This window comes from Labeo rohita, chromosome 13 (genome assembly GCF_022985175.1).
Source record: "Labeo rohita strain BAU-BD-2019 chromosome 13, IGBB_LRoh.1.0, whole genome shotgun sequence".
NCBI lineage: Eukaryota > Metazoa > Chordata > Actinopteri > Cypriniformes > Cyprinidae > Labeo > Labeo rohita.
This window is the reverse complement of record NC_066881.1, coordinates 28,158,428-28,230,516: the sequence shown is the minus strand read 5'-3', so window position 1 is coordinate 28,230,516 and position 72,089 is coordinate 28,158,428. Positions and strand designations below refer to the sequence as shown.

At 34.7% G+C, this 72,089-nt stretch overlaps 3 protein-coding genes across 5 annotated transcripts in view; 1 reads left to right on the top strand and 2 right to left on the bottom strand.

Moving 5' to 3' along the window:
• Positions 1-25,837, bottom strand: part of hpse2 (heparanase 2) — a 92,212-nt gene extending 66,375 nt beyond the window's left edge. The window contains exons 1-3 of the mRNA XM_051125356.1: positions 25,473-25,837; positions 22,603-22,757; positions 22,057-22,218 (exon numbers count right to left, since the gene is read on the bottom strand). Coding sequence (XP_050981313.1) covers positions 22,057-22,218; positions 22,603-22,757; positions 25,473-25,723 — 568 coding nt within the window. The 5' untranslated portion in view covers positions 25,724-25,837. The remainder of the gene's footprint in view (positions 1-22,056; positions 22,219-22,602; positions 22,758-25,472) is intronic.
• Positions 25,838-30,537: 4,700 nt separating this feature from the next.
• Positions 30,538-59,144, top strand: LOC127175501 (metal transporter CNNM1). Of its 3 annotated transcripts, none has more exons than XR_007828997.1 (10): positions 30,538-32,733; positions 41,063-41,206; positions 43,204-43,344; positions 43,596-43,765; positions 45,789-45,888; positions 46,969-47,114; positions 48,870-49,110; positions 52,244-52,348; positions 54,403-54,710; positions 56,646-56,697. XR_007828997.1 is itself a non-coding variant. In XM_051126608.1 (10 exons), the coding sequence occupies exons 1-10, from the start codon at positions 31,290-31,292 to the stop codon at positions 56,723-56,725; spliced, it is 2,682 nt and encodes an 893-aa protein (XP_050982565.1). In that variant the 5' UTR covers positions 30,539-31,289; the 3' UTR covers positions 56,726-59,144. The 3 variants fall into 3 exon arrangements, 2 of the variants coding, with proteins under 2 accessions (XP_050982566.1, XP_050982565.1); XM_051126608.1 differs by having other exon boundaries at positions 30,539-32,733; positions 54,600-54,710; positions 56,646-59,144; XM_051126609.1 differs by lacking the exon at positions 54,403-54,710 and having other exon boundaries at positions 56,646-59,144.
• A 2,468-nt stretch (positions 59,145-61,612) lies between these two features.
• On the bottom strand, positions 61,613-70,607 carry got1 (glutamic-oxaloacetic transaminase 1, soluble). The gene is made up of 9 exons (XM_051126356.1): positions 70,355-70,607; positions 68,219-68,400; positions 67,859-67,982; positions 67,543-67,655; positions 65,335-65,439; positions 64,874-65,024; positions 64,611-64,776; positions 64,135-64,277; positions 61,613-62,814 (listed from the first exon to the last, which is right to left on the bottom strand). The coding sequence occupies exons 1-9, from the start codon at positions 70,461-70,463 to the stop codon at positions 62,675-62,677; spliced, it is 1,233 nt and encodes a 410-aa protein (XP_050982313.1). The 5' UTR covers positions 70,464-70,607; the 3' UTR covers positions 61,613-62,674.
• Positions 70,608-72,089: the final 1,482 nt, after the last annotated feature.

Below are 72,089 nucleotides of genomic sequence, written 5' to 3'. Positions count from 1 at the left end.
TCTGATTGGTCAGATGCTCAATCTGTTGTGATTGGTCTAGCGCATATAGCACATGTCAGAAACGCTACAGCAACTGGCATAGTTCTGTATTTTGAATGCTCGATAGAAAACATAAACATCTATTATTTATCATACTTATAGGTTGTGATTCAGTGGAGCCAGCTGGTCTAAATAAACTGGATACTGAGCCATCTTTCATGATCAAACGTTTTGTGAATCCTGCGCTGAACTCCCTGACATTAGAGACAATTACGTGTTTGAGGACGGGTCAAGTTTGCAACCGGCCAACACAGAACATAGGCGGCCATTATGCAAATATGTTACACTGTGACGTGTAGCTGTCACAGAAGTGGGATTCGAATTACTAACAACTCATTCAGGCTGTTCAGAGTCGATTCTTTCTTTTGGGAAACAATAACTTTATTTATCGTGCACTTTTGGCTTGTTAATTTTTTAGATTGTTTACATTCAGCTACAGCTACATTACACACTACATGAAATGCTATATTTAAAATGGCATATCAGAGGCACTTAAATTAACTAAAAATGTTGTTTTGGATAAACAACCAAATGCATAAATGTAAGTTTACCAAATGCATAAATGTAAATCTAAATGTAAATGTGTAATGTAAATTATAGCTTCAAAAGCAGCTCATCCAAATAGAGTCATAACAAAACACAGTAGTTTTTACAGTAGCAAATCCAATACCATCACGCCAAAAGGAAAAAAAATCTGGGCCATTCTCATTTCAGGACTGAGCAGCTCTTTCACATACCTGCCAAAATGATCCTAATTACCTACTAATGCCATAATTACACCATGATCTCTTAAAGAGACAGCACAGATAAGAAGGGTGAGGCACTGAAAAGCCCTTGAGCTGTTTTACAGCACCTCTTCAAAGGATTTCCTTCCTCAGACAACAAAATCAGCCCGGCCCGTCCTTCACAGAAAATGTACAGATCGCAAAATACACACCAGCCTTCGTCTTTCAGCTCCGTCGGAGCTACAGGAACGGTTTCATTTACACGCAAGCCACTCTCGCACAAAAGGAACCCCTGTGACATGTTTGTTTGTGTTTTTCAGCTCTAAGTGACAGGATGTTTCATGAATCGTCTTTTGGCAGTAAATCATTGTCTGGGAACGTAAGCGCTTGTAATAATGTGGAGTGTATAGATTTGAGGAAGAAAAAAAAACATCTATCCGGTTAGCCTGGCTGGTCCTCAGCAAATAAAACCATCTGAGGCTGGAAGAAGATGAGCAGATGGCGCTGACCCGAGACATGAAGCGTGAAGGATACAACGTACTATGCAAAATTCCCTAAATAGCAAGCAATAATTGAAAACAGCTCTCAGAACAAATGCTCTTTGTGATTAAATACTGCACTTTTCAAGAACATATAATTTCAATCAAAACTTCAATGCCAAAAAAGATGGGGAAGATTGTTTGCATAGATATGAAGATGTGCTTACTTCCTCTCAGACATGGAGAGCCAAAGGTTAGTTTGATGTTGCCAGACGTTTTGCTGTCAGCATAAGGTCAAATTCGGTTTCTAGTCTAGACGAAAAAATGAAAAGTGACAGTTTGTTTTGTTATGTGCCATCTGAAAGACTAGTTAAATGCAGTAGCTAAACCGCAGCAGAAAAAGAGTGCGCTCAATTCATTCAATACATTTTAGTATATCAGATCAAGAAAAATCAGTTTCAAAAGAATTGTTTCAAAACGGTTCAAATTGGTTCTGATTTTAAAAAATATTTTAAATATGCTTTAAGTGACAATATATGCTGAATATTAGTGTTCATTACTTGCTATTGTTACATTAATGCACATATAAATACAATCAATTAAATATTTTTCCTTGTGTTTAAGTGAAAAAAAACTGTTCTGTTGCACTCTACTTAATTCAGAATCTATTGGCTACAAGGGGTGTTAGGCTAAAATGACTCTATAATTAAAAAAAAACAAAAAAAACTGAGCAGCCAAGATTCAGAAATAACTGGAGCTAAAGAAGAGCCTGCAGTTAATGCCATGTGCTGCATTTTTCTCTTTAAATAGATTTTTAATAATATAATGCCTGTGTCATTTGGAGCAACCACTCATCATGTGGTGCGACCAATAATAGGAATAACTGTACTAAAATAAAAATAAAATATCTAATTTCTGTGGTTGAAATATGAATCATACAGCATGCTTAAGCGAATAGTATTTGTAAAGCATTTTTATCAGTTTTATGCAATTTACAGGAAAAATAAGTCTGCTAACTACATTTAAGAAGGCATCTTTGAAAGTATAAAACAAAAATATGAGATAATTATTTACAAAAATTCAAAATAAATGCAAATACTTTGTTTCTAAACACTGTAATTACTGAGAACATCTAAAAAAAAAAGTCTTAAGCATGTTATGGAAAATAATTAATTTTAATATCTTAAGCATGGTCGCACCACATGACATGTTTTAAGGCTATGGCCAATTCATTGAGCTGAAAAAACACTAAAATAAAGTCTTAAATTTTTATATGAATTTATATGTACACAACTTTCTTAATATTTGAACAATTACAACAGATATTATTTTTTTTTTGTATTTCAGACGTTATGTTTTAAATTTTAAATTGTAATGATATTTTACAATATATCTATATTTACTGTATTTTTGATCAAATAAATCCAGTCTTTATAAGCATAAGAGACTTTTTCAAAAACAAAAATCTTCAAAACTAGACTCAAAAGGCTCAAATATGTCAGGTATTTCATAACCCTAATCATGACCAGATTTTCTAAAAAAATCATAATTAACCACTGCCCATGCAAATATTTACACCACTATTGATTGCAGTTTACACAGCGTATATGAGTCAAAACACCAAATTCACCAAAGAGCAAAACAGACAAACCACCTGCACCAGTTATCAAATATGGAACTAATATTATTCCTCCATATATATGTGGGACGGTGGGACAAGTTAAAATGATGAGTTACCATAATGACTCATCTCATGAGATAAGGCCCCTCAGTGCATAGTTCAGTCGCTGACCTCAACTCCGCATCAGAGACGCAGACGTAAAGAGCAGTTAGGTCTCTGTAGTAACCGTGTCTGACAGCGCTGGAATAGACTTCAGTACTGCGTCGCATGTTTCCACCAGATGCTCTCTGAAAAGAACCGAGCATTTTTCCAAGCATTTTACCTCAATAAATACCTTCCAAAGATACAAGCCATCAAAACATTAGTCTTGGGTTCCCATTGTAAATCTCAAGTAGACAGATTTTGCTTGCCTTAGTCAAACATGTCAGCTGCCTGAAACAGACATCAGCTCGCCTGACCACACTGCACAAGTGTAAAGCGTCTGCTGAAGCTTCAAAAACAACCTAGAAGCAAAGTAATTTCCCAACTTGTTCGCACAGGCCTGTATGACTCTATTTGTCTCCCTCTTTATATTTAAAAGCATTATTAATCAATATAAGCGTGATCTATGTTATATTTGTAGGTAAACATACACTGAAAATTGCTGTAATTTTAACTCAGAAATTGCTAGTAAATTCCACATTTAATAACAGAAACAGCAAGTAATATTAAATTTAACAAAATTTTGAAGCAGAAAATCCAAAACAGTAATTACACGTAAAACATACTTCAATCACCTTTTGTTTTATTTACAACTTACTAAAAAATTACAGTACATACACATTTGGACAGATACTTAAATGTACAATATCTAAGTTTCAACCACACCTAATACACAAATTTTTACATATTTACATTTTTATAAATCATTACAAATCTTTGAAAGACTAGTGAATTTGCGCAGTTCACCACATTTTAAGAAAGTAAGCCGGATCACATAACTATTTTCTCATAACTAAAAAAACGTTACTATTTTATGAGGTGGTGATTTTGTGTGAATTCGTACAAAGTATGGAAGCATACAATTTTAAGAAAAATAGCATTAAGATCTAACCCTAATTCTACCTCTAAACCTATTTGTCAGTGGGGCGTAAGCAGATCATATGAAACCTTACAAATGGGACTTTAAAAGTGTATACAAATACTGATTCACCAAAACTCAAACTGTTACAAAATTGTCAAGAGAGTGTGTCAGACCAGCACTGCAAAAAATAACCGTGAATTTAACAGTAAAAGACTGTAAAATGCTACAGTAAAAACCTGTTAAATAGTTACCCTAAGTGGTAAGTTACCCTACTGTATACGGTGAAAAACTTTATTGGACATTGCGTGTAATTTTATGGTAGTATACCGCTTTTAAATGTGAGAAAGAACCTATAATTTACAGTGAATAACCGTAAATTGACATTCCCAGAATTCTGTGTTACATTTCAAATGTAATGTTTATTGTTGAGATAACTGTTTCTTCTTAGTTTGTTCTTATCAGTTTTGTACATTAGGTTTGTATGTTACATGTTGCTAAATTATTTTTTACTGCATTATTTCAGTTTCATGTTTATTTCAGTTTCAGCTGCTTGTAATGGGCTTTAGTTCAACATGTGACTTTATCATCACCACCTGCTTTTGGTGGTTATCAGTGTATTACAAAGGTACAAAACAGATTTCAGAACTTCAGTAGGTTGGTATATTAACATATATATATCAGTTAATGAAATTACAGTATTTAAATGTAAATTTAAGTTAAAACTGTAAAACCTGAAACGTTGCTACCATGTTTTTTTACAGTAAAATTCTGGCAACCACAGCTTTTTTACCATCAATTTTATTTTATTTTTTTTTTACAGTGGGGTTTAATACTTAGAATGCACTAAATAAATGTGATGCTGTAACTTTATTATAAACACAATAAAATATTCTTGCAGCTCAACTGTAGTCAGTAGTTCCCAGTGAAAGCAAGAGAAAGCAAGCTGCTAAAATGTAAATTTGAATGCAAGGTAAGTCACTTCAGATACAAGCATCAAGTGTATAAATGTAAAATCTGTTTAAATATAAAATCCTGTGTATGGCTGTGTAAAACAACACTCTTTTTACCTTGTCAAAAACAGCTCTGTTCACAGCAACCCGTTTCAGTGCATGTTTCTTTAAATGATAATGAGATACTTCTCACTTCTCACCCATTTTTTGTGCATTTAGGCGGTGCTTTACCATCAAAAACAAAACTAATCCACGGCATCCTCTGTAACTCTGATGTTGGAAGAAAATGAAGACTCTTATGTTCACTTTTACATCCAATTACAAAACACCTGTATTGCTTTGCTCGAGCTTGTACAACTGGTTGAGGGCGGAAATACACTAATACGGGACAGTCCGTCAGCGGTCGTGGGCGGAGCTTGAGCAATATGACATCATACTGCTCAGAAAATCAAAACGGCTTGATAATTGAGACCGTTTAGGTTTTTTGAGAATTAAAAAAAAAGAGTGAATGATTTTGTTTTTAATCATTGTAGGGTGGTTGCGTACACACTTTGCTAAGACAAATTTATATGCAAACACCATGTAAAAGTGAATTTTGCATCCGATGACTCTTTTAAAACTGTCTATATATCAATATTGCATGCAACAAGATTATTGTTTTTAGAATCTAGAATTACACTTTATGTATAAATACCTCCAAAGAGCAATGATGACATTGATGTTGCAATTATTAAAATGTTTAGCACTAACTGTGCTAATAACATTAGCACAATGCATGGGGCTCCCGCACTGTAGAGGTGATCTGTTGGCCTCATGCCGTGCCCAGTCTCCATCTGCCTTTCCTTAGAGCCGTCAGGTCTTGCCACTCAAGTTTAAAGTGAACAAAATAAAGCAGAGGGGTTCTGGTTAGCCCCTCCTGACTGGAGGCTGTTTTAAAGCACTCCAGTCTGCCACAGAAAACTCAATTTTACTTTTCCTACCCATGTTCCCTAGACCAGAGCAAATTTCATTACATGTTTATGGACTTATAAAATTCCTTGCAGAATACGGCTTTCTTCACACGCGGTTTCATCAAAACTTACTGAATCTGAGGTGCACGGAGGTCTTAGCACTGTTGTTGGAGTGCTGACATTTATCCACATATTTTTGTTTCAGCCAGTTCATATAATTTCAATTCAAAGCTTGATAGATTTCAGCCTTCTAACAGTGCACCCTGAGAGGAAACATAGAACAGACCAGCCAATCACAAATCTACAAATGTGGTGAAACATCTGGCCCGCTAACCCAAAGGTTCTAGTTTCAGACTCACCTTTGTGTTGTTCCAACCTTGTATGACTTTCTTTATTCTGGCTAACACAAAAAAACATTCAACAGAATTTCCAAGCTGCTTTTTTCAATACAGTGATAGTTGCGGTCACCATTCACTTTCATTCAATACTTTCATTTCAACTGTTTTTGTGATCTATAGAAGAAATTAAGTCATAAAGCTTTTAAATGACATAAAGATGAGCAAATTATGACCAAACTGTCATTTTTGGGCAACTATTCCTTTGAACTAATGCTTTTTTAAATTAAAGGATTAGTTCACTTTCTGATCATTTACTCACCCCTATGTTATCCAAGATGTTAATGTCTCCAGTCAAAAATGAATTTTTCAAAGAAAACATTTCAGGATTTTCCATAGTGGACTTCAATGGTGCCGAACAGGTTGAAGATCCAAACTGCAGTTTCACTGCAGCTTCAAAGGGCTCTACACAATCCCAGACGAGGAATAAGAGTCTTATCTAGCAAAACAATCTATCATTTTCTAAAAAAATTAAATTATATAGTTTTTAACCTCAAATGCTTGTCTTGCACTAGCTCTGCGATGCACATCTTCACGCATTACGTAATCAATCTTAAAAAGGTCATGCATGGTTAATTCTTGCTCTGTGTACTCCATCTATTTTTCTCCTCCAACTTCAAAATGATCCGACATCACTGTTTTACCTTTTTTGTAAAGGCCGTTTGAGCATTTGTGGTTAAAAATATATCAATTTTTAATTTTTGATAAAACGACCAATCGATTTGCTAGATAAGGCCCTAATTCCTCAGCTGGGATTGTGGTGGGATGAAGCTGCATTGAAACTGCAATTTGGACTTTCAACCTGTTGACCCCATTGAAGTCCACTATATGGAGAAAAATCCTGGAATGTATACCTCAAAAACCTTAGACATTAAAAAAAAACCTTAGACATGAAGATCTTGGATGACATAGGGGTTAGTAAGTTATCCAGAAATTTTTATTCTGGAAGTGAACTAATCCTTTGAAAATCCATCTTTTTAAAAACAATTCCCTTGCCAAAACATCTTAAAATTCACTGCACTATATTGGGGTGAAATGCCATAAAATGTTAGGGATTTTTTTGTTGTTGCAATAATCTGAATGTATGCTTTAGTCATAATATGATATAAAATGCTGTTACATGCTGTTCAGAAACAGCTTTTAATCCAAACCTTTAGTGCTTTTGGAAACACTCTCTACTCTAACAAACACTCTCCTGAACGCACACACAAACGCACAATTGTGTTTGTATGGTTAGTCTGAGCAGCAATAGTTCTGCATTCCACACGTCAATATTCAGGCTTCTGGCAAATTCTCTGGATTTACAAATAAACAAATAGCTGGGCAGGAATGGGAGAAATTGGAGACTGCAAATGAATTTAATTTCTTGTTCTTTCAACTAAAAATAGAATCCACTTTTCTAAGTTGCATAAAATGTATACACCATTATTTGTCATCTAACAACGAGACTTTTCGTGGAAGAAAAAAAAACAGGAGAAATGAAAGCATTTTTTTGGCTGTTCTGCACAGTAGATCCTAGATTTCCAAACATAAGCTTGGCATCACACTCTCTGAGAAACTATAAACAGTGTCAAAAGAGCAAAACTTTGGAAATGTTTTTTGGACGGACACCTTCCTATCGTGCTTATCAATGGTAATATCTAGGAATTGTGCAATGACCTCATTTGGCCTTGGCCCACTAGTGTTTAAACGTGATCTCAGTCTCAGACACCACACCTACGGTCCACTCACTAATCCATACGGCAAACAAAAATATGGCACAAGACAGTTCCAATCTGATCGGCCGACAAAACCACCAAAAGTCACACAATCACATTGCACTTCTCTTCTGTAAAGCGCTTTATAAACACTACTTTTAAAAGGTGTTATATAAACAAAGCTTTAGTTACTTAGAGGCAGAATTAATCACTGGTTTTGGAGAAGTTGACATCAAACCTACTCCGGGTTTTTTACTTAATGGCAAGCAGAATTGGAAAGGAGTTATCTTCTCACATCAAAACCTATCGACATATTTGTTTAGAAGTGTTTTGGACTGTTTAAAGGGTGCTTGATCTGTGCATATTTCTCTCCTGATTCAGACAAAGACTTTTTTTTCATTTTTTCACTGGAGAAAGCAATATTTGTTAGAGGATTTTAGTGTGATGTGCTGGCTGCCAAACCATGGTTTTGGTTCTGGCCTCCATATTGATCTTGGGACTAAAGATTACACATGAGAATTAAAATCAAAATGACCTCAGCGAGAAGCATCCGAATGATTAATGATCCCTGAACGGCATTGCAGGAGCAGAACAACTACTGACAAAGAAAATAAAAATGAAAAACACCCTCTCCACAGGTGGTAACATCTAGATCTAGCCAGCTCCTCACATAATTCACATATCTTTGGGCAGTTTTAATAAATTTCTGCAGCAGACCCACTGAGCTTGGGGTCTCTGTTCAGTCTGAACAGTCCAAGGAAGAGTTCAGCAGCTGTACTATTAAAAAAATACTCTAGAAGAAAAGAGTAACCTGATACACGCTGGAGTGAGAACACAAATCAGATGAGACGTTCATGAGCCACAAATCTCTCCTGTGTCTGAAACATCACAGAACCACGCGTGATGGCGAGGAGGACAACGCCAGCAGCCTGTGATCAGCCAGAATATTAAAATAGCAGACTGACATACACTTACTTTCCTGCACTAAGATCTGCATTGGATCAGATCTTCAAGCAGAATAATATCCACATCATCATGTCCTATTCTGAAACGCAATATTGAAACATAAGAATTCAAGAATAATAATACAATAAGAATTCTTATTTTCTTATTAAAATAGGTATTTTACTGAGCTTAATAGTATATAGCTTTTACTGTTTCTATAAGTTTCGTCTCCGTTTCTATTCATGAGTTGTAATGTTTACACCACACAGGAAGAAATTCAACAATGTCGTGCAAAGGAGATTCAATACTCCATCAGTATTTACAGTATGTTTTGCAACAAAACAATTTCACTGCTAATATATCCTAAATTTTGACTAATTATGCCAATAAATGTCAATAATTTTGATTATGTATTGTAAATATTGTTTATGTAAGATGCATATTGTCTGATTAGAAATATATCTCTAATCTAAGTTCAATACTGAGTCTCAAAATAATAAAATGTTGCCATACAATGTCACAAAATATTCACCATGTTTTAATATTTCTTTACAATCATGCAATATCAAACAATTACGACTAATGTTGTTTAATATTTTTCATTTAACAGAAGTTTTATTTATTTATTTTAAGTTAATGCTGACTAACAAGTATTACTAAAAAATACTAAAAAAGTATTTTTTTTTATATTTTGTACTTTTTTTTTTTTTTTTTTATTCTGATTATGGTAACACATAACAATTTAGCTTCCATTATTTAATGTTAGTTAAGGTATTAACTAACATGAACTAACAATGATCAGTACATTTATTACAGTATTTAATCATCTTTGTTCATGTTAGTTAATGAAGATACAGTCGTTCATTGTTAGTTCATGTTTATTCACAGTGCATTAATGTTAACAACTTTTGATTTTAAAGCATTAGTAATGTTGAAATTACCACACAACTATAATTAATAAATGCTGTAGAAGTATTGTTCTTTCTTAGTTCACGTTAACTAAATTTTAACTAATGAACCTTAAAGTGTTATCAATATTAAAGTATTTAATAATATATTGGCCTAAATAAAAAGCATCAAATGTTTGCATCAAATATGCAAATATGGAAATACTCAACATGCTGTGTATATCGTAACATGTTTGCAGCATAATTCATGCTGAAAAGCTTTCTTCATATTTCAATTCATATTACAATTCTTCATCAAGCCTTCTGTCTCAGGATCTGAAATTAAATTAAAATTCACTCTCAGTGTCTTAATTCAGAATGGCACACAACCCTGACTTCAATGCACGTGCAATTCTCCTGGAGAAAGTTCAACATGCAGGGTGAACTTGTGGTGAAGCCAGATGGTCTTTGGAACATTAAAACTAGTTAAATCAACGTCCAGCCAGGCTGAGAGTACCAAAGCTGCCAGGTGAAATCACCACAGCAATATATAACTAGACTTCACCTCACATAACGCCAAGCTGCCACAACAATCACTTCCTTTAGTCGTTGTGATGTCGGCTATTAACGAAATGTCCAACAATGCTAATTCCTTAAAAAACACTGAATATACTGTGCTCTGGGGCAAAGCTCGTGAATATCCACTGACAGCTTAATTAGGGAAACGCTACAAGTCTGTAAGTAATGAAGGACGTATGTTTTGAACGTGGAATTGACAGCGAACAGAAAATTGACTGTTAAATAGTTAAAGTGCACACTAAAGTGCACTTATTTTTGCTCTTACAAACAGATTTTAGGATCCGGATGTGTATAACTGCCAAAGTTGAAATAATATTTGGAACTTGAAATGATCAAAAAATGCATAAATCTCCATGTAAGAACAAAAATAAGTGCACTTTAGTGCGCAAAGGGAAATCCTTTGGGCCTCAGTCATGAAACACAAGCAGAACGAATCTCTATGTAAAACATTCAGAAATCCAATTGAATTAAATGCAGCAATTTGCGTTGCAACGGTTTTGCAAACGATTTGCACAGAAATTTGCTCTGCTCGTGTTTCATGAATGAAGCCCATTGAGATTTTGCGATTGCTACGGCGATTTCGTTAAAGCATTTCATGCAATTACATTCTTTATTGATTTTTAATAAAGGTTTTAGTCATGTCAGCACTTGAAACGTATGTGGTAAGAACACAGATGTCTTCGGGAATCGCAGCGGTTTAATATTTGTTTATGAAGGGGTGGTATTAAACTACCTGCAGCTGCTGCAATGCCGTTCTCATGCACAATGAGTGCATGACTGATGACTCATTTAAAACCCACTATCAAATGAATGAATCAAATGAAAGGAAACTTCACAGACTAAAAGCTCATGGCTTAATAACGGTCACCGGAAAGGGAACTCCTCTGCTGGGATTATCTTGGATTATTATTTGGTATTTTGTGTTGCATGGCGAGGCCAGGCAAATAACTCCAATATGTGTGACTTGGTAAGCTGCTAAAGAGACGCAGATTAATGTATCATGTCATCTTTAATTTCCTCGATTTTGATACTAAAGGGAAATGCTAGTTGCAAAATTGTAAAATGTGGCCCGTCCAGTTCCCACAGAGTCCTGGCTCAGAATTTGGCTGTAGAACTGCAGAAATATTATCTTCACGAGAAAACTGAAACAAAATCTCCTGGCCCACCTTATATTTCAGAAAACAAACTTTGAATAAAATTATATTCTCCAGCCATGTCAGTGATCTCAGTAGTTCCCGAGGTTTTGCTTCGCTTCCAAATGTAATGTGGCAACTGCAAAGTATTATAAATGCGCAGTACTTTATGTATGGTCAAATTAAATATAATATTATGAAGATGATCTCAATTTAAAAAACAATAACAGAATTAGTCACATCTTCTTTGATTGCAAAAACACGGTCCACACTGAACCATGTGATATTTTCTAAAAATGTAATTCATTTTCAAGGCATTTAAGATCTGAAATGCCATTTTATACACATCAGATAATTTTGACGCTAACATCATTATTAGATTGAGTTTGTGTACCCAGCAGGGAATTGCGGCTCTTTCCAAGCATTGTAAACATCTGTTTTCTCTTAACATTTGGTCACAGTTTATTTTTATTATTTTGAAAATTGTAAATATGCTGCTATTATCTGTTTCTACTTGCAAATTCATTTAAAGGCTAGTTTATCACTTAATTTGGCAAATTGAACAGCAATATCATCAGAGTCATGCAGTCTGACAGTTTCTTGTTACATTTACGAGATGTCTAGAGCCCACTCAGTCTTCATAACCTTCTGTTGTGGCACATTTTATTTTTCCAGTTCAGTTGTTGTTTTATGGTCATTCCAAATGTGTGTGGAATCATTCAGAAGAGTCTGTTATATGTATTAGTGTCTCATTTATTTACAGTCCTGTTCCCTCAGGCCACACACTAAGATTGCAAATGTTCACGTCTTAGTTGCCAACATCTCTCTCTCTCCTTACATCTAAAAATAATAATGCTAAATAACAAAATGAATAGTCAGAAAGTAAAATAAGCACTGCCTTATATTGCTTTATCTGTATTATGGCAATATTAACCTTTTATTTTATAGCAACATCAATGAATGTTAATTATTTAAAGGCTGCTGCAAGAAGTAGTCAACAATTCTTTGGGAGAAGAAAGCAATTCCATAAAACATAACAAGCTTAGTGAAACAACTCCAAGATGGAAAACGATATATTGCTTTACTTAAAAAGCAATGCATGTGGACACTTCAGAGCAGTTATAGTCTCTTTGCTAATTAACACATACATATGCAAGTGTGCTTGTGCCATTGCTAGCAGCTGCAAGAGATTTTAGTTCATTTAAATAATCATATAAAGCTGCAGTTTGTAAAAGTAAGTTTTGCCTTCAGTTTCACTGAAAAACGCAATCTGAACAAGCAAGTAACATTGTCTGCCAGTTTTATTCTGACCAACTAAAAAAAAAAAAAGTTTTATAATTACCACACTCTAAAAATTGCTAGGTTTTTTTTTTTTTTTTTTTTTTTTTAACCAAAATGAAAAAAAAAAAAAAAAAAAAAATAACCCAGCATGTTTGGTAAAAACATTTAACCTAGCCAGCTGTGTCAAAATAACCCAGCATGTGTTCTGTCCAATATTTACCCAGCGCTGGGTTGGACTGTTTTTAACCCAGCATTTTTTAGAGTGCATCGGTGATTAAATCTAATGAATGCAAAGTTAGTTCAGATCAAACGACGTCAAATAAATGTCATCTAAAGAAATCGTTCTTTTAAACTCAAAAAGCAATTTATTGTTCCAGAACTTGTTTTCTTTGAAATACATATCTTTTGTAAGAAGACTGTAATCCCACGTATCTGTAATCAGATGCACATTTAAAACTGGAATATAATCTTATTTCAGTTGGGATGAAAAGACGAATGACCCCAACCACTCAAATTAGAAAACATTATTACAATCTTACCGTTGTGAATCAGGATAATGTAAGGAGATAGTTTTGAACACTGATTGATTATGTACTTGCTCAATTATTGAATTTGAATCATTTTTAACCAAAAAAAAAAAGTTATGGAATGCAGCTTTAAATAATAGGGTGGCCTTAGGTTGATTGGGACACTTTTTCCAAGTCATTTAAATCAACCTGAAGCCACCCTATATGGTTTTATAGAATTGAAATAAAGAATATTTCTGTGATTTATTAAATGTGTTATGTGGCATACTGGTTCTCATGCAAAGCCTATAGAAAATTAATCACTTGCAACAAAACCTGCAAACCAGCCATAATTAAGCAGTTTCTTTATTCAGAATTAAAAAAAGTGTGTATATTTCACACAATATTTCAATATTTCACCCCCAAAATGAAAATAGCTGAAACTTTACTCACCACTCCAAATCTGTAAATCATTATAGATTTGGAGAAATTTAGCATTACATCACCTGCTCACCAATGGATCCTCTGCAGCGAATGGGTGCCGTTAGAATGAGAGTCCAAACAGCTGATAAAAACATCACAATAATCTACAAGTAATCCACACTACTCCCGTCCATCAATTAACGTGAATTGAAAAGCTGTGTGTTTGTAATACACAAATCCATCAAGACATTTTCAACTTAAAATCACTGATTCTGGTTAATATATTAGCAAAAAAATTCATTTAGTCTGAATCAGGAGAGATATATGCTCAGATCAAGCACCATTTACAAGCAAAACAGACCCAAACTGTTCTAAACAAATATGCCGGTGGAGTTTGAGGACAACAGTAGATGGACTTTTTCAGTGGAGAATGCCTTATTATGGATTATGGACAATTTAGAGTATAACGGTTTAATAATGGATTTGTTTCTTACAAATAGCTATTTACTTTTCACACATTAACTGATTGATTTAAATCACATGGATTACATTTGGATTATTGTGATGTTTTTATCAGCTGTTCACACTTTAATCAATTTAAATCACATGGATTACATTTGGATTATTGTGATGTTTTTATCAGCTGTTTGGACTCTCATTCTGACGGCACCCATTCACTGTAGAGGATCTGTTGGTGAATGTCACGAATCTGGCCGGTGGCCTTCGGTCCACTCACCCCCAGATGTCGCTCTCTCATTCCATTGACATTCACATTACACAGACTGTTGCACCACACCCCAGACTACGTTCCCCATCATCCATTGCGCTGATTACGCACACAGCTGCATCCAATCAGACACACTATATAAGCCTTGGACTTCCTTTCTCTATCGCCGAGTATTGTATTGTGTTTAGCACTCATAGTGTTACCAATTATTACAGAGACATTTCCTAGTTTTCTGTGTTTTGTATTCTCGCCTAGTTATCTCGTCTAGTCTTTTTCGTCTTTTGCCTAGCCATTACAGATGTGAAGTGGGCGGATCCATATGCAAAGCTTTATTGAAACAAAACAGAGACATGGTCATAAGCAGGCAGGGTCGAACATCGGCAAACAGGTATATGAGGATAAGACACAAGAGCAATCCAAGACAGGCGAGGGTCGATTAACGGCGAATGTAATCCAAGGGGCTAGGCAAAATGGCAGGCAGCAAAACAGAATAAATTAGATAACCAGGTGAGAATGCAAAACAGGAAACTAGGAAATGGCTCCATAATAATTGCTAACACTATGAGAGTGCTAAACGCAATACAATACTTGGACAGAGAAAGGAAGTTCAAGGCTTATATAGTGTGTCTGATTGGATGCAGCTTTGTGTGTGTAATCAGCGCAATGGATGATGGGGAACGTAGTCCGGGGTGTGGTGCAACAGTCTGTGAAGTGTGAATGTCAATGGAATGGGCGACATCTGGTGGTGAGCGGACCGAAGGCCACCGGCCATATTCGTGACAGTGAACATGTGATGTAATTTCTCCAAATCTGTTCCAATGTAGAAATGCTCATCTATATCTTGAATGATCTGAGGGTGAGTACATTTTCAGCTAATTTGATCATATATTAAATATTCTGTTTTTTGTGGACTCGAAATGAAATAAGTATTCAAACCATTTAAATTCAAAAACTAACATGTACTGCAGAATATTGTTTATTAGCTTTGCAACAAGCTAAAGGAAAATGCAATTGTGAAGCAAGTATGCATGGCCTACAGATATATTCAGCTCTTGACTCTTCTGGAGAATATTGAGCATGTGTGTGAGTATCTGCTTAATGTCTCAGATATAGAAAAAAAAAAATCATGTTTTCCTTCACAGGCAGAAACATCTGTCAGAGCCTCAGATCTATCATTAGCACACTATTCTACGTGCACTCACTGTGTTTGTGTTGAGTGCACACATGTGTGTTTTCACTGCTGCTGGGGGAGGAGGAAAAAGTCTTCAAACTCTTTGTGTCACTTTAAGCACAAGAAGAGAGAAGAGGACAGGAAGACTATTCGATGACTGGCAAATGAAATTCTGCCATGCGGTATTCATCAAAATACTCCAGCAATCATTTCAATGATAACCGCCCAACTCCGGAGCAAACGTTTTCAACTGGACAAAAACTTGGGCTCAACGAGCCAAAAAGCAATTCTGAGCAACATGGGCATGTTACCCACACTTGCGGAGGGAAAACAAATGACGCAGTGTTGTGAAATGGCACCATCTCACTTCAGACTGCATCTGGTCAAAGCCACTCCTCATTTTTGTCGAAATCGAAGCGTTTATTGTACGCAGAACGATTACAGGAGGTTTCCCCACCTCTAGCCCATTTTCATGACATTTCCTTACTTTTAATGACTATTTGAGGACTCGAGCAGTTACTGCTGTCAACGAAAATGAGAGGCTAAAGGCTAACCGTCAGCTAGCTAATATCCAAACTGCCCTCACTGGACAACTTCCTGTCATTTGTCTTAAAGCAAACAGGCAGGAAATAGCTTTGAATATAGCTATGCTGCATTTTAACATGCTAGCATCATGCAGACAGACTCCCTCATGTTTTTAAGTGGATGTAAGAGAAATGTTTTTAGCAGAGAGCAAAAGCAAGGAAACTCATATGATTTAAAGGGACAGTTATTTATGATGAATGCTGCTCTCCTGAGAGTCTGGCAAACCAGCAGACGAATCTAAAGTGCACCATGACCTCGGATACGCCGAGAATCACACGATGACAAATATAAAGCCCTCTACAGCCAAACTCACAATGGAATTTACCTTCAGCGCATTTAGCTACATATCAGTTGACACTTCACTCGGTGCATTTGGAAGAGAGACGTTTCCAGGAACGGGATACGAACAAAGCGAGCATAAGTCATTTGAAGAGGTGTACTGTGGATATTTATCATACTTAATATGTCTGTTTGTACTGAATGATATATACATCTGTAGTGGGGTTATGAATGCTATGATATTCACGAATCCATCAGCACTGGAAACTAACACACTGATGAAATACACGGTTACAATGTTCAAATAAACCATTTTTAAAGGTGAATGTTTCACTGGTCAATTCAATAATGCACTGGAATGATATTTCTCAAACATTCTGGTTTGGGTTTGTTTTAAATACCCAACCCTAAGTATTCAATTTCTGCAAACAATTTAGCCTGCACGTATATACTATACTGTATGTATCTTAGGTCATTTCAGCCTTAGTTGTGCTATGTTTTTGTGAACATTAAAACCTCTCATTCTGTAAATTATATAATGTCCACCATTCAAATTGCAAGCAAAAGTGATGACATCTTAATGTAACCACTTAATATTAAATGTGTAGTTCTGCTAAATGAATACAATGTTGTTTTTAATGTCTTTTTTTTTTTTTAAATCATTTTGCATACTGAAACGCAATTGATCTTTTCTTTCTTGCATCTATTTAACCATATTGCTGAATGTGTTATGTTGCATACTGATTCTCATGCAAAGCCTATAGAAAATGAATCACTTGCTGAGTGTCATGACATCTGCTAAACAGCTATAACAGAGCATTTTCTTTATCCAAATGAAAGTACAAAACTTTAAAGATGCCCTAAATTGTGCTGGAAGACATGCTCCTCGATGTCATGCAAAAGCAACAGTTTTGTAGCTAAAAATAGCAGATGTTGTATCTCCAGTCAGCCAAGTATTTTTTTGCTGTTCAGATAATCTCAAAATGGCAGCCCATCAGTGACAAGTTAACCCTATAAAGCCTGAAAAATTAAATAATAATAATCTGAAAAATGTATTTTTCAAACTACATAATTTAACCTTTGGACAAAAAAAAAAAAAATTGTTGTTGTTGTTAAGCATCATATCAGGCTTTTATGGCTCATACATTATGACATAAGAGAATTATGTACTCTCATACTCAATTTTAATCAGAGGCCCAAACTGAACAAAACTATTTAATTTGGTGCAGCTACATTTATTTGGATAAATAAAACAATTTGACAGATAAATATTAATGTTATCACTACTTCACTCAATAATATCATTAAAATTACTATTAGTAAGTTATAGAGACGAAACTGTATTAAAATTTATCACCACGATTATAGTGACCAAAATTATCATGGTTGTCGATTTTATCACGGTATTGTTAAAATGTGCTGGAAATGTTCAAATAGTACAGACAAATAAATCGTTTCACAAACAACAAATACATTCACTGTTTGTTTGCATAAACACTAAAACTATAACATTACATATGATGTCCAGATTTTAAGACAACATGACTGACAACAGTTTATCTAACAACATAAGCAGTGAAAAAGTCTAATAAAATAGTAAACCTCACATTTCAGGCTTTAAATAAAGAAAGGGGTTAAGTCAAAATGATAACTGATTAATAAATGATTAGCCTGTATGTACTTCATCTGTTCCATAAATAATTCTAGATACCTTATCTGAATTGTTTAAAAGTGTAGAATCCACATAAGTTTGTTTTTCATCATCCAGTCAAAATTTACAGCAGGGCAAATGTACAACTACAGCTAGAATGTCCTACCAGGGCTTACTGGGCATGCGCATATCTGTATTGCATCATTTTTGTCATACTGAACAACAAGTAATTACTGTATTTGCATTATTGAAAGCAAGGCTTAGGGTTGAAGCGTAGACTTTAATAAAACACAATCCGATATTTAAATTTATTGTTAGTTTATGGCGAGATTTTGCGTCACTTCCAGCCGTAGCCGTATCCTTTCAACTGCACATAGACTGAATGTAAAAATAACTCTCTGTAAATCTACTCTCTGACACGTGGTGGCGCTTATTGAACAGAAGAATTAGAACAGCTGTAAGTCCCTTTATTTTAAAACACCAATGAAATCTGACACTGCCTCATAAATATAGCTCCTTATGCTCCAATAGCAAAAAGCTTTTTTCCCCCGGGTACATCAGATAGTACGCATGCGCAGTATTGAGCTCACGTCTCATAACGCTGACTCTTTCCATAGCAACCGGGACTTCTAACTGCAGCTGCAGTGACGCGCTGACTTTACTAATCAACGATTGGCTCTTTCATTAAGACAGCGGGGCTTCGCGGCCATAATGAGCGTTGCATCTTTCCCCATTCAAAAATATACGAGTGACAGGTCTTGGGCCATAGAATCTTTTCTGAAGACAGTCAGAACCTTCAGGGGTAGGTACATTGATAATAATTAATTCATTCAAATATTCATTTGTATGATTCCCATAGCACTCTTTTAAATCTTACATCTTTCCCCCATGTTTTCACACAAAACAAAACTACTCTGCGCTTTGCCCACTTGAGACTGTTATTTGAAACTCTGCTTTATGCTGGACAGTATTTATCCTGAATTGTTCAAATCGCGGTAATCGAATATGGTTTTGATAATAATTAAAATAATACTTACAATGAGGAGTTTTATTATGATTTATTGCCAAACTGGTAATCGTTTCCTTGTAACACCGTGTCTACACCGGACGCGAGCTGCGCGGCGCGACAAAATACAGTAGAACCCATTAGAATCAGTGATGCTGTCTACACTGGATGCAGAACACGAATCCCCGACAGTACACTTCTGCTGCGTTCTATTTATGACGTGCTCACACAAAGTTCAAATGATTTGCGACGGTCGCTTTGTCGCGTCCAATGTAGACAGACTTTAGCTGTTGCGGCGCGGCGCGATAGCTGTCGCGTCCAGTGTAGACACGGTGTTAGATGTTATTTAAATACTTATTTTTATGATGTCACATTTTAACATTTTTCTGAAAATTATTTTCTAAGTTGCTTCAGTCTATCAAGTATTCTACTTCAAATATTAGGCCTACTAACAATATAAAAGTTATCTCACAGAACCTGAAGGTGGACATTTTTACAATTATACAAAATTGGCTGTAACTTGCTATAAATGACAGAAGATATGTAATAGTTTGTGTGCAACATGTTGATAATTTAGAGGCCTTAGAAATTCATGTACCAAATATGTGACCCTGGACCACAAAACCAGTCATAAGTGTCAATTTTTCAAAATTGAGCTTTATACATCATCTGAAAGCTGAATAAATAAGCTTTCCATCGATGTATGGTTTGTTATGATAGAACAATATTTGGCCGAGATACAACTATTTCAGTATATGGAATCTGAGGGTGCAAAAAAAAAAAATCACCTTTAAATTTTTCCAAATTAAGTTCTTTGCAATGCATATTACTAATCAAAAAATTACGTTTTGATATATTTACAGTAGGAAATTTGCAAAATATCTTCATGGAACATGGTCTTTACTTAATTTCCTAATGATTTTTGGCATGAAAGAAAAATCTATAATTTTGACCCATACAATGTATTTTTGGCTATTGCTACAAATAAACCCCAGCGACTTAAAACTGGTTTTGTGGTCCAGGGTCACATATCATATCAGTAGGCTTTTATGGATTAAAAAAAAAAGTTCTTTCCCAGGAAATGCAAATCTTTTATAACTGTAACAAAATAACAATGACTGAATTCTGAAAACGCATGCAGTGAATAAGCAGCTTAAACAACAGGCAGCATCATGGAACGTAAAAGCGTTGTGAAACTGTAGCAATTTGAGAGCTTTGAGCGCCCTGACCTCGACTTGTCTCAGATGGTTTGCTTTAACTAAACTGGACTAAACTGTAGCGAGTGTAGAGGTGAAAGCTAGTATGACCTTGGGCTTGTCTCACCACGGTTTGTTTTAACTGGCAGGGGGCTTTCGCGCCTATTACTGATAGCTCTAATGAGAAAGGGTCAGAAAAGCCGACCTGTGCGGAGGAGAAATGGATGGGGCAGGGCTATCTCACTGCAATTCCCCTGCCACCTGCCAGTGACTGCGCAGGGGGCGTCCTGATTGCTAACAGACGTCTTTGCCGTTCACCCAGGTGTCTTCATTCTCACCAATCAGTCATGCACACGACGGGTTCTTTGCTACAGCACACATGCTGAGATCCATGGAGGGAGAGATTCCTTTGCTAAGTGTGTTTAGTTCTAATTCCTCTTACAGCCGCCTTGTCAAACGCAGATGTGCCTAAAAAATTGTTTGGAAAATAAGGGTGAAAGTTAGAGTGCTTTTTGCTGAATCTGGCTTGAAGACGGTAACGGATTAGAAATGGACGTACAACTGTTTAATGCCAAGTGCAGTTCAGAAACTCTCATCTGAGCTTAAATATCAGTATTAATAAGAAAATGTGCGGCGTGACCCGCACTGGAACTCGCACAGTGCCTGACATAAAACTTAGCACAATCTTTCCACACTAAATCTGCTTTAAACAAATAATCTCTCTCTGGTTGACTGTTCCTGATAGTGATTTGAGTTTACATTGAGATTACTGCAACGATTATAATAATAAAACAATGGCGTTTACACAAAAAAAGCAGGTCTGTTAAAGAAAACCCCCCCAAAATAATTCCCTTCCAGTTGAATCAGAATTAAATTAACAACAGTGTCTCTGCAACAAAAATCACAGCATGATCCAAACAAAATATCACACCTGATCCAACCAAAACACATTTTTTTAACTATGCACAGAAAAGATACTACTGACCTGATTCCAATAGCAAGTGCTTTTACAAAGTGTCACTTCTAAAATCAATGTCAGCTGGTCTTTTGTATATGTCATCATTCAGCTTCATTCAATCCTTGATCTGACATTTTCGGAACTACAAAGGTCTCTGACAAATCCTCAGAGGTTTCTGCCTTTCAAACATTTATTTCCCCATAAAATGATCTGAACATTTGGGACAGTGTCTGTGTGTGAGACTATGAAATCTGAAATTGGACACTGGATTTACAAACAGGCAAAGCACAGCTGTTGAAAGTGATCAATAAAACCATATGCTTGGCTGACTGTTTGCCGGACCGTCCTGTCTCTCATCATTTTAAACCTATGCGTTTCTGGAACAAGCAGCAACAATTACATCACTGCATTTGTTCGAGTACCTATGATCCTGGACATCAACGAGACAAAACAACTCAGCGTAGTTCAGACAAGCTTAAACAACATAAAACCGAACCATAAACACAGAAAGCAGCAAAGACAACACAGCCCTGAAGGACTAAAGCTTCCTACTGACTTTAAAAATCTTTTCTTCAGTGTTGTCACTAATAATATGCACCATTCAATACGCTCTCTGAAAAAAGGTACAAACTGTTACTGGGGCGGTACACTTTCAAAGCATTTAGGGATAAATAAAGTACAAAAAGATGTACCTTTTAGCTTTTGTACCTTAGGATAGCGCACCAGTGACAGCATTTGTATAAATAACAAAGCCTAACCTTGATATAAACTGTATTAGCTCAGTATCTGGATGTTGCTGTAATCTCCTACCTGTTAATGTGACGTCGCTGTAGATGTTGGAGAGCTGTTCTTTCAACAAAACCTGTTGCATCTGAGCCGCTTTCTCCCGCTGCAGTTCCAGCATCATGTCTGGGTGGCTGGCCAGCTTGCAACCCTTTTGTTTGTCCAGAGCGAAGTCACTGCGCACTATGTCTGCATGGAAACCGCGAGAATGCTTTTGGAGTACAAACAAGAGGACAAACTAACCACTAAAAGCGTAATGCATGTGGTTTGCATTGTGGACATGTTTACTAGATACTCAAAATGTATTTCTTTCTCTTCCATGTTTATTGATAAAAAGTCAGAGTAATTAAAAAGCCATTTTTTCCAACAGGCATGCACTAAATAAATGCATCAATATTTATTTAAGTATATTTTAGGATTATGCATGCATATTTGTGCACATAGTATGAAACAACTCCACTTTAATGTGTTATTCCAAGCAGTATTTCTAGAATTTTTCTGAAACCTAAATTAAACTTCTTAATCAATGTGCAAAATACCTGCCTAAGTGAAAATGACCAAATCAGACCTCACCATCTTCATAGTTTTTGAGGTAATAGTCTGGTCCGGGCCCTCTAAACTTTGCAAGATTCTTCAGGTTATGAAACTGGAGAAAGTCGGTCCGTTTGCCCCCAAACCTCAAATAAGCAGGAGAGAGTCCCCGTGCCAGAGTGACTAACCGCTTGGAGCTGTGGATACAGAAAGATGTAGATTACAGAGAAACCTGAAAGGGCTACAACAATACTTCACTGTACAAAGTACAAATTAGCAGTGGTTACCTTAAGGAGCTGTCTGTACATAATTTAATTTGTTCAGTCTTAAGTAGTTATTTTCACAGAGTCTTTTAAGGAAAGCAGTCAAGTGAATTTAGTCATATTTTTACTTGATAAAACATGTCAGTTTAAATGTGACCATATGAAGCTATTTAGATTACCTGATTAGACTTTGTACATTGCATAAAATCACAAAGAGAGCTTTTCTTTATGATTTTTCACTATGAGAATTTTTTTCTTTAAGGCTTGTTTATATTGTCTATGTCCTTTCAAATTATATGAATATTATATATATACACATTAAACAACATATACAGAATACATAACATATTATACAGTACATATACACTGTATGCGACACTTATTTTATTTGAACATGTAAAGTCCGTAATGCCGACACCAGAAAACGGGATCATTTTCAGAGCAGAACAAGGCAGTAGTATCTCAAAGCTCAATAATTAAAAACTTTTATTTTGTTTATTTGACATTTTTTTATTTGTCAGCAGCAACCTGGTTTTCGCCATTAGATTGGTGCATAAGTTTCTTACGGAAACTGACGTTCAGCAGATTTAGTGTAATGTATGATTGTGTTTTAGGCCGCAGTGCTGAAATCAACAGCAGATTATTGTACACAGAGCTGCAGCCTGTTGTGCTAAACGCTCGTTTCTTTCTAAATAAATAAATACCAGCTTCTTCTTTAGTGCTTTCCTAAATAATGAGACATAATACGGTACCAGTCGTAAAAGGAGAAGCTGTAAAAGGTGCACATAAAAGTAGGCCTATAAATTGCGCAAATATTCCTTCGCCTTGCCTTGCCTTTGAGCGTAAAGAACTTAAAAAACAACAGATAAAATAAAAGAAGACTAAAATAAAACAGTCTAGGAGTGAAATAAAATAAAATAAATGTACGTTGTGAATTGTTTTATAATATTTTGTGAAAGGCAGAAACGAGCTAAATTACCACAAACTTTAATCGGTGAAGCCTGTGTTTGGACGGTGGGCCGAAACTGATTTTCAGAAAATACATTTCGGAAAGAGAAAAGTTGAATAAGCAGCGGCACACAAACTCACATTTCGCACATCTGGTGTCAAGCTTAATAGTGTGAATAATTACATTTTAATCAGACCAAGCATGAAGCATGACTAAGCATGTTATTTTGGGGAAATTACAACGACTAGAATCTAACAATTAAAAAGAACTAAATATTAGCGCAGCTGACGGCAGAAAAATAGCGATAATAATTACAACATATTTGCATACACATAATTCAACATTGTTATTATTATTACCATTAGCATTAACATGATTAAAACGTTCATTCTTAACGCAAGCATGTGTTTAGTTAAACATAATATCACTATTATCTCAAATCTGTTAAACAGCTATCCTCACACCATATAAGATGGCAAAAAAATAACATGAATTTGAATGTCGTGGTCGTGGATATAAACGTCAGATTACGCTATTATTCAGTCCTGATTTCTTTCCATATGTTAAAAGAAATGAAGTACGCAAAAACCCAAACAAACCCCTTTGACTGCTTTACCAATACATCTGCTTGAACTTGAACTGTACACTTTAGAAAACCAACAATAATGCCACGACAGCAGATTGGGGTTCAGATTTATGTGGGATACTTCTTAAATTCTATTTTTTCCAACAGCTCGTCCTGACTATAATAATAATTATTATTTGGTAATACATCGGTAGTAAACACTACATCGATACTGAAACCTGTTCGGGGCTACGAAAGACACTTACATTTCGGTTCTCCGTATGGTTTTGTGTCTTTTCTCCTCTGGGGGCTGGGACACTCATATTCACTTCCAGGTCAAGCCCTGGTGTGCAAATTAACACAACCATTCAAATCTGCGCGTAAATTCACGTTTCGCGCTCTAATATATAAATTCATATTCGTATGTGGTCTAGAGAGATAGGCTCACGGGCGAAGCTCATCCCACAACACCGTTTCATTGGGATTCAACAGATGTTTTTTTAAACACTGCGCGTAAACATGTTGAATTCTACTTCACGTGTAAAATTATTGTCTAAAAGTGCGAAGATGGATATACAAGTAAAGGCTACGCTGGTATTTTTCATGATAACACCGTAAGCCGAATAGAATGACTATTATGTCTCCAAAGAGAACTAAACATGAAGTTTATCAGTGAAAATAAACGTCTGATAAGCGTACATGGGTTTTGTAGTAGCCTATCATTAGAAAAACGTGGCAATGTATATAACAGTGTGTTCAAGACATTGGTTGATCGGTAAAAAGTGGTGAAAATAGTAGTATTACGTGTTTGGGAAGTTATATGGTATTGGAAAGATTCACTGATAATGTCTAGCGTTCCTGTTGGAAAATCCAGTTTAAGCCGGGTAGCTGTACTTGGAACATGGAAGATGGTTTCTGGCTGGTGACTATCTGGTCCAGCTTGACCACTTTAAGATGGTATGTTGCTAGTCCAACATGGTCTTGGACCAGCTTTAAACCAGCTACCATGTTCTAAAACACACCTACCAGCTTAGGACGTCTTCTCCAGTAGGATCTTTCTAATTCAACATAAACACTTCAGCATCACCAAAGCATCATCGGCCGTAGGATGAATGTAATTGTGAATCTGTAATACCTTAAGAAGTCCAGCCAGCCATCCTTTACGATAGATGGATCCAACTGCAACGAGAGGAAGTTGTCATTCAAAACTTTGACCGGGCTTCGAGTATTCACGTCCAGTAAAATCAAGGTTCTCTCCAGAAAGCTCTGTCTCTTCCCTCCGGACACTGGTCTCCTGTAGGTAGCGGCGGAGGAAATGAGAGACTGGAGTATCAGTGCCAACCACAGTGACGAGCCGAACACTGGGCAGAGGAACTGCCTGGGCATCTTCTGTCCTCAAGCACCGGGCGGAGCGCAGTGAGGGAGATCCAGCAGAGATCTCCTTATAAAACACGATCAAAAAGCACCTGAAGTGTTTTTATGCCCCTCCTTGAGCTAGGATCACTGGTGTCTCTTTCAGCCCCCCTGTCTTCAGCTGTTTTGGAGTTAGCTGGAGTAAACTCACGCCCCAGGGCCAGCCTCCATCGCACTGCTGCCCCTGCACCGCCCTCTGTAGTAACGCAACAGCTCTTAAAGGTAAGATGACTCTTATTTAACAGTAGCTTCTTCAGTTGGGGGGGATCGGAAGCATAACTACTCTGTATGTAAAAAAAAATAATAATAAGAGGAAGAGAATAAAATAAATAGAAACTAACAAAAAAGTTCTTCAGTTGGTTCTTCAGATGTTCTTTGGTTCGGCAAAGAATTCTCTTTTTATCTAAGACCATTTATGGCTCTTTATTGTTCTTGGAGGTAAAAAGTTACTGATGTTACATTAATAGGTTCTTCACAAAGTCTGGTGTTTGTTTGGTTTTTTTATAACATCAGCATATGGCTGTTTTCTAAACTATACAATGTTTTTATAAAAAGATTTTCCAATGAAGTCAATCTGTAAAGTCATTTCTTATTGTAACTGGAAATTGGAAAGTGGAAATTTAATTTAAAGACTTGTTTCTGCTATTTCTACATTTCTTTTTTTTCTCCAGTTGCATCAAGATTTAATTACTAAAACTACGTAATTTTGCCTTAGTCTTCTGAAAAGAAGAGTGTCGGTCCATATGATTACACACTGACAAATCAACCGTTTACTTTATTTTAAAACTCAGTGTTGTCGTTATCCTCGAGCAAATGACTTTTGTGCATAAATATCTACATATTGTAAATGAATCCGCTTGTTTTTTAAAACACATTTAAGTAAAATGATTTAAAAGTTGAACTTTCTCTGTGTTTTTACAGATGAACATTGCGCAGATTTAAAGCTGAAAACAATCTGTTTTGTGTCTTTCGTCTTCGCCGACCCATTTACCTGTTGACAGAGCCTACTGATATGTATTTAAGTGATTCTACGTGTAAATATAAGGTTTTCTTCAAAAGGACTATGGAATTTATTTTTTAGACAATTTGCACATAAAAATCACGTGGGGGAAAATATAAAAAAAATAAACAATGTTGAAAAATAAAATATGATGTGTAACGATAATGTACTGCAATAACCGTTACATATTTATAGGGGGAAAATATATTATTTTCCCCCGAGTAAGAAAAACAAACACCTGACAAAATATCAATAGCCTACTGACATAACCTCTGTTTTTCATGAAAATGTGTTTATTGTAATTATTCACAACGGGACCGGTGGTCTCATATGAAGCAAACAGTTCAACACAGAGATCACGAAACGACTCTTAAAAAATAATAGCCTAATAATAATAACCAGGTAACTCACCTCGTGTTCCTCTAACGGGTACTTATTTCTGAAACATTTCTTCTTGTATTCGTTTACAAAGACACCAACGCGAACTAGTTTTCCATCTTTTCGATAAAATAATTGTAGGTTATTGACACATATATAAAATGTATATTATCCCGGAGCAACACAGATCTGACGCTGTTCTTTGTACTTTCATTGCTTTATGCACTGCATAGCTTTGCTGTGAAATGTGAATATAAAATGCTGAACATATGGTTAAGCCTATAAAGATTCTGTTTTATGAGTAGGGTGCATCTTTTGGCGTGACACACCAGCCGACGTTCGATCAGCTGAATGTATGATTGGCATACGTCATGTTCTTATTAAACCTGAGACTTGAACAGTTCAGTCTATGGACAATAAAATAAAGCTCTGTCACCTGACTGATTACACTGTTGTCTAATAACGGGAACCATGTGATTTATCCTTCTGTGACTGATACTTTGGCCTAACATCCCGGGCGTCCTGCGACAGTCCACTAAGATTTTTGCAGACAGGGAGAATAAAACAAAACAGAAAGATAATAAGGCTCTGCGCTGTTTTTACAATATGTTTCTTGGCAGTAAACCAGACAGAGCGCCTCTCTTTAACCTCAGATTTATGACAATATTTATCAAGTTTTATACGAGAAATCTTTTGAAGTTCATTTTTAGCTTTCTAAACTGGAACTCACTGTTTCAGAGATTATTGGGAGTAAATATATCAAATAGGGTTAACATTCAATACACTGTTTTGTAGTTTGTGAAGCAGAACAATAGGCTACAATTATATAGACTGATAAAAAGTGCGAGGTTAAAACTTTTAGAAAAATCCTTTAGATATAAAAACAACATGAATAAAGTTCTAAATATTCTAAATAATACATTTAAGTAGTTTAGTTCTTTTCCTCCGAATAAATTTGGCATTTATTTTAGAATGCATTTAATAAAACAAAAACTTTTTAACGTTAGTTAAAAAAAAAACTTTTGATTTCTGTATAAAAGTTTCTGGCTAAGAAATAATATTCAAGCGCATTATTAATTACTAAAATGATCTCAATACGATAATGCTGATTAGATGGGAAGATAAAGATTTAAAACTAAAGCTCGAAATGTTTTACGTTGTACTGCGTTATATTAACATTATAAATACCATTACAGTTATGTTTGTGGACAGTAGCTATATTTTGGTCGGGTAATTTTTCGAAGTGCACTGGCTAATTAAAAAAATAGTCAACAAGTAAATTGTTCAGTTATTAATACAATAATAGGAAAATGTATACTTACCTGGTTTAAAGTTCATGTATACTAAATAAAATAAAATAATTATTTGCAGCAGAAATTAAACAGGAGTATATGAAAGTAAAGCAATTCCCCGAAAGTAGCCTAATCGTAAACTGCATTAGACTAAACAACTAAATAATATGCACAAATGATTGTATACATTTTAATTTTCTTGATTCTTTTTATATTAATTTTTGTATATTATTTGTGTTACGATTTTTCCTTTTCCTCTCACACAACAATAGAAAAATCGAGTGTCTTTCAGAGTCTTTTAGTGAAACCATCCGAGCACGGCACTCCCACTGTTTCAAACAGGCTCCTAGAGGACGTGCAACATTTCAGCCAAGTGGACCATCAAAAAACTTACTAGTGAAAAGTTTCCTGAGCCTGCTAACTGTCCTGTGAGCCCTCCCTGCAGACCGTCGACAAGGTCAAGGCTTTACATACGGGTCCCTCTGAGTATCGACGAGCCGTGGGCAATAAGAGGGAGAAAAAAAAATAACTCCACATATTTGTCCCTGATTTACGAGGTGGAAGCGAGTGATGCTGAGCAGACGAAAGTGGTTAGCACACACAGCCAAACATCTCCAAATTCTTCTTTTTCTTAGTTTCATCTTACCCATAAACTGCTCTATCATCTGTGCCATTGGCTGTCTGCTTGAGGCCTGGTTCCAAACACCCGGGGGATAAAAGTAAGTGTTTATGAGACCACAACTTATTGTTTCAACCCTGCTGTTGGCGAAGGGAGTTTTTGACATTTCGAAATGATTTAACAAAAATCCCACAGAACGAATTTCTTGCTTTTGGGAACGAAAACGGCTGGAAATGCAAATAGGTAAAGTTTGGGTTATAAAATGTGATTCAACTAACAATTATCTTTTAGCTGTTTAATATCTACAAACGCAGCTGATACACGCTGAGGTCTTCCTCTACGTTTTTGTGTGTTTATATGCACGTCTTTGAATAGCTTACATGTAGAGCCACCGGGCAAGCATTCTCTTAAAACAAAAAGAAACAAGGAAAGAAAAAAACTACCAGGAGCGATTTCTACACATATTATACATGTATGTTGTAGTTATGCAATTATTTATAAAGGTGTTTTGCGAAATTACAATTTTATATTTTATTTCATTAGTCAAATAGAATAGTTTCACTTGTCTAAAAGTTCCATCATTCAGTGGCATCGAAGTCAAGGCAAATTGTTATATAGTGCCACCTTGTGGGGAAGATTCGTTATTACTCGTTAACTTTTATTCCACATTAAAATTGAGTTTGCATAGAATTCGAATAGAACAGGGGTGCCCAACCCTGTTCCTGGAGATCGACTTTCCTGCAGAGTTTAATTCCAACCCTAATCAAACACACCTGTCTGTAATTATCAAGTGCTCCTTGAGATCCTAATTAGCTGGTTCAGGTGTGTTTGGTCAGGGTTAAAGCTGAACTCTGCAGGAAAGTCGATCTCCAGGACCAGGGTTGAGCACCCCTGGAATAGAACATCTATATTGCCTTTTTGACGGTATGCGTTTTTTTACGTTACCTGTATTTACACCACTATGCGAACAAATATTGCATGACATTCACCAAGAATATACAGATGATGATGATGATGATGATAATAATAATAATAATATCACATTTACTTTTCTTGAATGCAAAATTTGTGTTAAAACTACATGAGTAGAGCTTTCAGTCTTCACCAGTGCTGTATTACAATATAGCGTTACTCCCTGAAAAGTAACTAATTACGTTACTTAGATCTTTTTTTGTTTGTTTGTTTGTTTGTTTGTTATAGAAACTAATGCGTTACAATACTTTTGCATTACTGTTTGAATCTGGGCATGGCTTGCTTGCTTGTTTTTAATATAAAAGTACAATTTTTAAAGAAATGTAAACGCCCTTTTACACCAAAATTGAAATAAAGATGAGTCAGGCTGAAGAAAATGTAATTTCACGTCTGTACGGTAGAACCCTGAAGAAGAAAGTTCAACAATCAGCAGCAAAGACACTGGTTAATAAAATGGGATTAAATACATAAATACAAAGGAGTTTTGCTAACATTTAATTATTACAGGTTTTTGTAATATTCTGAGTTTGCATTTCACAGTGAGAAATTCTGAATGTTTTTGTGCAGATGAGATGAGTAAATTTAGTCACATTTAGTCTACAGTAACATCATTTTACATGGTGCACACAACGCCTCTGCATTTACTCCCGATTTCTCTCAAGCCGGGGACAGGAAACTTGTTAGTCAATAATGAGAAAACGAAGTAACTTGACTCAGATATTTTCTTGTTAATTCAAAAGTAATGAGTTACTTTACTAGTTATTGAAAAAAAAAAAAGAAAGAAAAAAGAAAGTAATCTGATTACTTGCATTACTTGTAATGCGTTACCTCCAACGCTGGTCTTCACAGGGCCATTAGAGCCTGTCAATACAAAAAGACTACTTTAATAAGTACTTTAAAGTAATACTTTTATAACCAAATAATATTACACTATATTAAACCTTAATTATTAAATGTAATATTCATTTAAGAAATGCCTTTTTAAGAAAGTTCTCTATGTTTATATATCTGTCCACCGACGTCTTGGGTTTACAGTGGTAAAATAAACAGAAACCGTATCACATCATCTCTGGCTCGGTGTTTTGGCCGGTTCTTCTAAACTATAGCCTACATGTTTCCTGTTCGCTCCTTACAGTATCGCAGCCCTGCAACGCGTCATGACGTCACTGCGGTGTCATTTTTATTTACACGAGACTCCAGCTGTTACATTGACTCGGCAAACAGAGCCGATGTGTGTGTCCGTGGGTGTGTGTCATCGCCACGTGATCCGGCTCGCCAATGTCCTTCTACAACCCACTCAGCATCATGGCTGCGGATGCTGCGGATGCTCTCCTCCCGCACCGCATCCCCGGACCATGCCTCCTGCCCCTGCTCCTCCTGATCGCCTCCGCTTTCCCCACACCGAGCCACGGGCTGTTGGGCTTCCGACCGGAGGACACGGGAGGAGATCTGTCCGTGCAGGACGGGCTGTTGAAGGCCACCGAAGGGACGCGGTTCATGTTACGCGTGTACTATGCAGCATCCCCGCAGAGGCTCAACCGGACAGTCAGCAGCACCGGCGGCACAGCCGCGCCGTGGATCGCTTTCATAGAAGAACCAGAGCCGGGCAGAGAGGGGCAGGTGCATCCCAAACGCAACTTGTGCGTGGAGGAGAGCGCCAGGAGCTCGGATATAGAGCTTCTCGGATCTTTCAAGTCAGCCTCCAGCCAGAACTCCATCCTGGTGGAACTGCTCGCCAAAGACCTGCGGAGAGGAGAGAACATCAAGTATTACTCCATGTGCGCCTTTGACGGGATCAAATGGGAGCACTACCGGACGCGCGACTTCTGGCTGGCGGTGGTGGAGCGGCCGCCGCATACGGACGGGTGGCTGCAGGCGGGTCTGTCGGTGCTGCTTCTGGCGCTTTCTGCACTCTTCAGCGGGCTTGTCATCAGCATGCTGGCGCTTGACCCAGTGGAGCTCAAAGTGCTGCAGAACAGCGGGACGGACAAGGAGCAAAAGTACGCGCACAAGATCGAGTCGGTGCGCAAACACGGCAACTACGTCCTGTGCACCTTAGTGCTGTGCAACGTGCTCACCAACACTTTCCTCGTGGTCTGGATGTGTCAGATCCTCGGAGTGACGCCCGTCTCCACTGCGGCTTGCACTTTTCTCATCTTCTTCATCGGAGAGATCCTGCCGCACTCCGTTGCGTCCAGACACGGGCTGGCTATCGCGTCCAAGACGGTTTGGCTGACCAAGATGCTGATGCTGCTGACTTTCCCCATCACATATCCCATCAGCAAACTCCTAGACAATATGCTGCACCAAGAAATCAGCAACTTTTACACCCGTGAGAAGTTACTGGCAATGTTGAGAGTGACCGACCCGTATCATGACCTGGTGAAAGAGGAGCTGAATATCATCCAGGGAGCTCTGGAACTAAGGAGCAAAACGGTGGAAGATGTGCTAACCCCTCTCAATGACTGCTTCATGCTGGCCTCGGATGCCATCCTGGACTTCTACACCATGTCAGACGTGATGCAGAGCGGATATACTCGCATTCCTGTGTTTGAAAATGAACGATCTAATATTGTTGATATACTGTTTGTCAAAGATCTGGCCTTTGTTGATCCAGATGATTGCACCCCGTTAAAAACCATCACTCAGTTCTACAAGCACCCCCTGCACTGTGTCTTTAACGACACCAAACTGGATGCAATGCTGGAACAATTCAAGAAAGGTAAGATGTTTGTATATCCTAGAACTCCAGTTGTGTAAAGTTACAACAAGTGATAAAAAATAAGAGAAAAGGACATTTAAAATCAGTGCAAAAAAGATAGTTTACACAAAAATGTCAATTTGTTCATTTCTCACCCTCATTTTGTTTCAAACCTGTATGGATTTCTTCCTTTTGTATAACAGAAAGATATTTTAAACACCATGTTAAGAAAACACTGGACTTCATTTTAATTAATTAATATCTTATTTTGCACACAGAATTAAGATGTGCAAAAACAAGGAGGTGATTTATGACCCTGGACCACAAAACCAGTGATAAGGGTACATTTTTTTAAATTGAGATTTATACATTATCTGAAAGCTGAATAAATAAGCTTTCCATTGATGTATGGTTTGTTAGGATAGGACACTATTTGGAAAATTGCCTTTACAGTTGTCCAAATGAAGTTCTTAGCAATGCATATTACTAATCAAAAATTATGTTTTGATATATTTATGGTAGGAAATGTACAAAATATCTTCATGGAACATGATATTTACTTAATATCCTAATGATATTAATAATATTTGCCCAAACAATGTGTGGTTGGCTATTGCTACAAATATACTGGTTTTGTGGTGCAGAGTCACATATATGACAACAATTTTCATTTTTGGGTAAGCTGTCCCTTTAAGAAAATAGTTCAGAGAATTCAGTTTATGGGAGAACACACTGTACTTCGAAGTTATGGAATAATAGATCTAGAGAATAAATAGAGAATAAAATCTGCTGGTTAAATCTTAAATGTTTAAAGTAATGCATTGCCCTCTGGCTGCGTTGCCTATAGCATATAACACATATAATGCATATGTAATGTAATAACATGATAATCGACAAATTTACATCATACATTGCACATTCAGTGTCAGCCTCATCTTTACAACTTCAGCTGACATCTGCAGAGAGGCTGGACTTCTGAATTTGAATTTGTTCCCATGGCAACAGTTTTCATTCTGTTATCATTGCTTACTCTTCACCACAAGAGTTCGTATTAGTCATATTTTGACACACCTTTAACTGAAAACCCATAAATTACTCTTGTCAAGCACTGACCTGTGTGCAATGTGAGGATGAATCTAGACAGTGATGTGATGCGTTCTGACGCCAGTATGAAATCATACTTTGGCCTTTGCTGCATCATAGTGGCAATTACGTAATAATGTCTTATTGAGATTTATGGCGTTTTCTGTGAAGGTACAGAGTCAAAGCTACAGAGCACGGCAGCAGGGTGCAGAGTGTCATAACTCAGCCGTAATGCAGTAAACTGTCAGATGTTCTGCTCTCGCAGGGTACAAGATTCACCAGATTTACCTTCCCCACAGGCACGAATGCTCGTACGCAGTAGATTTAGTAAAGGTATCATCAACAGTATCAGTTCCATAACCGCCGTAGGAATCCAGGGCAGTTTAAGCAACGTCCAGACCAAAAATAGGGTTTTCACCACAGATTGACACTGCACTGCACTTTAACCCTGGATTGAGTTTAATCTTTGTGCAAGACTTAAATTTTTTTTCACCACACAGCAGAACTGTCTGAGAGATTTTATTAAACTTAGCACAGAGGTCAAAGTTCACCTCAGTTTTCAGTAATTGCTCAGTTTAAATGGATCTGTAAAGGATGAATGTTGTTACAGTATTTTTGTTTAAAGGAACAGTTCACCAAAAATGAAAATTTGCTTAATATGTTCTCCCCCTCATGCCATCCAAGATGTAGAGTTTGCTTTTCCATTAGAACAGATTTGGAGAAATTTAGCGTTACAAAACTTGCTCACCGATGGATCCTATGCAGTGAATGGGTGCCGGCAGAATGAGAGTCCAAACAGCTGATAGAAACATCACAATAATCCACAAGTAGTCCACACCACTCTAGTCTATCAGTTAAGACCTTGTGAAGTGAAAAGCTGTGTGTTTGTATAGTATAAAACAAATCCATCATTGAGATGTTTCTAACGTCAAACTGTTGATTCCAAATGACCTGAAGGTGAGTAAATTTTCATTCTTGAGTAAACCATTCCTTTAATCTCCAAAAATGATCAAAAAACAGCCAACATGATACCATTTTGGAGTTAAGCTGCATAAAGACATCATGCAGGTTTGGAACGACATGAGGTTGAGTTAATGAAGTAGTGTCATTTTTAGGTGAACTATCCCTTTAAATCCAAAGTGCTTGTCTATATAGAAACATCAGGGCAGATTAGCTGCAGCAGTGCCCTTTTGGTCCAATCAGTGTCTCAGCTTGGGACCATATGGACAAAAAGAGCAGAGCGAGAGAGAAGAGGATCTGCTTCCTCACACTGTGAGCACCCAGCCTGTCACTCTTTGAAGCTTCTGCCTCCAGTGAACATAATACAGCAGGAATAATGAAATATGCAGGCTCAACCTTTCCCTCTCCACTCAGTGAAGTAAGGCAGATTATAAACAGCAGGTAAAGGTGAAGCTGAATAAAATAACCTTTTTTTATCTGAAGATGAAGATACAGAAGTGGTAAAACTGTCAAAATGTATTTGTTCTTTAGAAATTGTAAAAGCTATGTTTCTATGTTACTGGAGGAAAAACCAGACACGATTTTCAAAATGTCTTCTTTAGCAAAATTAAATTTTTGGGTGTACTATTCCTTTAAAACATAAAAAGTATTCAAACAAAGGCAGAGTGCAAGCTATGTGATAAATTTAGAAAACAAGAACTCACACAAGATCTGACTGATCATGATTTGGTTGGCAGTCTCCATTACGTCTCTCTATTGTGTCTTCTAACTCTGCTGGTCTGTCCTATAAAGACAAAAAGCCCATAAAAATACATTTTGAAAGGACCAACAACATTAATGGTGTGCTGCTAATGAACCCACTGGGAATTATGCAGAAAACAATCCAATAGCTCAGGGTTTGCCTGAAAATTGTTTTCTTTGCTAAAAATCATTGGCCAAACTAGATAGGAGGGAAAAAATGCCAAAAAGAGACCAAAACTCTAGTTGTACAGTAATTTAAGCCACCCCAGGGAACAAAATGAGAGAATTTCAGTTCAGTTCATTAGTTATCAGCTATCAGTAAGTGAAATTTTGAAATGTAGGTGGCACTAGAGAGATATAGGGGTTGCCATAGACTCAACTAAAGAAAGCAAAACAATAAAAAAAATAAAAATAAATATAGCTGCAAGCAGCGATTACAAGTTCAAGCGCTTTAAGGCATTTAAGCACATTTGTAAAAAGACATTATTTAGCAAGCTTGTAACCACCTAAATCAATTATTTAAAAAAGCATTTTTAAATACAGATCATTTACCATAGAAATATTACGTTTTTTTAACAGTTATGACTGTTATAGCGCCAGGTGTGGTCCCAAAAAATGGTTCTTCTATGGCATCGCTGTGAAGAAGCTTTTTTAAAGGGGTGCTATTATGCTTTTTCACTTTTTGAATTTTAGTCAGTGTGTGGTGTGTATCTTTGGGCATAAAAAAGATCTACAAAGTTACAAATCTCAAAGTCCAAAGGGAGATATTTCTTTTTTTAAAAATCTCTTTCCAAGAATTACAACGAACGGCTTTTGGACTACAGCGTTTGTTTTCCGCATGCAATGATGTCACAACGTGGTCCATTAGAAGATCATTAAATCCCGGCTACAAAAAATTCTAATTTTTCTATTTTTTCGATAATGTTAGGCTGCTTTTAGCCTTATGCTGGAGCTGGTTTCAGGCAAAGAAACTAAGTATGTAAAATAAATAAATAGCACCATAATATCATGTATCTGCGATCTCTCAGGCTAAGGATGGGACTCAACACTACTGAGTAGTGTATTATTTACTCACCCTCCATGCATGCTAGGTGTATATGACTTCCTTCTTTAAGACGAATGCAATCGGAGTCTAATAAAATGCATCCATCCATTATAAAAAGGGCCTCACACGGCTCCCGGGGGTCTCCTGTAGCGATTCTATGCGTTTTTGTAAAAATATCCATATTTACAATGTAAGATTCACTATTAATCTAGCTTGTGCTAACTGCTTTGACAAGGGGCATGGCAGTATTGAAACACCATCTAAGCTGTTCGCCAATCGCAACGGACTGGGATAGTTAGCCAATCATAACACATTTCCTTTTTTCGGAAAGCTGGCCTTCATTAAACCCGGAACTAATCTAGCTATTTGTGCCAGGCTGGGAGAAAGGTATTGTAATAATGTAAATTATGTGAAAAATAATGTGTTTTTCGAACCACCAAGCATGAGAGCATGTTCTTGTACACCCCCAAAACAAAATCAAGACTTTAAAAAAAAAGAGCATCATAGTGTGTAGATAAGACCCTTCTTCCTCGCCTGGGATCGTTTACAACTACATTTGGGATCATTTGAAGCTGCATTTAAACTGCATTTTGGAAGTTCAAACTCGGGGCACCATAGCAGTCCATTATATGGAGAAAAATACTGAAATGTTTAACTCAAAAAACATAATTTCTTTACGACTGAAGAAAAAAAGACATGAACATCTTGGATGACAAGGGGGGTGAGTACATCATATGTGATTCTTTGTTTTGGAAGTGGACTTCTCCTTTAAGCTCAAATGCAGGTCAAATGCAACATGCATCAAAATTAAAAAGGCCTAAAACATGATTAAAAAAATATATGGCAAAATAAAAGCAAGTAACACAGAAAATCCTGCATTTATTTGCACATGCATTTTTAGGACAAACTGTGCTATTGGATTCAATTTAGAAAACAGTCAGGCATTTCCTTCAACAGTTCTTTCTTTCCGTTTTCAGCTACACACTGTGCTTTATTTAGCATTTCCCAACATACTGCTCTGCCATGCATCACATGAGTAGAGTATAGTGCCAGCTTTAACGAGTTCATTTGCTGGCACAGCAGCTGAGGGAATCGCAGGGACATCCGCGTGGGCTCAGACCCCCTGGCTCCGCGTGCATGCGTGCTCGTGTTATATAATAGCGTAGTGATGTAATGCAGTTTCCTGAACATCAGCTTTGAGGTGTATCGTGCCGAGTGCTGCATTGCCCTTGCTCTCCACCTGACTCCTGCAGAATTCTTCACTTCGCTCAGCGTGTGCCGCTGCCATGGAGACCACAGTGTGAGAGAGGCTTCTGTCCTTTAGGTTCTCTCTATCCAAAGGTTGAGGATTATATATTTAATCCTCTCCGTCTGAAATGATATTCCAAATCTGGCTGACTGATGATTAACAGAAATGCTAGCTGCAATGTTTTGTTTGTTCCATTGCAAAGAGCTTCTGTCTTGAAACTGTATAAGCAACACTGAGTGTGCTTCATATTTTAAGCTTTCATATGCATTTTTAATAATTAGCTCAAAATAATATCTCTTTTATGACTTTTTTTGCTGCTTTTTCTTTAAGATTGCAATGCAAGTGCCCTCTTTGCATGTGAAATGAGATATAGCTTTGCTGCAGCAACAAGCTGCTGATTTGCAGTTGGTGCCAATATAGATTTAGTTGGCAAAGCTGCATTACATTATGAAAGATTTATAAAAAACAATCTGCTGAAATGACCAGACTTCAACTGTTAGTTTCTAATGTTGGCTGTGGTTATTATATTAAATAGCCATTGTTAATACGTAAATAATACGTAAATGCATCTGACATAACAATGTTACAATATACACAAACATACACACAAACACATTTATATAACAATGTTTTGTTAACAAAAGTCTCTTATACTCACCAAGGCTGCATTTATTTGATCAAAAATATAGTAAAAAAAAAAAAAAAAAAAAGTAATATTGTGGAATACTTTTACAGTTCACAATAACTGTTTTAAAGATTTTAAAATGTAATTTATTCCTGTGATGCAAAGCTGAATTTTCAGCACCATTACTCCAGACATCAGTGTCATATGATCCTTCAGAAATCGTTCTAATATGCTGATTTGCTGCTCAAGAAACATTTCTTATTATCATCAACCATGACATTTTTTTTTTCCTGGATGCCTGGAAAAGTTCAAAAAGTGTTTTATATAAACAGAAATCTGTTGTAACATTACAAATGTTTTTACTCTCACTTTTGATCATTTAATACATCCTTTCTGAATAAAAGGGAAAAAAAGAGAGAAAAAAAGTCTGTATTATTTTAAATGCTAACCCAGGTGAAAAAAAGTGCACTAAAATGTACTTTATTTCAGTGCACTTCCATAATGTACTTAAAGTGCTCTATTTTGACACACTAATTTTGTACTTAATTTATTAAAAATATTCTTTAGTACTTCTTAAGATAATCTTAAGAACATCTAAGTGTACTCAGCTACTCATCTATTTTGAGACACCATGAATATGAACTAAAATGTGCTTTTAACACACTATCTCTGTATTAAAAAATGTATTTAGTTACCTCTTGTATTACACTTGAACTCATTTTTCATACATTTTCTTACACAGAAAATATATAAATATTTTTTCTTTTTCTTTTCTGTTTTCTTTTTGAATATATTTCATAATGGATTTTATTCCAGTGATTTCAAAGCTTAATTTTTAGCATCATTACTGCAGTCACATGATCCTTCAGAAATCATTCTAATATACTGATTTGCTGCTCAAAAAAAACAAAAACATTATTATTATGTTGAAAACAGCTGAGTAGAATTTCTTTCATGAATAAAACTGCATTTATCTGAAATAGAAATCTTTTTTAACATTATAAATTGTCTTTATCATCACTTTTGATCAATTTAAAACATCCTTGCTAAATAAAAGTGTTAATAAAAATAAATAATCCCCCCCTCGGTTACAAAAGCTTTTTATTTTACTCAATTGTTTTATTATTTTTATTTTACTTAGTTTACATTTTATAGCTACGCAACTGTTTTAAATATTGATGATAATAGTAATAATAATAATAATAATAAAAAATGTTTCTTGAACGGCAAATCAGCATATTAGATTGATTTCTGAAGGATCATGTGACAATGAGGACTGGAGTAATGATGCTGAAAAGTTAGCTTTGATCATAGGAATAAATTACATTTTAAAATATATTTAAATAGAAAACAGTTATTTTAAATAGTAATAAAATTTTACTGTTTTTGCTGTATTTTGGATTAAATAAATGCAGACTTGGTGAGCTGAAGAGACTTATTTACAAACATTCAAAATCTTACTGTTCAAAAACTTCTGACTGGTAGTGTGTATAGTACAATCAAGTACACTATCAGTATGTCATTAGCACTTTTTTTCTATTTTTCATTAAGACCCCAACTTAGTGATAGTATAAATGCACAAAAAAATTATGTAAAGCATTTATAGCCATCTTTTAAGTAATACACATATTAAACAGTTCTGTATATTTGGTGTACAATATCTGACTACACTTAAAATCAATTTAAGTGTTAGTGCTAAAAAGTGCATATATATTAAGTGTACTTAAGTACCACAGTTGGGAAAATGTACTTATAACTAGTACATTAGCAATATATTTTGAATAAAATCAGTTTACTATATAAAAGTCTACTAAGATTGAACTAACTCAAAGTACACTTTTAAGAAATACACTAATAAAACTCCTGCATTTTTGTAAGAATTATACTTTATTTCAATGCACTAAAAATCAGTTTAAGTATTAGTGGTATTTAGTATACTTTTACAAGTACACTGAAGTACTACTGAAGTAGAAATATACTTTAGTGTATTTATTACAAAAATAAGAATGTACTACAAATGTACTTGTTTGCGTTTAATATTTTTTAGTGCATTCAAATATACTTTATTCCTACATGGGAGTGTATAGGCATATATGAATATGGAAAATTTAATTATTCATAATATGAAACCATTTTGGCATCATAATTATTTAATAATAAGGAGGAGCATGAACTCATGTCAGACAAGCCATTAATGCCTGAGCAGCTTTTTAAAGACTCCAAAATAGCAAATTCCAACAGATTCCAGGTTTTTAGCATGCTCAGCTTCATCATCAGAGCCACAGGGCTTCCCAAACCCCATTGCATAATCGCTCAGCGCTCTTTACATAAGGTCAGGTCTGAATCTTCAGAACTGTCATAGTTAATCTCTTCATGAGCCTTCCTTTCAAGCACTTTTCAAGCATGTGACAAATCAGTTTAACACTGCAAAAGACTCTGCGACAGGGCAAAATAAACAGACAGGACTTCATTTACTAAAGTTGTGTGGCTATTGATTTTGCACACTTTGACTAACCACTTCATTGATTCATGGATTGATTTAATAGCACTGCAGTTTCTTGAAGCTGGCTTCATTGCGAGTATAAAATTAAATGCAAGTTGCATATCCTGCCATGATGCTCCTATGTCTTTCTCTGGCACTGTAAAGGGAAATCTCATTTGGCTATCGTGCAGAGGGTCAATAATGAAGGAGAAGGAGATCCTTTCTACGAAGTCATGGGCATCGTCACACTAGAAGACGTCATCGAGGAAATCATCAAGTCTGAGATTGTGGATGAAACGGACCTCTACAGTAGGTGTTTAATATTTCTTAGGCCTCATTTGCTTTTTTATCTTTGTATCTTTTGATAATAAATCTTCCGATGAACATTCAAATACCTAAATGTTGCAAAATCAGTTTAGTTGTGCATTATCAGTGGAATATTTCTTCCACACAGCCATTACAGAGCGTTTGTCTGAGTAAAAACCTACCCTGATTCCTGCTGCTTCCTCATGCATAGTCAATAACACTGTGACCCTTTTGCAAATAATTATCACACTAATTGGATTCCAAAACTCTGTGTTATTGTCTTCTGGCAAAGCCTGTTCTCTGCAATTATCATTTTCATTTTTAACCAGTGCTAGCATACAGTAAGGGGGAGACTGGGGTTAGTTGTCACACATTTTACTGTGAATATTATGTATGCTAGCTTGAAAAGTGAATACATTTCTGTATGTGAAGATTTGAGATATTTACCATTAAGTTTTCTGCCAAGGAAAGAGGTTATAGTTATGAATACCATCCTGACCTGTTGTGACAACATATATCAGTAGCTCTAAAGTGGGGCAAGTTGTCACAACAGGAACCTGCAATTAAACAGCCAATTATAGTGCACAACAGATTATACTAGAGCAGAAAAAAAGGGAATTAAAATATTTTGATCCAGCTTGGATCTCCAGCAATAACCAAATACTTAGTTTAAATACTACTAAAAACAATGCTTTTATGTTTAAGTTAGAATAATAGAATAAAAATTATAATAAATAATTAAATATATAAAATATGTGAATTAAAAAATATATAATATTAATAAGATAAATATTATAATATAATTTTTAATATAATAATATTAATATTTAATAATAATTTAATAATATTTAATCATTTGTAATAGCAATAATGGAACACCTTGCAATACAATTGTGCAATAAATACATAAACACCAAATATCAGAATGAATATCCTTTTCTTGAATGATAAAAAATGAAGTAACAATACATAGATAAAAAATAAAAATAATAAAAAAATAAAAATAAAAAATCCTTTAAGAAAATTGCTGTGCAGGTCAATTCAACTAACTAACTAATTAACTAACTAACTAAGTAACTAACTAACTAACTATTATTTATTCTAATATTCTAGTATGTATTCATTTATATATATATATATATATATATATATATATATATATATATATATACAAAACCAGTCTTAAGTCGCATGGGTATATTTGTAGCAATAGCCAAAAATACATGGTATGGGTCAAAATTATTGATATTTCTTTTATGGCAAAAATCATTAGGAAATTAAGTAAAGATCATGTTCCATGAAGATATTTTGTAAAATTCCTACTGTAAATGTATGAAAACTCAATTTTTGATTAGTCATATACATTGTTAAGAACATTATTTGAAGAACCTTAAAGGTGATTTTCTCAATATTTAGATTTTTTTGCACCATCAGATTCCTGATATTTAAATAGTTGTATCTCGGCCAAATATTGTCCCATCCTAACAATACCAAAACCATACATTAATGAAAAGCTTATTTATCCAGCTTTCATATGATGTAAAAATCTCAATTCTTATGACTGGTTTTGTGATCCAGGATCACATATATATATATATATATATTATGTATATATATATGTGTGTGTGTGTGTGTATGTGTGTGTATATATATATATATATATATATATATATATATATTTTTTTTTTTTTTTTTTTTTCTCCTTCTTTATTTCTTATGGCTAATTGTATTTGTCTCCTTTTGTCCTAAAAATAGTCTCAAAATTTAGGGCTACAAAAAAAGTGTACAAAAAAGTTGTATCACTTGAAGCAATTATAGATATTATACTGTGAACTACTGTATAAATTGGCTGGCAATCAATATAGTTTCCTTTTAACTTTTTGTTGTCTATTTTTTGTATCTTATGCATATATATAATATATAATATATAATATCTTCTCATTCACTTGGTTTGAGGCAAAACCTATCCAGTATAATGTATTGCTGTTGTGTTGTGGCAGCTGATAACCGTACCAAGAGGAGAGTGTCTCACCATGAGAGGAAACAGCAAGATTTCTCCATATTTAAACTGTCAGAGAGTGAAATGAAGGTCAAAGTTTCACCGCAGCTTCTGCTGGCGACACATCGCTTTCTAGCAACAGGTAATCTCAATGCACAACTGTGGGAGAGACAGTTTTGGATTAACAGAATTTGAAGTTTTAGGAATCTGACATTAGTTGTGTTAGGTTTAAAGCACACACAATTCAAGACCAAAAGCATGTGTTCACATTCTAGTGTATCTCATTTGGTGCAGCATTGCAAATCATCAACGAATGATGAAGGATCAGAATGCTGTTTCATTGTCATTATCATTAATGTGTTTCTTATACTCTCTGTTCCTTTCTGTCGGTAGAAGTAGAGCCTTTTAAGGCAACGCATCTCTCAGAGAAGATCCTCCTGCGGTTGATAAAGCACCCGAGCGTGGTGCAGGAACTCAAGTTTGATGAGAAAAACAAGCGATCACCAAAGCACTACCTCTTCCAGCGCAACAAGCCTGTGGATTATTTCGTCCTCGTATTGCAGGTACTACAGGTTTTGAAAGACATTCTGAAATAAAACAATAAAACAATTTAAAAAATATATAAAAATATTTTTATCATTAAAAAATAATTTCAAATTGCTATGCACATTAATGAAATGCAAAATAAAAGCTTTTTTACTACTGTACTGTACTGTACTGTACTGTAACTGGAGAAAAATGTTATAGTCATCAGTTCTTAGAGGAAACAGAGGAAAGAAAATAATCTTATTAATAATTAAAAAAAATATATATTTGTTCAAAAATATATTTGTTATGCTAATTAGTTAATTTATGGAAAAATCTTTTAATTTATGGCAAAATTATTATATTTATTTTTTTAATATTGCAAACTAAGGAAAATTATTTAATTATATAATAAAATATGATTTAATTATAATTGATAATTTATTTAATTATATATTATTTAAAATGTAAAATTATTACTTAATATATTATACTTAAAAATATATAAAAAAATAAATAGTATAATTATACTACACTAATGAAATGCAAAATAAGAGCTTTTTCACTATAGGACCCCAATGTAGGAGGAGAAAACATAATTTTCATTATTGCAGACTGAGGAAACTTTTTTTTTACATATTTGTTAAAATTGTTATGCTATAACTAAATATTGTAATTTATAACAAAAATATATTGCATTAATTTTGCATTTATTACTAGGTCCCTACTGTCAGTAGAGAAAAAATATATATTTATCAGTTTTCATAATTGTAAACATAATTGTAAAGGAAAATAATTAAAAATAACAATAACAACAATAATAGTAATAAAAAGTAATAAAAATAAAGTATTTTAATTTATGACAAAATTATATTACATTAATAAAATGAAAAAATAAAAGCTTTTTCATTATTGGACCCAACTGTGAGAGGACAAAAAAAAGTAATTTTCCTTATTTTTTATTATTGCAAACTGAGGAAAACAAAAAGTTTTATTAAATATATATTATTAATAATAATAAAAATATTATGACAAAATGACATTATTATGATAAAAATGACAAGATTATACTACATTAATGAGATGCAAAATAAAAGCTTTTTCACTGTTGGACCCCACTGTTTTCCGAGAAAAATGTCATTAGTTTTCATTACTGCAGACTAAGGAAATGTATATAATTTTGTTAACTAATAAAAGTTATTATTTAAAAAGATAGTATATTTGTTAAAATTGTTACGCTAATCAATTAATGTATAACAAAATATTGTAATTTATGACAAAAATATATTACATTTAATGCAAAATAAAAGCAATTTTACTATTGGCCCCTACTGTAAGTGAAGAAAATGTTATATTCATCAGATTTCATATTGCAAACAGAGGGAAATAAATAATTTTATTAAATAATAAAAAAAATAAATATAAAAAAAATATTTTCATTCAAAATTATGTTTGCCCTCAGTATGCAATAATGAAAACTGAGGAAAATGACATTTTTCTCCTACAGTGGGGCCCAATAGTGAAAAAGCTTTTATTTTGCATTTCATTAATGCAGTATAATTATTTGTTTAATAATAGATTTTATTATTTAATAAAACTATTTACTTTCTTTAGTTTGCAAAAATAAAAATGAGGAAAATTACTTTTTTTTCCCCCTCTTACAATTGGGCCCAACAGTGAAACAAGCTTTTATTTAACATTTTATTAATGTAATGTAATTTTGTCATGAATTAAAATATTTTTTTCATTGATTCATTAATTGATTACCATAACACACACATACATACACACACACACACACACACACACATACATTATATATATATATTCTTTTAAAAGATTAAATATTTGTTCAAACTATTATGCTAATCACTTAATTTATGACAAAACCTGAACCTTGACAACATTATATTACATTCATTAAATGCAAAATAAAATTATTTTCACTATTGGATCCCACTGTAAATGGATCATTTTTTTCTCAGTTTTCATAATTGCAAACTCTATTTCAAAGGTCTCAGTGAAAATGTGTCTTGATAAACCATCTCTCTCTGGCTGCAGGGTCGAGTGGAGGTAGAGATCGGTAAAGAGGGACTAAAGTTTGAAAACGGACCATTCACATACTACGGCTTACCTGCTATCATGACCATCCTACCCACAGGTTTGTTTGCTCATTCAATATTGTCAGAATTCACCACTGGAGCTGAAGAGAGCCTCATTAAATAAATCAACTTTAGTCTCCAAAATATCTCGAGCAAGGTCTTCCTGCAGTAAAAATATTAATGAGCAATTAAAAACTCTGAGAGGCGGTGAGCGCGGAGCTTACGTGACCCCTCTAGCAACGCTCTCCAGAGATAATTAAGGCAGCAAATCTAAATAGAGCGGCTATGGAAATCTTAGGAGAGTAGAGTCGGGTAATTACAGCGGGAGAGAAACTCTCGTCTGCCCACTCAGGCAAAATGGCACATTATTATATAAGGATGAAAATCTCATAAGCTTAGCATCATGAAAATGTAAAAATAACTTAAAGGATGGAGCTTTTAGCCCTTGTTGAAGAGATTAATTCAGAGTGTGTAAGTGTCTGTGTCATAGTCTCTCTGGTGAGGGTTTTCTCTGCATGTCTCTATGATATAAACCCACAAAGAAAAGCCACGCTACAGATATACAAGTATAGACATACAATAGACTTGCATCTTTAATGGAAGAGCATTTTGTCTTACTGCACTGGCAGAACGTTATTTTAAAAAGAATTATTTCATGCATAAACAACTGATTAAAAAAACAACTGATTAAAAAAAAAAAATAAATAAATAAATAAATAAATAAAAGCTGCCAAAAATACAGTATAAGACAAAGATAAACTTAAATTCAAAATACAAGTGTGTCTACTCAAGTACAACCATTTTACTTCAAGGATTTTTAGATATTTTATTAAAACTTAATTAAAAACCCACTAAGAACCCATTTTTGCAGTGAATGACTACATCCAATCTAGTTGTGTCCATTTAGCTGAATTTTTGAATATATAAGCAGTACATTTAATTCACTCTGAAAGCACATTTAGGGATTTTGTTTTTTCATTAAAATAGATGTACCTTTAAAAATTGATATTACTTTAAAAATACATCTGAAATAATGTCTACAATAGCATCAGTGAGTGAAACTATTACTTTTGAATAATTCTGCCACACAGATAAATGTACAAAAATATACAGTACATATACAAACTGGTGTGATCCAGTCCACAGATCACCGTCCCGGAGCAGTGGACTCAATCATTCTGATACTACAATCCACGGAGGCAGTCTGGGTCAACTGAGCATCAGTGGAGGACCGTATTTACCAGACTATTCAGTTCGCCAGCTCACAGACCTACAGATCATTAAGGTAAATCTGACCATGCCAAGAAAGAAAACAAAACAAAAAAAAAAAAAGAAAATTCAAAAACATTCTGGGTCATATTATGGTTCACATAACCCAATCTTTAAAGAAATTAATAGATTTTTCATATTTTTTTAATTTAATTTTATGATTATTAAAGTTTTTTTAACCTAAATTCTTATTACTGCAGTGCTATAAAAAGTGAATTTAATTCTCATTATAGTAATGAAAGTAATCCTGTCTAGAAAAGGGTTTTTTATATTATTTTCATTAATAAAATATAGAATTGATTTTTTACTGCATTTTAATTTTATATGGAAAAAATGATCAGCATTAAATTCAGTCAAACCATGACGTATTATTACAAGTGTATTCTTTATTTCAATAATATTAATTTATAATTAATATTTTTGTTTGAACATTTTTTTAAATTTTGATTTATTGGCCATTCATATTAAGTAGTTGATAAATATCAATTTAATTAAATTATTTATTTTATTGTGTGTGTGTGTATAATATGAAATATTATTACAATTGAAAAGTTTTCTATTTTAATACTTTAAAATAAAAATAAGGAATTTTCAGCTCCAGTCTCCAGCGTCATATAATCCTTCAGAAATCATTCTAAACAGTTGTGTTGCTTAATATTTTTTGGAATCTGTGAATCATTTTTCATGATTCTTTGATGAATAAAAAGTGAAAAAAGAACAGCATTTATTCGAAATAGAAATCTTTTCTAACAATATAAGTCTTTACTATTACTTTTTATCAATTTAACACATCCTTGCTAAATTAAAGTATTAATTAAAAAAAAAAAAAAAAACAAAGAAAAATTTACAGACCCCAAACTTTTGAACAGTAGTGTATATTGATAGAAAAGATTTCTATTTTAAATAAATGCTTTTTAACTTTTTATTTATCAAATAATCCTCCATTCTAATCCTAAGCATATTAGAATGATTTCTGAAGGATCATGTGACACTGAAGACTGGAGTAATGATGCTGAAAATTGAGCTTTGCATCACATGAATAAATTAGATTTTAATGTATATTAAAAAATATTTTTAACAGTTATTTTACATTGTACAATATAATTTTTTTCTGTATTTGTCTTCAAATGAATGCAGCCATGATGAGCATAAGAATCATTTAAAAAACAATATAATTATATTTATATAACAATAATATCTTACTATATATATATATATATGGGTCAAAGACAAAAAAGGGTTTAAGCATAAAACCAAGTGTAATACTGCTTTAAACTGTTGTTGTTTTTCCAAAAAATAATAATAATAATAAATTTTTCTTTTTAATTTAATTGCATTCTTGTTTTTGTTTTTCTGAGCAAAAAACAAATATCATCCATTTTTCCCTAGTTTACAGAAGACACCCATTAAAATGTCATTCAGTGTAACAATCTTGTCAGGCATATCTAACAAAAATCAATTTATGACATTAAAAGACAAATTACTTTCACCCTAAATACTAATTAGTGGTAATTCTATATTTTTAAAATTACTTACATTTAATGTGCTTTCTATGGACATAAAATCACTTTTGTAAATTTCTTTTGATGTGGACATCTTAACATCTTTGACCTATATATATAAATAATATAGCTCAGGTCCACTTTTTAGATATTTAAATAAAGTTTATGTAAATAATAATGTAATATTCTAATACAGTATGTTAAAAATCATACAGAATTATGTAATACGTACTGTAATGTGCCTCAATATGTTATGTCAATCTTTCCAGATCACTCGTAACCATTATCAGAATGCCCTGACAGCTACACGCATGGACAGCTCTCCGCAAACACCCGACGCAGACAGCCAAGCGCCTGGGGAGAGAATGACAATCCCTGAGACACGTTCCAACAGCATCGCCCTTCCTCTGACAGAACCACGGCCCTGTCTGACCCGATTCCACCAGCACAGCCACCTCTACAGACAGCCAGACAGCACCACCACCCTTAATGAGAGGAACCGCATTGTCCGTGAGTGCATTTGCTTCTCATTATACCATCTCTCTCAGGTTCCCTTGGTAATTTTTTAGGCAGTACATAAGCATTAAAGCAGTTTACAGAAGTAGATTTCCTCAGGAGCTAGGAAACCGTCAGAAAAGCTTTATATGACAGACAATTTGAGCTCATCTCCAAAGACTTCTGGTCTTTTCTGAAGCTGGCAGCGATTGCATAACCACAGTCTCAAGCCACTGTTTGAGGAACGCCAAAAGAGTTGTTTGAATACATACCTAAATATAGCCATAACATATTAGTGTCAGCCATTTTAATCTTTGTGGAAACTGAGGATGCAGATAATGCATGTTGGTGATTCATGTGATGAAATTAGGACGTTTCTCACAGCTTCCAAGTGCAAGACAAGACAGATGGCCGAACTCTAATCCTCTTACTAAAACTAATCAGACTTTGTGTGAAAAGGTTTAACTCTGATTCTTAAGCTAGAAATCACTTACGAATGTCAAAACACAACTAAGCTCAGTTTCTTCTAATAAATGAGGCCTGTCCTAATGTGTACACAGGATCAAATGCAAGGTAATCAAATTACATTGTTAAACAACGCCATATCAGTGTTTGCATTTGTTTCAAATGCTACTATAAATATTTAACACACTTTGCATGGAGTGCAGATTAAAACCTGAGATATGACAGCAGTTCCACAATCAGAGTTTTAACGAAAATCTCCATGAAATCATAACGGTTTGCCGTTTTGTCCAAATTTGCTAGTATGAGGTTATTTTAGGTCAAGTGTATTTATAAAAAGAGCCAAGATATTGATGTTTTCCTGGACTACAAAAATGACTTAAAATATTGTAGAATCTTTGATATAATTTACTGTAGACTTTACATTTCTGAAAATTGAGCTTTGCATTACAGGAATAAATTAGATTTTAATGCATGTTAAAAAATAGACTTTAAATTTCTAAAAATTGAGCTTTGCATTACAGGAATAAATTAGATTTTTATGCATGTTTAAAAATAGTTTTTTTAACAGTTATTTTACATTGTGCTACTATAAATATAGACTTTAAAATTTATTTACAACTGTACTTTTTTAATTTAAATAATAAATGCTTATTATATAAGATGTAAGATATACAACCTGAAATGTAAAATAATGGGTAATTTGGGGTAGTAACTGATTGCATGTAATCTGGATTATGTTATCAGACTCCAAAAATGTCCAAAAATTTAAAAATATTCGTAATCAGACTAGTTACTTTTGCATGGACTACATGATTACATATTATTTACACAATAGCAATAAATTAACCATAACCAAATTTTCCCCAATTCCTCATTTTCATCTTTTACATTATTATTATTATTATGATTATTATTATTATTATTATATATATATTTTACCGCTTATATACATTAGGAAAGTCATTAGTCAGGTGGCAACACAGCATTTGACCAATAGATTTACAAAACTCAACAATGCATCAACGACTGAGAAACACTGATCTTTATGATTTAATTAATTATTAACTTTTCATTAAACGCATAAACCCAGTGTAGTTCCTTCACAAACACCAGTTTGGGAGACCTTGACGTAATAAAATCACGTCATATTGTTCATAACAACAAATGGAATATATTTTCTCACTCCAAGTACCTGCACATTTTGTGGCAACGAAGATGAAACCTTAATACATTTATTTTTTTCCTGTGAATTTGTTCAGAAGGTTTGGTTTGATTTGTATTCTCATTTAAACAAACCCCTTGTCTTTGCGCAATCTTTTATCTTAAAAGATATCATTTGTTATTTATCTGACTCTGCCAACAAATCTAAAGAATATATTTTCAACTTTTTTATTTTGTTTGGCAAATTCTTTATACATAAGCAAAAATTTATGGGCTCAATTCCCACTCTTTCACATTTTCTGATTGAGATTCTAATTGCTCACATCTTTTTGTTTGACTAGCAATAATAAATGTGTCAGGTTTTTGGAAATATATGAAAAAAATATTTCTATTAACTCTGATTAGGTTTAGATAGGTTTCCTTCATTGCTCTTACATTATTATTATTATTATTTAGTATTATTATTATTATTATTATGTAGTCATTTATTTTTATATTTTTTCCTTATTCTAAGCAACATACCCCCTTATCGTATTTTATTTCTCCTCTTCTTACTTCTATCTTCTTTACATTGTTAATGTTCTCCTGAAGGTGATTGTATATTTTCATCTGTTTGAATAATATATATATATATATATATATATATCCTCACTCTTTGTGATAAACAAGTTAGGACAAAAGTTATCTAAAAGTAGTCTGATTATATTACTTAAAATGTGTAATGTAATGGACTACATTACTGACTACAATTTTTGTTATGTAATTTGGAATTAGTTACGGATTACAATTTGTAATTTATCCAGCCAGTTCTGTTTGTGAGTATTTGAGTGTGCAATTAAAAACTAGATTGAAACGCCATCTGCTGTTAAAAACTAATATCGCGACGCATTGATTTATCATCACAGCCCTATTTTTGTCCAGTAAATATGAAAATATCTCATAAATGCCAACAGTCGAATAATATCTGATCAGACAGCAACATTCAAAATAAGCAAATAATTTGACAGCTTACCAGCCATATCCTGATGATGACCATAGGCCTCTTCATGAGAATCTTCTCCTTCTGATGTTGACTCAAAGAGATATATCCGTAATCCAAAAACAAATGCAGGATAATTTTCTTCTTGATCACTCAGGTAGTTGTGAGAAATAGTCTACAATTCATTGTGAAGAGTCATTGCTTTCATCCTCAGCAAAAACTGTGGTCATTCTCAGGTTTTGATGAAAACTAAAGGCCACTAGCTGTTTTAAACATCACATCCATCTTCCTGTTTTACTAGGAAATGTGGCTGAATTGATAAATGCACCCTAGCTTTATGCTAGTGTGCTATTCCAATGTCAACACAGGTCAGAAAATTGTGTTTGCAAAATCATTTTTATGTTAAAACATTGACTCAAAGCTTTAAATGTCTTTGATTGCTCATAGTTTTGTTATCAGATACTCCCACATAGTGCTACAAACTCATATCTTATTTATTTCCTGTGTGGTTAGCTGACTGTGGCTCTCTGGCTCCCTCTGTAGGAAGTAAATCAGATGGACAGAAGAGCCCCAGTGATTCTGTGTTCCTGCGTATGGATGACACCCCATATATAAGAGACAATCGTGTGGAGAGAAAAGAAGGAACTGGTGGGTGAACTGAAGGATGATTTCTGAAGCCAAACCATGACATAATTTTATGCACCAATATACAGCGTTTACCTCATCAAGCCCAAAAATGAATATAAAAGCTGCTTAGAAACTGCACTTTTTGAAATACAAAAATGAATAGTTCACCCAAAATGAAAATGTATTTTTTTATTTTATTATATTATATTTTATTTTTACATTTATTTATTTGTCCTCATACCATTTCAAACCTGTATGCTTTCCATGAACACGCAATAATATTAAGAATATTGTTTTTTCACTACAACTACTCATAGTGACTACATATATTATTTTCAGAGCTACTTTACATTTTTGTTTGTTTTTTAAACAATGCTATCATATGACTTCAAGACTTAAAGGAGAAGTCCACTTCCAGAACAACAATTTATTAATAATTTACTCACCCCCTTGTCATCCAAGATGTTCATGTCTTTCTGTCCTTAGTCGTAAAGAAATGATGGTTTTTGAGGAAAGCATTTCAGGATTTTTCTCCATATAATGGACTTCATTGGTGCCCCGATTTTGAACTTCCAAAATGCAGTTTAAATGCAGCTTCAAAGAGCTCTAGATGGGTCTTATCCTGCACGATCTGACATTTTTTTTTTTGAAAAATTTGTATATTTTTTAAGCACAAAAGCTTGTGTAGCACAGGCTCTGGGATGTGCGTCCATGATGCTACAAATTAGTAATAGGTCGTTCTTGAACGATTCTTTCATTTTGAACGGATCTTTAATGTGACTCGGGAAGAACGAGTCGTCTCGGGGAGTGATTCTTTCAGTCGTGCATGCATAACATCCTGTTTGGTTCTGTACTGGAATTAGTTCACCTGTTTCGAGTCTTCGGGTTTTATGAGTCGTTTGTTCATCTTCTGTCACGTGATAAACGAACGACTCAAACTCAAAACTTGTCAGATAAGAGGTGAGGTGAGCTAATCATAGACTAAAGACCCAGGTAAACAATGAATTAATCTTTTCTGTTTCTTATAGTTTTCTTTGTCCTGTTTGTAGCGTGATCAACGTTGTGTAAGCAGTAGATGTGTTAGGGAAGTAACACGTAACATTTTAATTATATTTTGCTAAAATGAACGAAATGACTTTCATTCAAAAAAAAATATTCGTTCATTTTGCTGAACGAGACTCAAACGTCTGAGTCAGTAAAATGATCCGAACTTCCCATCACTACTACGAATCAAGTGTAAGTTCATCATCTGTGTACTGAGTATGGTGAAAAACTCCATCTTATTTTCTCCTACAACTTGAGAGGAGGACATTGTTGTACCTTTTTGTTTGTAAACAGCGTTTACAAACTTACTTTGGGTCTGTAGTTCCGCCTATGTTCCGCGTGACCTTTCGACGTGATTCAATAGTACGTAGCGTCGTGAACGCGCATCCCAGAGCCTGTGCTACACAAGCTTTTGTGCTTAAAAAGTATAACAATTTTTATTTTGCAAAAAAAGAAGATCATTTCACTAGATAAGACCCTTCTTCCTCAGCTGCATTTAAACTACATTTTGGAAGTTTAAAATTGAGGCACCAATTAAGTCCATTGTATGGAGAAAAATCCTGAAATGCTTTCCTCAAAAACCATCATTTCTTTACGACTGAAGACAGAAAGACATGAACATCTTGGATGACAAGGGGGTGAGTAAATTATTTGTGAATTGTTGTTCTGGAAGTGGAGTTCTCCTTCAAGAATATAATTTTTAATACTGTATGGCCATCTTTAATAATACTTTTATGTAGTAAATACTTCCTAAATATTCTTTAAAAGAATAACCAGCGTACAGGTTAGAAAATGAATTAAGGGGGTGTATATAACAACAAAATGTTCATTTTGGGGTGAACTATCGCTTTAAGAAGGGTGGTGGTCTGCTCTCTGACTAAATGCACCCAAACTTTCAAACACTGGAGTGGCTGTTTGACAGCCAGTAAGACGTTTGACAGACTGCAGGGAGAGGAAATGCATGAGCTCTAGTCTCTGTTTACATGACCTGCAAAGGAATGTTGACATCAGGCTAGAACTGTCCATTTCAGCTCTGCTTGTTATGACTGGAGGTTAACAGGAATGACGAAATCAAGAATCAAGTCTGGATGTAAAGAGAAGAGAAGAGAAGAGAAGAGAAGAGAAGAGAAGAGAAGACAAGAGAAGAGATTTGACTAGCCAAAGACTTTCCAGCTCAGTTTGTCATGTGACCATGGCCCGTTGTCATAGTGTGTCCGATCTATTTCAGATGCGACGGCCGTACCCATGGAGACGGACCTGTCTACATCCCAGCTCATCAGCTCTCACTCTCTGGGCGGCTCGGATGAGAACCTGGGGAAAAAACTGCTCCGGAAACTCAGTGTGTATCAGCTGCCAGGCACCTGACTGAATCTCAAATTTGTGAATGTGCCCAGTAATGACACGACACCTGCGTTTACAGCTGCACACACACACACACACACACACTGCTGGCAGTCTGCATTTTCAAACTCAGTCTGTTTCCTAGCAACCCACCAGGCAATCTGCAGCCCACACATCTGTTTAATAAAAAAAGACAAGTCACTCAGAACAAAGTGATTTTACGCAAATAGGACATATTTCTGGGTCAGCAGCCTTGGTTGCGTCTAGAAAAACATTTTATCAAGAAATCATTTCTGCTGTTAAAAAATAGTGTGGGAGGCTGGTGTGAAGCTTTTTGGACTAGCCTAACTAACTAGACTCACTAAACCGACATAAATTCAGTGATGTTTCCTACTTACATTCATGTATTTGGTAGACACTATATATATACATATATATATATATATATATATATATATACACTACCAGTTTTTTTTATACTACCAGATTTTTTATGTTTGGTAACATTCATTAAGTCTCTTCTGCTCACCAAGCCTGCATTTATTTGATCCAAAGTACAGCAAAAACAGTCAAATTTTGAAATATTTTTATTATTTAAAATAACTGTTTTCTATTTGAATATATTTTAAAATATAATTTATTACTGTGATTTCAAAGCTGAATTTTTAGCATTATTACTCCAGTCACATGACCCTTCAGAAATCATTCTAATATTCTGATTCTCTGCTCAAAAAACATTTATTATTATTATTATTATGTTGAAAACAGCTGAGTAGAATTTTTTCAGGTTTCTTTGATGACTAGAAAGTTCAGAAGAACAGCATTTATCTGAAATAGAAAGTTTTTGGAACATTATAAATATCTTATCATCACTTTTGATCAATTTAAAGTATCCTTGCTTAATTTATATCGTATTGATTTTAATAATTTCTTTCCCAAAAAAAGAAAAAAATAATTATACTGACTCTAATCTTTTGAATGATATAGTGTATAATGTTACAAAAGTATTTTTTATTTCAGATAAATGCTGATCTTTGGATCTTTTTATTCATCAAGGAATCCTGAAAAAAAATGTACTCAGCTGTTTTAACTATTGATAATAATAATAAAAATAAGTTTCTTGAACAACAAATCAGCATATTCGAATGATTTTTGAAGGAACATGTGATAGTAAAGACTGGAGTAATGATACTGAAAATTCAACTTTGATCACAGGAATAAATTACATTTTAAAATATATTCAAATAGAGTATTTAATATTTCAAAATTTGACTGTTTTGCTGTATTTTGGATCAAATAAATGCAGGCTTGGTGAGCAGAAGATACTTCTTTAAAAAACATTAAAAATCGTACTGTTCAAAAACTTTTGACTGGTAGTATAACTGTAATAATTATATTAATTAAATACATAATATGTAATATTAATTAATTGATTTTGTATTAATTACTTTTTAATAAAATATTTATTCTGTCTTAAAACTTTTTTAAAAACAATTTAAGTTGTACATTTACAGTATATTATATAATATATCAAATTACAACATTTTTTATTCCAAATATGCCTTTGTCAAGCTACCATTGAAAGCACTGACAAACTTTACTCTCCTAGTAAAAAAAAAATAGCTGTGTGAATTTCAGTTGATTTTAATTCTATTTACATTGAAATTCAAATTGCAGTTCTACATCCTGTTTCAGTTCAAATTTAATTCAAATTCAGGATGTGCACTGAAATTTTAAAGCCATTCCTTATTTAATTCTAAAAGGTACACAACCCTGCCAGAAACACGTTCTGTTTGCTAAATCACGGTCTTCATCGATCAGACATTTTCATCACTTGTTTATGCTCATTTATTCATTAACTGGCAGCTTTTTATTTAAAATACTGAGGTCAGTTCAAAACTAGGCCGTTTACATTTCACTTTCTACCCTCCAGGCAACAAAAAAAGAAAGAAGTCTCGTGATGGAGATAAACCTTTGGAAGACAATCCTGAACAATCACAGGTGAAGACCTAGCATTCATTGTACGGGTTTGCTTCCCTCTTGCTCTCTCACCTGCTTCTCCCACAAATGTGAAATCTTCTCCAGCCTTCCTCTGGATCTTGAGTGAGAGAAAGCACAACCCAGTGTACAATGAGACCACCACACCAGATGTAGCATCAGAAAACCTTGCCTTCAGCATTGCGGCGGGCTGAGGAATATACTGTTACGGCAAACCTGAAATATACAACATGCAGCAAGACACATGTTTTGTAATTGACGAGATGCCACATAACCATTGATATACTACAATCTTGATGGCAGTTTGTGATGATGTCATCTCCAGTCACTGTGGTAATGACATTCTGACCTCTGACCCCGGGCAAAGCCAGCAAGCACAAGCCTGGAGAACTGAAGCCAAACATTCAACCATGAGAGGGCAGAACCTTTAGTACGTCACAAAACGTGGTCATCTTTCAGTTGAAACAAAGTGTTTATAGTGTGATTTTATATCATGTTAAGTGAGAGGTATTTGTCAGGCTGTGCCTGGAACTTAATCAAAATATCAGAGCACTTTGAGACAGATAAGACCCATTTATTTCATATTCTGTTGAATAGCTGAGGTGTTGACAGAGAAAAAAATACCTATATTAGGTAAGAGCTGTCAGAATTTTTTTTTCTGTTTTTTTTTTTTTTTTTTTTCTATGTTGATTTTATATCATTTTTGCACTTCTGTTTGACTGAGAGCACAGGGTACAATAAGATATGGCTTTTTTTTCCTTTAAGCTATTTTAGGCCATATTCAATAGTTTTTAAAAATAGTAAGAGATACCAGTGCTAATGGTCCAAGCACATGTATTTGACAATAGATTTATTTGTTTAAAAATAATAACATTTATTATACGGCATGCTTTTCTCAAACAGCAGTGTTATTATTGTTATAATTAGAACAGCATTGTGTTTACTGTATGAAAAATAGATATTTAGGATATGCGCAAGCCATAACTTGAACAAACTTGAAGCATTGATACTAAAATGTCACCTCAGATATATACATATATATCTATATATCTATATAAATCATAAGCAATATCCAAAACATGCAAGAAGCCAATAGTATTTTTGTTTTGAGCCCTTTTGAAACTAAAAATGTTAGAATACTTAGTACTGCAACATGCTGAAAATCTCACCCATGTTTGTTTTCATAAGCATGCTGCTCTTTGAGCTTCATACTCCTGTAAATTATGGCATTCATACTACCGTTCAAAAGTTTGGGGTCAGTAAGTTATTTTAGCGCAACTTTTTTCAACACTGAGCATGTAGCTTTATGCTGAAAATGTAGCTTTGTATCACAGGAATAAATTACATTTTGAAATATATTTACAGAGAAAATGGTTATCTTCATTTGTAATAATATAAGAGATTTTTCATAAGCAAAAAATCTTACTGACCTCAAACATTTGCCCCAAATATCAGAAGAATATCTGAGCTGCCATAACTGGTTCACTGCCATGACTTTCCCAGCATGCCGTGCTCATGACAAACTAACCAATCAGCTCATCCCTGCCAACAACAGGTCACATGATTACATTATGCCAGGGGATTACACATAGGATGTGTTTTGCATGAAAGGCTGTTTTATACTGAGTATGTCAAGTTAATACCTCTCCCCTGCATGCATGCAGCAGACACTGGTGACACATAGAGACTTTTTGCCTCTATGCTAACAGTGACCTATGACACCACCAGGGAGTCGAACACAGAAAGCACAAAGACTCAGGCTGGAAACCACTGGATGTCTGTTTCTTTCCCCTTGATATTTATTCCTAATATTTAATAGCAATAACCGAGCTAGCCCCTTTTATAAAGTTGCTTTGCATCTTGATGATCTGGAGTGAACTGAACGTGCCTGCTTGCTTTTAGGCCACATGGACACTTTGTGTTGTGCAATACTGTGAGCTAAAACCGCTGTACAGAGAGCACATGCTGACAGAGAGAAAGAAAGAAAAGGGGGCAGCACTTTTTACGTCACGCTGCTGCATTGCAGGGTGGGCCGAATGACGCATGCTGACGTCTGGATCGACCGTTCAAACAAACACATGCACTGATTGACTCAGCTGCTTTAGACAAGACATCCACTGAAACGACACATTCAATGACGTGTATATTTAAGCCTTAAATTGTGGGTATTTGCTAAAGATGTTTAGAAAATCCTCTGCTGCTTTTGCTCTCTGCACAGTGGGTTGGCCGAAGGATATATAACGATATATGTTTTTACAGAGTTTACAAAGACTTCTATTTGAGAACACCTTATGGATTGTGTATGACTTTACAAAAAAATATGATGCTCTGATTATATAAGGACATATATATAAAGAGAATATCAAATGTTCTATTACGTCTTGATGTGGTATTTTAGAATGAAAAGTACCACCAGCCTCCCAATAAATGAAGATTTGACTCAAATTTGTCTTGGAAAACATTTTTGTTCAAATACAGTAAACAAACACTTATAGACGTTTTTTTCTGAACACGGAAGCCACGACTGACTCTTAACCAGAAGGATGCTTTGCATTTCCAGTGTTTCTAGTCAAATTAGCATATATTCCCAGTTGATAATAATTTTAAACCTATTAAAGGAGAAGTCCACTTCCAAAACAAAGATTCACATATAATGTACTCACCCCCTTGTCATCCAAGATGTTAATGTCTTTTTTTAAATTATGTTTTTTAGGGAAAACGTTTCAGGATTTTTCTCCATATAATGGACTGATATGGTGCCCCGAGTTTGAACTTCCAAAATGCAGTTTAAATGCAGCTTCAAACGATCCCAAATGCGGTTGTAATCTCAAATGCTCATCTTGCCTTGATCTCCCTGAACTCTGTGTATTCTGGCTCAAGACAGTTAGGGTATGTCGAAAAACTCCAGTCATATTTTTTCCCTCAACTTCAAAAATAATTTCAAAATCATCCTACATCGCTGCAGAAGTACTGACCCAGTCTTTGCAAAGTGAGCATGGAAAGAAGATCAAACACCCTTAACAAAAAAGGTAAAACAGCGATATAGGACGATTTTGAAGTTGAGGGAGAACATGAGATGGGAGTTTTTCGACATACCCTAACTGTCATGAACTGGAAAAAAACAGATTGACATTAAAAAGTATATAAATTGTATTATTTTTAATTTTTAGTTTGTTTCTACATCAGATTTGGAGAAACTGAGCATTACATCACTTGCTCACCAGTGAATCCTCTGCAGTGAATGGGTGCCGTCAGAATGAGAGTCCAAACAGCTGATAAAAACATCACAGTACACTCAAAACGGCGCTTCACGATGCCATAAAAAAAAAACTTTTCGCCTAAATGGTTCCATAAAGAACCTTCAACGACTCCAGTCCATGAATTAACATCTTGTGAAATGAAAAACTGCATAAACCTGAAACCTGTAAGAAATCTGTCTTTAAGGGGGTTTAGTCATCAAACTGTGGCTTCCAGTTAAAGTCCTCTATCCATAATCAGGAGAGAAGTATGCACAGATCAAGCAGAGTTTACAAGCAAAAACAGTCTATAACAGTTCTAGACAAATAGGGCGGATGTTGATGTGAGAGAACAACAGGTACTGCTTTGTTTCTTGCAAATATAGGAGGAATATGTCAAAGTCAGTTATATGTGCCAAACTTCCTTTCAGGCCAGGACTCTAAACATGTGAAGTTTGGTGAATAGCTTGGACATTGCATGTTTAAGTTAGTGTTAAACAATCATTTCCTGTTGCCAGCAGGTGGCGCTATGATTATAATGGAATATTGGCCTTTAAATGTGTTCAGGTCAGGACTCTTATCAAACATGTTAAGTTTGGGGCAGATCGGACATTGTATGGCTGAGTTACAACAACTTTGTTAGGCCGCCACGGAAATGCCCTTTAACGAAAACTCATGAACATTGCAATTTAATATCGCAAAGGCTTTAGATTAAACTGACCAAATACAATGTTGATGCCATTTAATCTCTAGGAGTTACAGCATAAAACATGTCACTTCCTGTTGCCAGCAGGTGGCGTTTTGACTATAACTGAATATGGGCATGTGTTCAGGACTTGACTCTTATCAACCTTGTGAATTTTGGTGCAGATTGGACATTGTATGCCTGAATTATAACGACTTCCTGTTTCATGGTGAAACATCGAAGTTTGTCAGGCCACCACAGAAACACCCTTAAATGAAAACTAAAGATCTTCACAATTTAACATCACAAAGGACTTTAGATTACACTGACCAAATTTGGTGTTGATCTGAAAAAATCTCTAGAAGGAGTTAATTAAAAAAAAAAAAAAACACCTGAAAATGGCAAAAACGACACAAAACTAGCGAGAAAATTTAAAATAACAGACCTCCTGCTGGGTTACGGACTTTGTACCAGGGGACTTTTTCGTAGGTATTGGTGTGTTACATGTCTACTGAATATTGCACATGTATGTAAAACATAGCTAAAGGGGCACTTTGTTGAATTTATATAGGTGGCGCTATCAAGCCATTTTGCCACACCCACTTCTGAAACCTGTATCCCATATTTCACCACTTTTTGTGTGTGTGCACAGTGTTTCATAAGTTTTCAAGCATGTTTAGGCCCTCAAAAATGCGATTCATTTTGGAGAAGAAGAAACTGAGCAATTCCACTAGGTTCATCGCACCATTGGTGCTCAGGCCCTAACTAACATTTCATCTCATTACTCAATTTTCTGCTAGAAAATCTGCAATAAAAAAATATCACTTTAATTTCACTTTTGATGACCTTAATACATCCTTGCTGAAAACAAGTACCGATTTTTTAAAATAATACACCAAACTTCTGAATGAGACTGTAAACACACGATTACTAGTCACTGGGACATGTGACTTCTGCTAATAAAACACACCAGAAAACATGTTCGTTTACGTCATTTATTTCAATGCACTTTGATTAGTATATCTGTGCTCAAAGGTTTGATCTTTTGCGACTAAGCAGGGTGGGAGAGCAATGTACTTGGACTAATGGTTGCACATTCATTAAACGGTCTTGCAGTGCACAAATGAGCCTGAATACAAGAACACAGCAGTGAAAGTGATGGACCAGAATCAGCACATTAAAAAGACATCAGAAAATAAAGTGCAAAACAATGCATGGGCTCTTCACGACACAGAATTTCCAGAACACCAAAGACGAAAAGGTTAAAGGAATATTTAACCCCAAATCACTTTTCTGTATAATTCACTCAGAGATCCAGTATCTCAGGTTTATACCTCCGTTGTTTTATCTAGTCGCAATAAATGTAAAACTGGATTTTAAATTGGATTTTAAGGTAAAACGTTTCTTCAAGCCATTTAATTTGAGGTATGCGCATCAGGAATTGACAGTGAAACACAATTTAATGCCCCCATTCAGTTCTAGAGCTGTCTGTGTGTGCATGTTTTAAGAATACAGACACATAAATCATAAAACATGCACATTGTCCTTCAGTTCTGCACTCAATTCCATTAAATTTCAGACACGTGATGATAAAATTCAACAAGTTAATAAAGGCTATTTTTCACCCGTTTCATCCCACTAACTCAAAGGTTGTCTAAAACTCTGACTCAGTCACACTAACCTGCACGAAAGATCATAAAATCACGCTGGACCTTCAGGTTATTGAAATTCAGACAGTTGTTTGGTTGATTGTAAATCCCACCACCACCAAAGTGCTTATTCATAGAAACAAGATTTAAATGAACACCACGGATAATATTTAAACATACTCTCTTCTGAAAATACAGGAGGTGGGTGAAGGGATATACATATATATCTTCTGGGACCGTTTCGATGCTTTGTAATTACAAGTTAAAACAGGATGTTGAAATGCTGATGAATAAATTAGACCAGCAAAGCTGGTGAATGAAGGTGTGTATCAGCGAGTGTGCGTGTCTATGTTCCTGTGGACACACACACAAACAGGAAGTGTGGTAAAGGTGCTTATTGGACTGTAGTGACAGCCTCATGAATAGACTCGGCCACATAGTCGATGTTCTTAGTGGTGAGGCCACACATGTTGATGCGTCCACTCGCCATTAGATAAATGTGCTTTTCTTTAACCATGTATTCCACCTGCTTAGCTGTAAAACAGAAAACAGTGACAGAAAATGAAATGCATATATTGGATTAATTAACAAAATACCAAACTAAGTGGTAACTGCAAACAAAATATGCCTTTTTTAGCTTTTAACTATTTTCTCTCTAGTAACTTTTGACTATTTCCTAGGTATTAGCTTTTAACTATTTTCCCAGTTCTAACCTTTAACTATTTTCTCAATACTAACTTTTAACTATTTTCTAGATACTAGCTTTTAACTATTTTCCCATTACTAACTTTTAACTATTTTCTAATATTAATTATATTATTTTCTTAGTACTAACTTTTAACTATTTTCTCAGTACTAACTTTGAACTATTTTTCCAATATGAACATAACTATTTTCTCAGTACTAACTTTTAACTATTTCCCCAGTATGAACTGTTTTCTTAGTACTATCTTTTAACTATTTCCCCAGTATTAACTTTAACTATTTATCCAATATGAACTATAACTATTTTCTTAGTACTAGCTTTTAATTATTTTCCCAGCACTAACTTTTAACTATTTTCCAACATTAACTATAACTATTTTCTCAGTACTAGCTTTTAACTATTTTAAGTACCAGCTTTTAACTATTTTCTCAGGTAATAACTTTTAACTTTTCTAAATACTAGATTTTAACTATTTTCTAAATACTAGTTTTAACTAATGATTACTAGCTTTTAACTGTTTTCAAAGTACTAATTTTTAACTATGTTCTCAGTACTATTTTTAACTATTTTCTCAAGTACTAACTTTTAACTGTTTTCTAAATACTAGTTTTAACTATTTTCAGGTACTAGCTTTTAACTATTGCCTTAGTAAAAATATAACTTAATTTAACTATATTCCAAGTATTAGGTTTTAACTGTTTTCTCAGAACTAATTTTTTACTATTTTCTAGGTACTATCTTTTGACTATTTTGTCAGTACTAACTTTTAACGGTTTTCTGAATACTAGTTTTAACTAACCTCTGATTACTAGCTTTTAACTATTTTTTCTAAGTGGTAACTTTTAACTATTTTCTAACTTTACTAACTGTTTTCTCAGTACTAACCTCTATTTTCTCAGTACTAGGTTTTAATTTTCTCTGTACTTGCTGATAACTATGTTCTTAGTACAAGCATTTAACTACTCTCACTTTTAAAGCCTATAACCTAAAAGACTTTAAAGAAAGATTTGAAACCACAGCAATTAGTTATTTTCATTTGTACTAATGTGTAAACAGTAGCTAAATCATTCGTGAGTGCCATGTTAGATGTGTCCAGTGGTGAGACACATGATGAACTAAGTGTGAAAGTGCTAAATGGAGATGCTTACGGTTGAGTCCGGTGAAGCTAAACATGCCGATCTGTTCAGTGATGTGCTCCCAGGTTCCTGGAGTTCCTAGCGCTTTGAGTTTTTCCTTCAGCTGAGCACGCATAAGCAGGACTCTGTCTGCCATGGTCTTCACATTGTCCTTCCTGTAGAAAGATGGAAAAACACCAGGCTTTAAATAACCCATAACCTAAACATACATATACACTGGTGAATCTCACAAAACCTGTCAAGAACACATCCAGGTCACATTTCATCCCAACATGTAAAAAAAGCCCTGCACAGCCCTGCATGTAAAAAAAAAAAAAAAAAAAAAAAAAAAAAAAAAAAAAAAAAAAATCCTGATTTCCGAAGAAAGCCTGAAAACGTAATTTGATTATGCTGAGCTCCAAAATATTAATAAAACTTTCTACCATGTACAGTAATGTTTTATTGTTGAACCAAAAGCATGAAACTGGATTTATTTTAATTGCATTCACCATTCAGCAAAGAGTTCAGGGGTGTTGAGTGTGATGGCAACCAGACGTGCGCCCTGGGACGGAGGGTTGGACCAGGTGATTCGAACAATCTTCTCCATTTGAGACAATACACGGTTCAAATTGTCTTGGTCTTCGGCTACAACAGTCAGGTTCCCCACTCTCTCATCTGTGGAGTCAGATTATTCATTACAATCAAATGGTTCTGAACAATGACACAGTACAAGGCACCAAAATGTAATCAAACATAAACTGGAACCACTTACTGTACAGGCCGAAGTTCTTTGAGAACGACTGGGCACAGAACAATTCAAAACCCTGTGACACAAAGTAGCGCACAGCCCAGGCGTCCTTATCTAAATTCCCTGAGGCAAAACCTTGATAGGCTGAATCGAAGAAGGCAAACAGACTCTTTCGCTGAAGAGAGAGATGAGGGAAGAAACAAGTTCGATAACAACATCTCTGCCACACATAAAACTTTTCAGGAACATTCTGTGTCCTGCATGACTCTACAATTTTGACATGATATGTTGGCTTGTGATTATGCAATCGTTAACTCAGTATTTACAGAACTGTGTTTCTTACAGAGTTTAAATTTAGGCAACAGTAGGTTGTAATTGCACGTTGTGCTTAAGTGGCTCATTACATGCAATTAAGGTCCATTTTTGTACCATGTGCTTCAGTGTTCTAATCTGAGTCAGATGTGGGGTTGTTGTGATGGTCTCACCTTCATGACATCAGCGATCTGCTTCCATTGGTCCTGGGTGGGATCTGTGCCGGTGGGGTTGTGAGCACAGGCATGCAGCACAAAGATGGAGTGATCAGGTGCACTCTGACAGGAAGGACATGGTTTCAGTTACACTGTATATAGCAGAGATGTTCAAAATTTTTAAGGAGAACTCTACTTCCAGAACAACAATTTACAAATGATTTACTCACCCCCTTGTCATCCAAGATGTTCATGTCGTTCTGTCTTTATAAAGAAATTATGGTTTTTGAGGAAAACATTTCAGGATTTTTTTTCCATATAATGGACTTCATTCATGCCCCGATTTTGAACTTCTAAAATGTAGTTTAAATGCAGCTTCAAAGGGCTCTAATACTTTTTAAGCACAAAAGCTCGTATAGCACAGGCTCTGGGATGCGCGTCCACAACGCTACGAATCACGTTCATCGTGTGTGTACTCCGGCTCAAAAAGGTAGAGTATGGCGAAAAACTCCATCTTATTTTCTTCTACGACTTCAGAATTGTCAACATCGTTGTACCTTTTTGTTTGTAAACAGCATTTGACTTACTTGCACTTTCTTAGTCTTTGCGCGTTTGCTTTGTAAACACTGGGTCTGTAGTTCCGCCTACGTTACGCGTGATCTTTCAACGTGATTCAATAGTACGTAGCGTCGTGAACGCGCATGCCAGAGCCTGTGCTACACTAGCTTTTGTGCTTAAAAAGTATACAAATTTTTATTTTCCGAAAAAAATTACAGATTGTTTCACTAGATAAGACCCTTCTTCCTCGAATGGGATCGTTTAGAGCCCTTTTGAAGCTGCATTTAAACTACATTTTGGAAGTTCAAAATCGGGGCACCAATGAAGTCCATTATATGGAGAAAAATCCTGAAATGTTTTCCTCAAAAACCATCATTTCTTCACGACAGAAGACAGAGAGACATGAACATCTTGGATGAGGGGTGAGTAAATTATTTGTAAATTGTTGTTCTGGGAGTATACTTCTCCTTTAACACTTTACAATAATGTTTATTAGTTAACTACATTAGTTAACATGAACTAAAAATGAACAATAATTCAACAGCATTTATTAATCTTAGTTAATATTAATTTCAACATTTTCTAATGCATTATTAAATCACAAGTTGTGCTTGTTAACATTAGTAAATGTACTGTGAACTAACATGAACAAACACTAAACAAATGTATTTTTATTAACTGATGTTAACAAAAATTAATAAATACTGTAATAAATGTATTATTCATTGTTTGTTTATATTAGTTAATAAATTAACTAATGTTAACAAATGACACCTTATTGTAAAGCGTTACCAAAATTTTTAATATGAAGGGCCAAAAATATAACTTGATTTAGGGCTGTGGGCCAAAATTAAATCCTGCATTATATTTAATAATACTATATAAAAATGTATTAAATTAAAAATTAAATTATCTTTTCTTTTTTTTCAAAAATAAAATTCACTTATATTGTTTTCTATTCTTCAACGCAAAGAAAAAATTAAAAAAAAAATATCAATTAGAAATTAAGATATGCCTTAATGGCATTTTTTCCCCGTCTCTTGTAATATGGCATGGCAATCCTGGTTTGGGCATTTCTGGAATATAGCGAATATATTTTCAAACTGATCACAGTTTTCCTTGTAAAGAAAAAAAAATAATATATATATATATATATATATATATATATATTAATTATTCCTGTGATTCAAAGCTGAATGTTTCTCCTGCTTAAGAAACATTTCTTATAATTATTTCTTAATATTATCAATTATCATTTGTGCTGCTTAATGTTTTATTACAGGACTCTTTAATAAACAGAAAGTTCAAAAGAACAGCATTTATTCGAATTTTTTTGCAAAAAAGTTTTATTGTCACTTTAGATCAATGTAATGCATCCTTGCTGAATAAAAGTGTTTATTTCTTATTTTAAAAAAATCTTTCTAACCCCAAACTTTTATAATTGTAGTGTACTGTATGTTTTTTAAAAACAGTATTTTTAGAGTCACTGAAAATCTGAACTAACGCCCTGATTGAACCCAGCAGCAGAAAAAAAAATCTGTCAGGCTCAACACTTCTTTTTGCACATAATCAAAGGTTTTTAGATAATTTTATCAATTACTGATAAATAAGTAACTAGGAAGAGCTCATTTTTGTTAAAGACAATGGAATTTCGAAATCACTACTAACCTCAAGGTCACCCAGAAAACCTTCCAGATCGAGTCCACGCTTCCCTGCATCCCAATATTTGTATGGACGGATATCCTCAAATCCAGCGTTAGAGAAAACGGCATTGTGGTTCTCTTGAATGAAAGACCACAAACTGAACATTTTAGCATTTGAGACAACATAAAAATGTACATAAAAACAAAGTTATTTATTGAACTTAAGGTCAGCATGAAAATAGTTAGGCTCTTTTGAGGCAAAACATTAACATACACTGTAGTCAATTACACATTAGATACTTCTACAGTATTTTCCATGTGTAATTAGATCTTTTCCTCACCCCATGTTGGTGCAGACACATAAACTGGAGTTTTTGTGTTGTCAGTTCCATTGTACCAACGGCGAAGAAACTCAGCTCCGATCTTCAGTGCACCAGTGCCACCTAAACACTGCACAGCTCCTACCTGCAATACAAAACAACAGAAACCTCTACATTAGAATGATACCAGTTCAAAACGTGCAAACTACTTTTTGCTAAATCTGAAAATAAAATGATTTCTGAAGGATCATATGACACTGAAAACTGGAGTAATGATGCTGAAAATTCAGCTGGAGTAAACTGTATATTAAAATGTATTAAAATAGAAAAACTGCTTTTGGTATAGGTGATCAAATCAGGTTTTTAAGCATCTCATCTGACCCGATTTTCCGTGATGGCAGGACTGTCTTCACCCAGAGCGATCTTAGATGCGCTGGAGCGAAACTCTGGCAGGCCTAGAATAGGCAGGTACTCGTGGTTCAAACTATGGTCATCAGCGATCATCTTCTCCACTTTTCTCACCACGGGGAGAACCCAGGGCTGACCTTCATCTGTCCTGTAGGCTAAGGAGAGAAAGAGGATGAACATTTAAACAGGACTGCAAAATGCAAAGGCAAATTCTGATTCGTACTCTAACATTCAAAAGTTTGGTGCAAGTAAATTTTTAAAGAAATTAATACTTTTATTCAGCAAGGATGCATTAAATTGATCAAAAACGACAGTATTAAAAAAATGGTTTAAAATAAATGCTGTTAATTTTTATTTTTCTATTCATCAAAAAACAACATCAATAAAACATCATAAAACATTGATTCAGCTTTGCTGTTAGAGAAATAAATTAAACCTTAAAATATATGAAAATAGAAAAGTTTTTACTGTATTTTTGATTAAACAAAATAATGCATTTTTGGACTTCAAAAACATTTTAAAAAATCTTTCACACCCCAAACTTTTGAACAATGTAAATTACAGCACACTGAATTCCTATCTAATCAATATCTGTCATGCGTAATTGTTCCTTTTTAATCAGAGCTGTCTAAGATTAGGATTTATCTGTGAACTTTTACCCAAGAGCAAAATTAGCTTATTCGACATTAACGTGTACTGTTCATACCCTGATGAAAAATCCTGAACAAATGCAGAACAAAATGTATCCAAATGAAATTTAGTTCTTTATATAAATTGGTAAGGTTTTTGAATCAATCAAGTGTGAAGCAGAGCGATGGTTTTAATAAATCTGCATGTCTAAATGTATTAAATTTTAGATTAATCAGCAATTGATGGTGCAACATATCCGTTCAGCCTTTTTAAAAAAGAAAATAATTTTTGTCACCTTGTGCATGACAATATGCAGTTACACATTGTAAATGTCTTCAGAAAGCACATGAAATCAGTGTTCTGAGTTGCTCAAGACAAGAGGGATAATCATTTCAATCTGAGGAAAGACCACGGGCCGGGGCGGGGGGGTGGTGTTCAAAAACCGTCCATACAATCATGACTCAGGGATTTTCAGAGATCTGACTTTCATCTTCTGCTCGTGCCTCAGAAACTCAGGAGTCACGGTGTCGGCAGGATGTCAGGAAAAGCGGAAGATAAAGATAATCCTCCCAGAATCCTCTGAGGTCAAGCTCTCTAACCGGGATCAGGAATAACTAAACAGCAGATGACACAGGACGACTGCTTCTACACAATAATACTGTTGACATAACAATATCTATTCATCCCCGGTTAACAGCAATGCACATGGGTCTGGTCTCCAATAGAAACCACCAATGCTGGAAGAGTAACTTTATCCTTCAATATATTTAGAAACTCTAAATGCCTCTGGAGCTAAATGCAATGACTTTAGTTTAAATGTCAGATCACTAGTTAATCAAATGTGATGTAATACAATATATCACATTAAATAGAATATAATATTAATATAAAATATAATATACCTTTTTAATAATATTTAAATAACACCTAAAAAGTTGCATTTTTAACATGCATTAAGCATTTATGCATGCATTTTAAATGTTTGGTCCTATACACTCAGACCAAATTAAATTTTACGTTTATATTAGTCCAACACCAATATAAATAGAAAACAATTCAATATCAGATCTGTATGCATGGCTTGCCTATAGCCTAAAACAATATAAATGTCATGCAGTTAAGAATATAACAGTCAATGTTAAATCATGCATGAAACATCTCATGTTACTGATGCTGTTGTTGGATTCCAGATAACAGCTGATCTGTAATCATGTGCTGTCATAAACATTCAAAACGAAGCAGGCCTATAGTTCACTCTAATTAATAAAATAGACATTTTAAATGCAATGAGTTGCAGTGAAGCAGAACAGACACATGTGTTGAGTTCTTATTACTGATGAGGCCTACTGTTGTCATAGGAAATATGTAAATGTGCGCATAGCCAAAGCATGCACTAAATACACAAACACTGACATTGATATACGCATACTCTGATATGTAAGTGTGTGTGTTTGTGTTGATATAAAGCGCATCTCTCACCTCCGACTCCCAAATTCACCTTGCTGGGATTCTGATCTTCACGGAAATCTGCTGTCAGTTTAAACACCGCGACAGGAGCAGCTTGCGGAACTTCGCCAAATATCGACATGATATTGTATTAATATTTCTACAAATTATGAGCGAGAAGAGGAAGACTGATACGCAAGTACCGCTGGGTTGAAGTGCGGTATGATGGAGACAGCCAGACTTTAACCTTCAGATGTAAGATTTGGGCAATGGAGGACAGGCGTGTCTAAACGAACCAATAGAAACCCAGAGGTTTATGTTTGACTCGAGGTTGCCCAATCATCTTTTAGTACTGGAAGGTCAAGCCGGTACGTCATCAAAGAACGCGTTCGATTATACTGCGGGGACCAATAGCAATTCGAACCTGTATGAGCGACGTGGCTTTTGACCAATAATAATATAGAGAGGGCGGGCTGCGTTTGCTTCAATGGGCAGCGTTGTTTTCATTCACACCCATGCAGTCATTTGAGTTCCATTTCTATTTATCTGGATCATGTTTGAAGTTGTGTAATTTTATGGTTGTTATCTCCGTTTATGAAAACAAAATTTCATAACATCCTGCTTAGTTCACTTTAATGATGATATTAGCACTCTGTACTTCCACCTTCCACCAGATATCAATGAAAAACACTGACAGGGCTTAGAGTAAACCAGGGGCACGTTCAAGCTCAAACGGGTGCACAGCGTTTTGCTACAGTATTTCGGGTTGAACGACATGTTTCCTGGTTTGAGATACGTTTTCTGTTGTTTGGTGGGTGTGTGAAAAATGTCAGCCCAATCAACATGTATATAAACCACGCGGTATTAAATAGAGACCTTGCACAATGGGTCCAAGTAAATATAAGTTACATTAAAATAAATTAACAAGAGCAAGTATATTGTTTGCACATGTGTATTTACATTAAAGGCAAAATAACTTAAATAATAAGAGCACAAATATAGATCTGGAACTGATTTAAGTCTGTCTAAGTATCCTGTAGTAATTTTCTGGTCCATATCCTTTCCTTAGGAAGGTGTGCTAGACACTGATTAATGTAACATAAAAATACTGTACATATTTATATATTTTGCTATTGTATTGTGGAGTGACACTTTCATAAACGTTTCGATACTCCTCTGATTATATAATGGCAAATATTACAATGTCATAGCACAACAAAAGTGAACAACAGCAATAATGATAAGCCTAATACTCACAATAAAAAAAATAAGGTCATATAGATCCACAAATCCAAAAATCCCTTCACTCAATTGGGATGTTTTCTTTTATTCTGGACAGCAAAGGCAGTGACTGTAACATCAAGCATATTTTGCAGTATTAAACACGTATTTATGCCAATTTCATCAGGCTCTGAAAATTCTTCAAAAAGAACACAAAGACACCACCGTTTCCGTTTAAAAAACGTTTTACATCGTTATGACGGGGCTGAACGCAGCCCCTGGATTAGGCCATAGTTCAGTTAGGACATTTAGGTCATTTTTTATAAATGTGCCTTTAAAAAAAAACATTACTCGTGTGCATCTTGAGATAAAACAACAGTACTGATATATTTCAAAATCAATCAGTGCAAGTTTCTTGCAGTTGAAACAGCTTATACTTTTTTTGTGGAAAGCTATACACATTTTTGTGGAAATTAAAAATGATATAAATATGTGACCTGGACCACACCTAAGACCTGAATGCTGAATGAATAAGCTTTCCATTGAT

Excerpts from the sequence above, each read along its gene's own strand:
- LOC127175501 (XM_051126608.1), top strand. The coding sequence starts at position 31,290 with ATGTCCTTCTACAACCCACTCAGCATCATGGCTGCGGATGCTGCGGAT. Across the intron at positions 41,207-43,203 it reads GGATGAAACGGACCTCTACA|CTGATAACCGTACCAAGAGG; the intron begins GTAGGTGTTTAA and ends GTGTTGTGGCAG. Across the intron at positions 47,115-48,869 it reads CAGACCTACAGATCATTAAG|ATCACTCGTAACCATTATCA; the intron begins GTAAATCTGACC and ends CAATCTTTCCAG.
- got1 (XM_051126356.1), bottom strand. The coding sequence starts at position 70,463 with ATGTCGATATTTGGCGAAGTTCCGCAAGCTGCTCCTGTCGCGGTGTTT. Across the intron at positions 67,656-67,858 it reads TGTGTCTGCACCAACATGGG|AGAACCACAATGCCGTTTTC; the intron begins GTGAGGAAAAGA and ends CTTTCATTCAAG. Across the intron at positions 65,440-67,542 it reads GTTTTCTGGGTGACCTTGAG|AGTGCACCTGATCACTCCAT; the intron begins GTTAGTAGTGAT and ends CCTTCCTGTCAG.